This window comes from Empidonax traillii, unplaced genomic scaffold (genome assembly GCF_003031625.1).
Source record: "Empidonax traillii isolate 1590-97213 ecotype Southwest subspecies unplaced genomic scaffold, ASM303162v1 scaffold9:size3134949, whole genome shotgun sequence".
Taxonomy (NCBI): Eukaryota; Metazoa; Chordata; class Aves; order Passeriformes; family Tyrannidae; genus Empidonax; species Empidonax traillii.
The window spans coordinates 2071074-2143162 of record NW_020955202.1 but is presented as its reverse complement, the minus strand read 5'-3'; the positions used below and the strand labels follow the sequence as shown (position 1 = coordinate 2143162).

The window sequence follows — 72089 nt, the reverse complement described above, 5'->3', positions numbered from 1 at the left end:
AGCAGTGGTATACAAATTTTGAATTATACCCCCATCCCATGTATGTGCTCACCTCCTATTTATTTACCCAGCCCTTCCTAGCAGGAATTCTAGAGACCCCCAGCCAGCCCCCCGTCAGCAGATGAGGTCCCTGACCCTGCTCTGCTTTCTCTGGTTTGAGGTCTGACAGGGTAGCAAATGGGTACCTTGGTGGCCAACCCTGTAACTGTAGTTGAAGAAACTGGTCAGCAAATCCTTTTACTGCTGCACAACCTCTAGTATGAGCATGAGGGGACTAGGGGATAAATCTTTCAAGCTTTTTTTCCCAGACTGGGTTCCCATTTGGTCCCCAGACTTGGTGTTCTGGTTCTGGGAGATATGGAACTGGGCAAAAAGTGCCACATAGAGAATCTCCACAAATTTGTTCAGTGTTAGTGTGTATTCCCTGACCACTGTAACATTTCACATGCTTTCATGGCTATGCTGCATGTTTGCCAGAAGAACTCAAGAAGCTGCCTATGTTCATGCACAGGTACTTTCCTTGAGCTGATCAAATTAATTTAGACCCACTGAAGGTGTATGGACAAATTACATTTTTTTTTCTCCAGTGTTTATTAAATTGTGTTTTTCACTATTGAATTTTCATTTGCTAGAATGTTGTCCATTCAAATATTCATAGTAAATCTCTCTTAAGTACCATGACCTGTGCCTGTTTGGTTTTTTTTAATAATTAATTTACTTGTACAATCTGCAGATTTTTTATCTAATATTTCCTCTTCCAGATAGTGATATCTTAAACAACAATGAAATTAATACACAACCTTGAAGCACCTGTTCCTAATTTTTATCAGTGGCAGCATAAATCTCTTTTAGCATGTTTTTGTATTTTTAACCAGTTCTTTTTTATTATACTATTTGACTTCTCATTTCTGGGCCACTTAATTTCTTAAACAGTCTTCCGAAAGCGTAAATAAATGTAAATTACTTCTCCTTTTTTCCCATCATTTTATCACAATTTTTAAGTACAGCTGTGATATTGCTGAAACATGAATGTCTTATACAGAAAGCATGTTAGTTGAACATTAGCATAGCATGGCATGATTTTCTATGCATTTTTGCCTTCTCTCTTTCAGGATCATTTCAACAAAATTGTCAGATACACATAAAAGGTTTACTGGTCTATGATTTTCACCATAGAACTATTTTACAAAGCAAGCATAATCATGGCCAGCCCCATGGAGATGGATTCACATAATGGCTGTACTTTGAGCAGTACTTTGAGCAGATATGAAGATTTTATAAGCCAATGCACTGTCATAATGTGCTTTACCTCCTTGAGGCCATCACAGCTTTCTCTTGTCATAACTTCCCTCTCTTCTTTCCCAGTTAGCAGAATATGAAAGAAATGCATATTAAAAAGGATCTCAACAATGATTTTGTTATCAGTTGTCCATGTACCGTGTTGTCAGTGAAGTTACATTCACAATATTATTCCGATAAATTCAGATGAAGTAAGTTGTATTCATTTGCTTCTTCAGATAAAGGCTTCGGTAGTTTTATTTTGTGACAGGTCAGCCTCTAGTAATGGATTTCCCTGCAGTGACAGAGCTAGTCTCAGTATGGTTACACTGGCAGTTTCCAGCAAGAGGAACAATTCTGGCAGTCCCAACCCTACCCATCCTGACACTATCCTTCCAGCCCCCTCACTTCCTTGTGCTCCTTCACCGTGCCAGCATGACTGTCCCTGTCACCATGCACTGAAGTGGTTCAGAAAATCAGTTCAGCTAAAATTAGCAGGCACTGTTTCACTGTGTTATTTTTTGGTCTCAGTTCCCTGCTCTCAGTTTGCTGACCAGTTACACCAGCACAGCCAAAGGGGACAGAGCAGGGGCAGTGAGCAGCAGCTCATCATTAGGTGTGCAATCCTCACCTACGCAAATTCAACAGGCAACATTTGGAGCTGTTGCTTCCTCTCTGCTGCCTCCAGCACTGTTCTGGCACAAGCATTTGTGAGGGGCTGCCCACTGACCCATGCTGAGTGGCTTTCCTGACCAAAAAGAAAAAAAAAATTATCTAACATACCTCCTGGTTAGTTTTTCAGCAAGAATTTCCATTCCCCAATCTGGAAGGTCCCATGCCCCCACAAACCCCTGTCCTGGGATGAGGGTGACGTGGAGCTGCAAAGTCAGTGCAGTATGGATAGAATGAGCACCAAGCGTGTATTCAGACAGTACAGTTGCTGATTGCCACATCACAGCTTTGGTAGCCCAGCAGCCTAATTAGTAGGCCAGTCTGCCTCCCAGAGGAATACCCATTGAGGAATGAACAATAACAATCTTATAATGGAGACACAATTTGTATGTTACACATTTTAAAACCTGACAGAATCACTCTTACTTCTCAGGGCTTGAATTTGGTTTGGCTTGGGGATTTTGGGGGCATTACCTTTAGGAGTATGCTTCATTATAAATTTACTATATTTACTGAATGAAAAAATACACTTTTAAAGCCAGCTTAAATTAAAAAACAAACAAACAAACCTTAGTAAACAAACAACCAATGTAAAATTTAAATATTGAGATTAATTATCCTATACAATCAGAAATATTAGGCAAGGGTCCTGCTTTGGCAAAATGAAGGCAGGAGTCCTAATTTATAATCAGTCTGTACACATCATCTGTAAATGCTCTGACAGTTTATTTTAAAACTTTAAAAAGCAAATTGATAATTTATTGATAATTTGCCATCAGGAAAATATTCCCAATTAGGATTTTAACTTAAGAAAGCAAGATCACTTGTTGTATTACTCATCTCCATAAGCAGAAGTTTTCCCTGTGCAAATCACCTGCTTCATGTTATTCTTAGCTGTAGTATCTGCCAGCACGTTTTTCAATAGTTCTACATAATGTTTCATTTGAAAGTGAGCATCAGAGTAAACAGTCTTGCCCAAATGACTAGAACAATTGAGATAAACAGTTCTGTTAGCCTCAAAGAGAGTATTACTGATTATTTACTCAAGAGGATGGTTTTCCTCAGACTCCAATTGCTCAGTGGGTCAGAGGGATCAAGTTTTCAGGGTGTCACAGTAAAATGCAGTGGAACAAGACATTTCTAAGGCTTGGAAATGCTGATTTCTGCAGAGAAATACCAACTAAAATTGTCCTTTGCCTTGTCTTACAGAAAATGATATCACCCAAACAGGACTTTTTGTATGGACAAAGGAGGGAGAAATGCCACATGTGAAACAAGAAGGTGTTACACTGAGTTAGATTTGGTCTGTTTCTCTTGGGCATTCAAAGGACTTGCACATTGTACAAAATGCTGAATCAAGTTTCTGTTGGGATCTTGGGACAATAAGTGTGACAGGAGTCAGGTTAAGACTGTTTGCTTTGTTCTATGGCTGCTGTTTTCATTGCATTTAGAAATAACCCCTTCAGAGTAATCAAAGTAAAATGTGTATTGATGCTCATATGTTGACAAATCAGAAGAAACACAACACGACAGTCAGTAGCAGGATTCAACAGAGGAACATTTCAACAGTTCAAGCAATGCCACTAGCATCACTACTCTCTCTTTGCTGAGATCCAGCAGTGCACTGTCCTCTGTCCTGTTCCTTTGCTAACCGTAGTTATGACATCAGGATGTGTCTGAAAAAAACCAAACAAAAAAAGAAGAAATGCGAGAGCATTGTTTTTGGCTGGATGAACTCTGAAGCGGAAGGCCAAGGTGATTAAGGCAAATAAACTCTGAGACTGTGTTTATTAGCCAGGAAGTGGTTATTACCAAATTGTCAGGAAATGCACTGAGGCTGATGTACCAACTCCAACATAGCTATTTGTATCAGTCATCTTTTCTCAGTGCTGTTGAAATCATGGAATAATGATGGCAACTGCATTAACTTTTGTTTGAGAATAGGCAATTCCATTTCTTTTTAGCCACTCTTGCAACTGCATCCGGTTTTATTTAGAGGGACTGCATCTAGTTTCTCTAGTCTGAATACTTTGGTGAAGACAGTGCTCATGAAACAGTGGACTGACCCCGCTATCACAGAGGGTGTTCAGAGAGATGGCAGCTGCACCATGTGAGGGTGTAAAATGGCAAGAGCCAGCAGTGAGAAGAAGGAAGGAGCATGAGGAGCACCAGAGAGATCCTTTCAACAGCTGTCGTTGCTGGAGGCAACTTCTCATGAAACACCATGACACTGTTTGGAGACAGGTGGGATCCCAGGGGCAGGATGGGATCCCATCCTGGGATGCACCTTCTCTCTATTCATGAAGCAGCATCTTCAGCTGGAGGAATCTTATCTAGAAACCACAGCACAGTTCAGCCTCTGTGACCTGTTTAAGTCAGTCCAGACACTGCTAATAAACTTGTCCATGGACTACCTGAGGCTGCTTAAGACAACACCAGCTGCCTATATTTGAATCCCATCCTTCCTTTCCTCATGTTTTCTTTCCAACTAAGGCATTGCTGCCCCTGCTTCAGAGGTGCTATGTATTTGCAATGGTGGAGAGAGGCAGAACAGCTGGTCTAGCACAACTAAAGGCAAAAGAAAATTTGTCTCCTCTGTCTAAGCTGAGCAATGGTCCTGTACACACTCCTCATTTGATGCAGTTGACCTGCTCCCCATTATCAGTCTGTCCTATTACATGACCATGGATGGAAAGGGATTGGTGGGGGACTGTCACCCCTAAACTGGGACCCAGAGTGGGAAAAAAAACAGGGTAAGGCTGACCCATAAAGCAATAGTAGTCCCCAGAGTAACACAGTGATTCATCTATTTTCTCTGGCATGAAACCATGACCTTTCAGTGTGGTTTTTTTCCTTCTTTTTTTTTTTTTTTTTGTTTGTTTTTTTTTTCCCCTTTGTTCTGGAACTATTCTTCAAATATTCTGCTGTCACCAGTTATTTGAAGCAGAGGATTACCTTATAGTTAACTCTGTGAATAGGTGCTTTTCTGAAAACTGAGTATTAAAAATCAGATAGGTAAGTGCCACTTGTTAGACATCAATATTAATTAAGCCTACGGTGAGAACAATATGTGAGTAAGACATAATATAGTTCAAATTTAAGGCTTTGCTGGTATAAATCAAGAAAATAAAGAAAAAACTCATCTTACTGGGTTTAATATTTGGAAAATTTCAGAACAGTCAGTTTACTCCTGGTTACAACATGGTGTAATTTTGTTTTAAGCACTTTTTGATGTGACAGTTATCTTGGCTCTGCTTCAAAGGACACCAAGCTGCACATGCCCTTGCACACTGGCCAAAATATGCAGCAGTGGAGCATCTCCATCACAGCTTCCAAAGTTATTCAGGTCTGGCACCAGCGTTTTCACTTCCTTGACTGGCTGTACAACAACCTGCCATGCTCTGCACTGGTGTGAGGATGATGACCTGACTGCGGTAGCCTGTGTTTAGCACATTTGTTATAGTCTTGTTTTAGCATTTCTATGGAGTTGTCATAAATATGGGATTTATTTTAAAAAGTATTCTTGGACACCATTTTTAAAACTACCAGACAATTGAATTTAAACTGTGAGAACTTTCTGAAATCTACCTCAAAAAGGTAAACTCCATTTGTCTTTAGAGGCCAGCTCAGCCTGTAACTGAGGCCAGACTGTCACCTGGCTGTGTTGGCAAGCCAGTGGGTGCTTACTGGAAACTGTCATGTTCATTTTTGGGTTCCTAAAATATTATCAATAACACAGAAAGGTTGGGGGTGGCTCAAATTGTTCTTTTGAATCTAATGGCATCTCATGATGGACCATTTTTAAATGGCTGTATGAGAAACAAATGTTTTTCCAAAGTATTAAACCCTTGGGCTCCACAGTAACTAAACGTCCAGTCAGTCTTGCTGTCCAGTTCATGAGGTCCTGTATCAGCATGTCCCTCAAAAGTGGTGGCTGAGGGGTTCTGTGAGGAGACAGTTCAGCAGCAGGGATGAGCCCCACACAGGATACTCCTGCTGAGAGATTAAATTAAATTTCCAGAGCATTTTTCCTCTCCTTGGCTGCTGGAATGGGAACACTGAGATCAGCAGTTATTAAGGTTAGCACTTAATCTATTAAATTCATGGGGTGCCCTCAGCTCTCATTAGCATCAGCAGTTGCTGAGGACATCCAGACCTCAGCCTTAACGATCACCAAGAGTAGAACAACAAAAGGGATATCGGTGCCTGAACTTATGGTGTCACCTATTTTATATACCCTTAAATTACACAGCCAGGTCCCATAAATAATTCTTCGGGTGAGCAGGGTATCTTATTAGAATCTTGTAATAAGTACAGCTCCTTGTTAAAGGAACCACTTGAGAGAGCCAAGTCTGGTCTAGAGAAAAAACCCAACACTTCTGTCACCCAAAGCCCAGCTTTAACACCTGTGAACAAATAGGAAGCTGCTTTCACTTGAGCATAGTCAGTGGCCTCATGGCTGGAGGTGGCAGGGGGCTCATGTCGAACTTCTAATCTCCTGGAGCCAGAAGTTTTTCTTACCCCTCTTGTGACAGTCCATCTCATCAGACCACTGGCTTTCATATTGTGGAAGGTTTCTTGTTTTCACTTATTCAAGATGTTTTATTTTACATAAATAGCGATATCAAGCTAGTAAAGGATGAACTCTGTTTCCAGTTAATAAGACATTCCTTTAGAAGGTGAATACTTGCACTTACCAAAAAGAATCTCTTGCAGAAAACCCATATGAATTTATATAGGTTATAGAGTAGCATCTGCCTTCAGATATGGAACAAAGAAATTGAAAAATTTTTCTCTGAAGCAGAAACTTCCTCCTACACCCCATCCCAGTACTCCAGTGAGCAAGGTACAATTAGCCACCCTTTTCCTCAGAGATACCCAGAATGTGTCTAACAAAATGGGCTCTCCTGGTCAAGTAAGCACTCCTTTGTCTACGTTGAGAATTTTGTTTTGAGCCAATCTGGCATCAGCTTGAATAAGGACCCTCAGCTTGTAAGGAGTGGGGCAAAGTTTGGTGTTTGAGTATCTTTGTCCCATGAATTCAGGGATCCCATGGGACTTGGACTTGGGGCGGGGTGGGACAGTTTGTGGCATCTGTGCAGCAAGTGGAGAGATGCCAGAGCTGTCTAAATGAGGGAGAGGCAACTAAGAAATCAGATACATGTAAGCACCTTTTAGGAACTGTATTTCAACTTTTTTCATAGATTCAACACATTAGACACCCATCTTTTAACATGTTATTTAAGAGTCTATTAGGGAAAGCCGTGACTGGGAAGGGACAATAATCCTAGGAACAAGCCTTTGCATCTCCTCTGCTTAGTCTCAGTGCTAAAAGTGAAGCCAAAGGCAAAGGCAGGCAGCAGGATCACAGAACATCACATTTTCTGAGCCTGCACCTCCCTTGTTTCACTTTTTGTCTACTGAAAGCAAGTGGGATGAGGAAGGGAAGTGTGCCACCCATGCACAGGTGTTTTCCCTAAAAAATCTCCACTGATTCCGTACTGGTCACCTCTTTCTTCCTCTCACTGATCTGCTGTAGCTGCCTGTGCAGGGACACAAAGGGAAATGTTTCACCTTTGACTCATATCACAGGATTTAAAAATAAACTAGAAGCTGATTTGCAAAGGCACAGGTGTTCTTCCATGTCTTTTCCCTGGGCTTCAAACATCCTTTTCTGCCTCTACATTTCTACTTTTTTCTACTGCTTTTGTCTTGGGACATTTACCAGTATCTGTTCTGATAGATTCTGGTATCCCCCTTGTGACCACTTGACTGCTGTTACTCACTTTAAAAATAAATACAGACACTAGGGGAAAGAATCTTAATAGGAGCACAATATGTTCATGTTAATATAAGTACATATTAACTCTGGGCTTCCCAGTGCAAGAGAAAACCATCTGAAAATCAGGCTATAGAGACTTGGATAAACCTACCCTATTCTCCCTGGTATTCTGTGAGCAACTAAAACTCATGTCTACAATCTGAATTCGTGATCTAGGGTGTCCTGCAGCACAGAGTTGTTCAGTGCCCGCAGGAACCACAGAAGAAGAACAGGGGGGCAAAGAAACCTGACTAAATAAATCCTTCATAGGCAAGCCACTGTTAATTGTAAAGGAAAGTACAAACAGCATGTGGAATTTGGGGCATTCAAGGATATTAGGCTGTGTAAAAAACCATTCCACCACTGTGCTCCCAACGCTGAGATAATTCAGTATCTGTTGGTGGCAGAGCACCTCCACAGACATGAGCAGTAATTATCCTACCCAAAAGAGGGCAGCAGTTAAACTTCTATGGTGTATTTTGTGTTATACTCAGAAATGTTTTTTAGCAGTGACAAATGTTGTTTCAAGTAGCTCAATGACTGGGAATTGTGCCAGAGCCTGACAGTAGAAGCTGTTATTTTATTGATATTTTTCAAAAGGAAGTCAAGCTTGATTACGCATGTTGACACTCAGAAAATGCAAAGTAACATTTAAATTCATAATAAAGGGACGAGGACACTTTATGTAAGAGTGAGGATGTTAATCATGTAATTTAAGTCAGTTACTGAGCTGCAAAGTGAATTTCAATGTATTACTAAAGCACAGGCAAACACCGAGATCTGCAATCTATTTTGGAAAGTTTCCTCCCTGCCCCTTGAGCTCCAGCTGCTGTCACTGGGATTGGCCTGTCTGTGCTGCACCATGACTTGGCCTTATCAGGGAACCACAAAGTTACTCCTAAGCCCACTGATTAGCACTTTTTTCTTTTTCTTGCTGGTTACAGCCGTGCTTCGTTTTCCCTGCTGGTTCTCAGCTGTTGGAAAAGGGGATTTTGGCTTCCAGATAAACTCCTTTCCATCTTATTTACTTGTCCTTTTTTTTCTGCTGCTGAGGCTTTCACCCTCTGGCCAGTGGAGCCTGCAAGCAGCTCCTTGCCATCCTTGGCCCAGAGCCCCAGATTCACCCAGGCTGGAAGGAGCCCTGCAGGTCTCTAGTCCAACCTCCTGTGCTGAACTCAGACCAGGCAGCATAAGGTCACTTGAAGGTGTCTTACGGCTAAGGTAGAGCAGGAACAAAAGCAGGAATGTGCTGGAAGCAATTTATTCTGCTTTGGCAAAACCACTTATTAAATCAGCTGATTCCCAAAACAGCTGTTAAAAAACCCTCCAAGCTATCACCACACCAAGCAATTAGAATTTTGCAGCTTGCCACCAATTTTCTCACCCGTGCAGGAGATCTTGCAGTAGGCTCAATTTAATAGAGGCCAAACACAAGAGCAAAGCACTGCAGAGAGGCACTGCCATCACGGTCACTCAGCAGACTATCTCTGGTAGGTTGCCTCTGACCTCCAACCTGCCTGAATTTCTTCATTTCACTGTGACTTTCAGTAATAAGCTTCAAGGTCATGACTGTATTAATTACCAGGGCCAAGTGCAAGGCTGCTGGGAATATGGAGTTGGCTTTGGCTAGGGAGCTACAGAAGGAAGGGATTGGTCTCCATTGTCACACCTGTATATAACTTGATTTCAGTCACACAACGCCAGTAGATTTTAGTCAAAGAAGGCCCCTCCATCAAACAGCACCAGTTTGGGGGGATATGAAGTACGGAGGCATCCCAGAATATTTTTTCCTATGGGCATCACGTGCTGTGCTCAGCCTGACACCTGCCTGACACAGCACCTGATGTGCTGTGCTTAGCTGTGACAGTAGAGACACAGGCTTGGCTATCACCTATGGGTGGCTGCACGTCCCATAGTGTGTCCTCCTGTAGCGGTGAGATGACAAATCTCCCGGGCTGTGACAGTCCCCGCAGCTGAGCCGCTCACTGCCCTGCGTTAGGCTGTCCCAACTAGCAGGGACACAAAAACTTCCCTGGGGGATGGGACACTAGTCCCAGCCAGTGTGGGCACAAACCCGTGGGTACCACTTGCCTTCAGGAGCAGTGGTTGCTCCCTGGTCCGCTTCTGTCATAACAAGTGTGGCCCACACAGAAGTCATGCAACATGCTTGCTCCTGCTGCTCTGCTCATGGCCTCAGCTTAAATGACCCAAGACTGTCAATCATGAAATGCTCCCACATTACTATGTCTTGTCATCTACACAACCTCGCACTGGGAAAGATGCAAAGCACATCTGGGCTGTGGCTCATTTTGAGAACAACAGTAGCGAAACAATCTGCACTGCTGCAAACGTGCAGCCACTTGGGACACCAGTTCCAGTGACCGCTGCTGCCCTGACTTCATCACAGAAGAAAAGAATACTTGCAAATCAGCAAACCTCAATATTTCAGTGAAGTAAAGAAAACTGTTGTGTGCAGTGGCATCAATCCCTCAGCTACGGGGCTGGGTAAATAAGGCTTTGCTTGTCTCATGGTCTGTCTCTCAGCACGTGACACCCACCGCCCCCACCAAAGATGGTACAGGCACCAGCCCAGTGCATCACAACCTCAGTACTGCTCCTGACGTGATTCCCACCCTTAGCCCTGGCTGGCATATGGATTAAATGCAAAAAGGGGACAAGAAGATTGATGACATCAGAGTTACATGGGAGATGAGGTTGTCAATTAAGTTAATTTTAGTTTCAGATATTACTTGGATTTGTTTGACCTCTTTTGTTATTTTTAGAGCTAGTTTAAGTTGGCAGGTCCTGCTGCGTGGGAAATTGAATGTTAAAAAAAATCCTTTGGGCCTAAATTAGAACGCACAGTTGGAAATTTCCAAGAAACTTTATTTCCAAAATCTGTTCTGGAAACTTCAAAATGACATAGTAACAGCAGTTTATTTTAATGTTTATGATTTTGAATATAATGTGTTATATACAATATAAGCCCTTGGCCTTTTTATAACATTTTTTGCTTAGATTTCTTTGGAAACAAAGTATTTTTATCATTTTTTGGATACATGATTGTGAATGCACTGCTAAGTTCCCCCAAAATATTTCCATTTTGTCAATATTTTCCTATGAGAAGTGTTTTCTTTGGGGAAAAAAAACCCACTGTGGATTTGCATTTGCCTCTTTCTGCGCAGTGACTTGGTCTTCAGCAACACAAATAGAGTTCCCTGAGGGAAATGGCCTGTCCCCACCCCATCCCTGGGAATGGAAAGACAACTTTCTTCTGGGAGGTACTTCTATTTAAATAATTCCTCCAGAATTAAGCATTTGGGGGCAGACCAGTGACATGTGTCAGTGTTACGGTCCTACTGCACAGTGGGGAAAAGGCACACATTGAGAGGGTGGATATTGAAAAGGCATTATTACACTCACTGTGCTGTAGGTGTCCCACAAGGCTCGCAGCAGACCATCGTCATCCCTAACAGTGCTCTTCCACTGTTATCTGGCAATTTATCTGGCACTTCCATCTGCGACAAGGCATCTGGCCTCTGGCAGTCACCTCTTTCACCTATGGCTATGTGGGCACACATTTTCTGAAAAGGGCTCCTTTAGGTGAGACTTCTGTTCTGACTGTGCACAGCTCTGCTCAGTGGCGGGCAAAGGCTGGGGAAGAGCCAAGGTTGTTCTGTGCCCCAACATCTCAACAGCTTCAGAATCCTTCACACAGCCCTTTAGCCCCACTTTCATTCAAGATCTTTTGGCTGGGCACTGTCTCTCCATGCATTCCTGCAGCTACGGTACAATGCTCGATGGTGGTATGCGGCTTCTGATGCCAAGAACAACAGCCACGGAATCCCCACTGCCAGGCTCTGAAGGGCTTGGAGAGCAGCAGATCTGGCTGGTGACAGCCATCTCCTGTTCCGGTCTGCCTCAGGCCCCTGTGCTTGGGGAGGATGTGTCATCCCTGGAGGCTTTTCCTGGACAAAGTGCTGGCTGACCAGACCCAGCGCTGGCTGAGAGCCCACAGCGAGGGGGAGGTCGGCCTGCAGATCTCCAGAGGTCCCTGCCAACCAACGTTTCTATGGCCCTATTGTTTCTTCACCCCTGGCCCCATCCAAAGCAGATCCAGCTGTAAAGCCAGCCTTGGTACCCACTGCTGTTCCTGCCACTCCCTGCTCTGCTTGGGTATCTGCAGTCTTCCCCGTTTCCACCGAAGTGAACTCCTCCTTTTCTTGGAATTTCATCGTAACATCAAGTTAAAACATGCTCTACACAGGTGCTTTTGAAGCTGTTATCTCGTAGATCAGTTCTGAATTGTGACCTTTCTTATGTGTTGGATTTCATGCCTAGAAAACCAAACCAAAAAACCTCTTACCAGTCCTTCAATGTTGAGGTGAACCCAAACATGTAGTAGCTGGGGAACGTACCTGTAAAGCATTGGACAACTGAGCCTTTCATAATGTTCATATGCCAATGAATATTTCTGCCCCAGTGTCGAGGTCCCAGTAGCAAAGTTAGACGCACAGAATGTAATTGTGTGTTCCCTTCTTTCCTATCTGATGGCTATATTATTCAGCATGATCAGGGTTTTTTTTTAGTGAAATTAACTACTCTGAAATTGGCATCAGACCAACGAAAGCCACAGGCAGTTACTGAGCTGAGCTTACTGCTGCTATTAAGGCCAAGAATGACCAATGCTATGGAAAGCGGTTGTCAAGAAGACACAGTAACTCATCAGACCATGAGGCCACCGCAATGAGAGGCTGAAGAGAGGCCGCCCTCAGGAGGGGTGATTTCATTTTCAGACTTTGTTTTACTAAAGATAACCCATCAGGCTTGCCACGTTACTGACAAGTGACCTGCAGATCCTCCTCCTTTCGGGCTCAATTTCCCATTTGGCCATAGAAAGCTATGAGTGCCCCTTTGGGAAAGGAGCAGAGTTGTGCAGCCAACTATTGCTCTGAAGAAAGGAAGGAAAAAATCTCACCTATAGCTGCCCAACAGCATACAAGTAGGAGAAAAAAAGTGCTAGTAATTATGACAAGCATATTTATGGGACAGCTGATGTGGCCTTCAGAAGCACAGCCAGGAGTTTAGGGGAAAAGCTTTCCATCTGTGGCAAGCACTTCACGGCACATGGTGAGCTCCTTTGTGGCACTTGGCTGGCCAAACCAGCAGCATTGTGGTGAGCTATTGCTCCGTTTCCTTTAGAGCAGCCTGGAGATGGAGGCGGTGTGGGAGCCAGGTGGCAACGCAGCCTCTTTCTTCCCTGTACAGCATGACCCAAAGCTGTGGGTCTCGCTTGCTGCACAAGCTCATGTGTGGGCTCCCTGCTGAGAAGGGCGTTGTGTGCTCCCAACAAGTGCAAGACAAACAGGATGTGACCGACATGAGCGCTCTTCCCAGCACATGCACGCCCAAGGGGTAACCACTGCACGCTGCAGCAAGGCTGGACCATCTCTAAACTCTTCTTCCTGCCTGCCACTCATGATCCAACAGGATCAACTATTTCCCCTTGCCCACCTGTACCCCTTCTGCATTCAATTCCCTCTTTTCTTACAGTCAGCAGTCAAGCAGCAAGAAAGCCCCTGGGTCATGGGGATCCCAGGATCAAGAGGGAGATGAGGTGTGCCTTAACTCTATTTATTGAGCCCCACTGAAGTTTAACAAACACCTTAGATCACACAAGGCTTGCTTCATGAAGACCCATTTCCTTCACATGTCTAAAAATTTAACAGCTGCCAGCACAGGTATTTTTCATCTCACATTACTGAGGTAAAGGCACCTTCCAAACCACGAGAGCTGCAAGTCAGCCCATCCCTCAGTCTATTCAAACTTCTGTTGTCCGTGTCACCAGGCTCCAGTTTCTTCTGCAGGGCCTGGAGCTACTGTTGCATTTGCAGGTGACCCCAGTTTTACGGATCAGATCTTCCAGTTGTTTTGGTGAGATGGGGCCCAGGACTCGTTTTTTATCAAATGCTGCTCACTGCTCATTCGCTGCTCAGAACAGAAAACTGAGGAAGGCGCAACTTCCATGTTCTTGCTGCAGCAGATTTCTCTGCCAGGAAAAACATTTTTACACTTTTTTTTTCTTATTGGTGTGTGTTTTAATGGTAGCTATTTCTACATTATCTATTCCTAAGATTATTTCCTGTGGGAAAGATTTAATATTTTTAATTCCAATAATAATTTTAGCAACAGTTGCCATTTTCTGCCAATGTTTCTGCATTTTGGGATAGGACCAAATTATATGTTCTAAATTCTGCTTCTCGTTACAGTTTCTTTAGGAAAGCTTTTAAGGCAGTTATTTCATACCTCAAAAATTACAGGGAAAAAGAATTTTCTTATGCTCATGAGACCAATTTTCCATCCAGTTCCAGGCTATCGCCTGTTTCCTGCATAGTTAACCTCCTTCTTCCATTTCCATTTAAAAGTCAAATGCTTCTCTCCCTCATTTAGCTTTCATGTTGTTCTCACTAGGCACTCGGTTATAACTTCCACTGCCAGTTCTTTTGCATCCAATTAGGAATAATTTGCTTACCAAGAATTGTGGCTGCTGCTCGGCAAATCTGGCGACACTGAAGAGTACAGGTATTAAAGGCTTTCAGAGGCCCCTTTCTGTTCCTGTGCCCCCGGTACCGCTGCTTTATAAAGTTTTCATTCTGGAAGTAGCAATTTCTTATAATTTTTGAGGCAATTATTTACACTTCTGTACACACAATAAGTAGTGTTACTGTGCATATATGTCTTTGCTGAAACCCAGGATGAAACCCTGATGGAATTTCTGTCTTCCCGAGATCAGCAGCAGGTTCAGCCTTAGTAAAGTCAGGATTATGTCTCAAATGTCACCTGTGTCCTTAACCTAGAAGACTACTTCAGAATTAATAAACTCCTTGCTTGCAGTCAAGAAGAAATACATCTGGGCTTTTTTGTTTGTTTTGTTTTGTTTTGTTTAAGGAAGAGGGTTTTCTAATACAAACACTGAATTTATATAACTTCTGAAAAGAAGACACCTGATGTTTTTTCAGGAAGTTCAGCAGAACCAAGAATGCTTGGCATCAATCTCAATATATGGCATATTGTTTACTTGTCCAAATTTCCTAAAATTTACTCCCAGGTTTCTGTTTGCATCTGAAATGTCTGCAAAGGACGTGAGCCTTCTAGAGACAGTGCCTAATAAACTGCCCAAAAGATTTGTTTTTCAAATCAGTTCTTCTGTAGGTGAGATGGAAGTTGGCTTTTGTTCCCTGCGGCATAGATTCTAAACGACTGACACACGCATTGTGGAAGCACTCATTTCCATCTGAGCTAGTTTCTCTTGTTTTGCTTAATTGCAAAGATTCTGTGTTTGCAGGTGAATTATTTCCATTTTTTAAATAAATCAGAGGCAACAGACAGAGGAGGCAAGCGAGGGTTGCGGCTGCCCTGGCAGCACCACCACTACACAGAAAGTGACTGTGTTGAATTTTATGCCGCCCGTTGACCTGGTCACACCACAGCAAGCTTTTCTGGAATCCTGCTCCTTATTCTTAAGGGCCATGAGGACAGACGAAGTTGTCTGAAGGAACTCAGAGATTCCACATCAAATGCCGCACGAGAGACGAGATTCGGATCTCATGTTTGTAGCTTAAACCCATCGCTAACATTACAAAAACAAACCCATTAAAACTTCTGCCTTAGAAGAGGCAGCAGAAGTTCTCTGTTGCAAGAACACGGAACACATTTTAGATTTTGATCCAGATTTTTAATAAATTGTGCCAGTAGAAGCTTTCAAAGGCAATGATATATCAATAAATAACAGTTAAATTGAGTTCCTGAGAAAGAACCTACCACATGAAAGAAATGTCAGATAGATGTAAATAACAAAAAATGGCATTACTATATAAAAAAGCAGTAATACTGAATCTTACATGAACTGTCACAACACAAGCACTGCATACCTCAGAACATTCCTTTCATACAAATGTAAACAAATACACAATCATTTTTGTTTAGTTCAGGCTGATGAATTCATATGTTGTTGCTTAGATAGCTAAACAATGGATAGGATAGGATATGCTAAAACATTAAGGAATAATATGTGGAATAATATACGGAAAAAATAATGAAGCTCCAGATTTAAAAATAAAATAAAGCAAAAACACATTAAAGGAGTGTTTTCCTCAAATGTTATTAGGTCAATCACTTTAAATAGGACTGTTACACTAATCTGAATTAAGGATTTTTGTGTGTGTTTACTTATTTAGTTATATATAATATATATGCAAATATGTATGGCTTAATTATCTTTAGTATTCTGATATCACTTTGAATAATTCTCACTTATACATACAAGAAAAATGCATATTTTAACATAGTTAAGAACTGATATTTCAAAGTATGCCTATATAATTTGACAGAAATGAAGGCCTATTGTGCTCCATCACAGCAACATTTTAACCTCTGGACAACAGGACAGAACGACCTATCAACAATGCCAACATTTTCGGATGTCAGTGCCTAAAACACTAGGGTCCTTAACGGATACACAGCCAGTTACACGTAGGGACGGGATGCCTGGAAAAGCCACATACCTCCAGGTTCCGCAGATGTCCGTGAAGCCGCACACGCCCCGCGTGACCCTTGGGATCTGGACGCACTGTGGGAGCACAGCGTCAGACATCCTGGCGTGCATCTGCCAGCGCTGGCGCTCCGCACTGCTGCCGGAGCTGAGCCGCGACCGCCTGCCCGGACCAGCCCCATCCAGGCTGCCGCCACAAACCGGCTTCGTTGCCGCGGCCTCGCTGCTGATCCTCGGTGGGGAAACGCGCGTGCCGATGACGCGAGCTTACTAAAACGATCTATCGCATCAGACCACAAGATCACTATTCAGGTACAACCTCTGCAAATCTGTTTCACAAAATTAATATTGGATACAATCATAAGAGGAAACCATCCACACAATACATAATCAACACGCGGTTTAAAAAGGTCTAATATAAGACCCTCAGAAAAATGGATCCACAGGACCTGCCTGTGAATGGCAAGAAAAGGCCATTTCAAATAGAAAAACACTGCTCATGCAACATTCTTCACACACTAGACAATGAAATCACACCCAAATTGTCACTTGCTCACACTTTCTATTACACTCCAATAAGCAGAAGGAAATAAAGCAGCTTTAAGGTTGTGTCACAATTTTGAAACATGGAAAATACATATAATAAAATCACGGTGCGAATACAATGGCATCAGTAAATTTAGAAAATTAGAGAGCAGTTTTCTTTTTTTCATTTTTCTTCTTTTTTTTTTTTTCTTTCTTTCTTACATTATTGCACAGAGACCTTTCATCACATGTTCTTCAGCTTTATGCATCTTCCTAAATGTGAAATAAGTGCTATGGATAAAATAAAAATGTAGAAAGAAGAACAGCAGCATGATTTGTCAAAGTTAATCCCTATAATTTAGTAGGAAAAAAACCCCTGCTATAAACAAAATATAAGTGCTCTTTATTCATTTAAAAAATAACGCTGACAGTTGCAGAAGTCTGTAAATGTTAATCTGAGTAGGGGGATGCTGACCTCAAATAAAAATAGGCCTAGAAATTATAGACTGCTGGCCTTGCAGATTTCGGTGAAGACCAGGATTTCAAGTGTTATTATCAACAAAGTTATTTACAGTAGAACTGACCTGAACTTTCAAGATTGCCATTTTTAGGACCTGGCCCTGCAAGCGTCTGACTCCCCAAGATGTCTCCAGCCTCAGCTGAAGGTACACCTGAACAACTGCTGCAGGATCAGCTCCTAAAGGATCAGCTAAAGGCCCTATTGGATTTGAGATTAGTCTCATCTGCAGTAATCTATACAATAATTTACACATATACAGGCTGACAAGCTCCAGTCTGATCCACCACACCTTTGTCTTCTACATCAGATTTCTCAGACTGGCCAACTTCCATTCCAGAAGGTTTGGGATACCTGAACGGATACCCGTTGTCGTCAAAGAATCTTCGGAAAGTAAACTCGTAAAAAGCATGTTCTGTGTGTTTGCTGTTGGAAGAGGCCAGTGGATCCCATGTCCTGGTGCTGTCACCGCTAGCATCGTTCCAAGGACTTTCTTCTTCAACGGGATCAAAATTTGAAGTGTCCATTGGATGGCTGATTTTTGGAACATAGGGAGCTGGCTGCCTACGGATATCGGTAGAGAAGTCCATAGAGTGAAAGAAAGAATGGGCTTTAATATCATCTGCTCCATTTCTTCCAAGCCTGTCTTCAGCAGCACAGCAGAGCTTTGTGATGAGATCAGTTGCCTCAGGGCTTAGCTTGATCTGTGAGGGAATGTGCAGTGTGCTTTCCCAGTTTATCACCTGCAGGTAAGAAAGGTATTAAGCAACTTGTAATCCTGTAAACAGAACCCTTGCAATGGCCAACACTAACTGTGCAGAAGTACACACAAATGAGCCAACTCATGGTCTGCATGTTTCAGAGGTCCAAGAGCTCAGTTATTAGACTGCATTGCCTCTTAATAATTATTTTAATGGATCAAAAACCACTGTTGGCTAGCAGACAAAAGTAATTGCATATTTTTTTAGAAAGGCAGATTCCTTCCTGAGTGCTTCCATGGTCAGATTTGAGAACATACTCAGTTTACATGTGATTTTGTGGAATTACTTCAAGGAATTACTTCACTTTGTCTCCAAAATGTAAAATAGGAAAAGTGGTCACAAGACAGATCCTTTATAATAAAGAACTACCCACTGCTTGACTTTGAAACACGTTGCCAACTGCAATTCTCACTGGCATATCAGCTTATGTACAGGCACTCTAAGGAATTTAAATGGATGAACTTGTGCTTAAGAAATTAGAATTCTGCTGAGGAGACTCATAAAAGCAATACCTATCTATGCAGTTGGAAGAGTCAGTTCTGGTCTGATATTCAGTGTCTTTACTGATTGGGAAAAGATATGTGCTTGCACGGAAGTATTTAAAGTCAGGCTTTTTAAATTACTCCTTTCTCTAGTGAAACAAAGGGGAATAGGTCTGTGTATGGAGGAGGAGGGAAAGGAAAGGGTTTAAATTTTGCTACCAGAGATTAGGACTTTGCTTCAGCTTACCTTCAGTTGGGTTTCCGTGGGTGTAGGAGCCAGGAAAGGAGGCTGCCCCACCAACATCTCAAAGAGGATCACACCAACGCTCCACCAGTCACAGAGCTGAGTGTATCCTGAAAGGCAAGCCAAAAAGTTGACCTCCCCAAGCCAAGGAGAATGTGTATGGAGCTACTTGCAATGAAGTATTGAAACAGCACAGATTTTTGCCTTTTCTCAGACTTCAGATTTGTGACTTCTGCTTGGTGACTCAAATTTTCTGCTGCCAGTAAAGATCTAGTCCTGTTTGTGAACCTTTCTGAATAAATTTCGTTCTCAACACAAACTGAGTCGTGAAACCATATAATCAGAAAGAATGAAGGAATTTTTTTGTGTCCTGTCCCACACCTACACGGCACAAACTGGATCTCAAAAGAATAACAAAAAATGTTTAGTGCCCCCCATAGGGTTCAGTGGAGGTGATACCACAAGTCTGAAAAGCTGCTGAAAGACACAGCCTGGCTCTAGAGACAGAAGAGATCCACAGATGACTTTCTGAGCAAGTTCCAAGCAAAGGAACAACTTCAATCACTTAACTGCTGTAATAAGACAAATAAGGTTTATGTTTGAGATCTCCAAAAGGGAATGGAGAATTTAAACACTAATTTCAATGGAGGATTGTGTCATCAGATGATGGAGGGTCCAGTGTGAAATCTCTCAAGTAGAGAAAGATCAGGCTTAGGATTTAGCTAGCAGACAACTTTGAACAACTAAATTTCCTTACTACAGTGACCAATCGGTTCTGCATAGATAGTCACAAAATACTGTCTAAATTCCTTGACCCAAGCTATTAAATGCAGGATCTCCAGTGTAAATAGTGGAAAACTTTTTGTTGGGTTCCCCAGGTTCTGGCTGGGAATCTGGAGGACATGTTTCCACAAGCTTGCATCATTCATATTTAAGTGGTCCATCTAAATCAGTGATCCAGAACCATCAGCTGGCTACTCACTGGGCCATGTAAACTTGATAGCAGTCAGTTGTACTCCATGAACACAGATAACCTGCTATACACTTGAGAAATACCACTGCTAACATTCTCCAACACATTTATTAGCAGTCTCACTCAAAGGCCTCAGAGTGTGGATATACAAACACACACGAAGCATGACCACCACCACTGTCAATAAGGTGACTGATGCTAAACACTGGAGCATGGAGAGTTCTTAATCTAAGTGTTTCTGGCCTCCAGATTGACAACCTTCCAAAGCAGCAAGATTATTTAAGGGGAAAAAAAAAAAGTATGTCAAAGCATCGCATTCACTTAAACAGAAAAAAAATAAAGGTTTGTTTACCTTTACGAAGCAGGACTTCAGGAGCGATGTAATTAGGGGTTCCAACTAATGAGTGGGCTAGACATCTCTGATGCTGCTTCTTAGCTCTTTGTTCCAGTGTCTTCAGCCTATCTCCACATCTACAATTGGATACATCATCCCAAAGATCACTGGGCTCCATGCTGTCTTGTCTGATATGGCTCCCTTTCAAATGCAAGAGAGTTTACATTCACGGTCATAAAACATGCACACAAAGAGAAAAATATTTACCTACATCTAGTACCATCTTCTACTCTCGCTAAAGAACAGCACTTAAACGTTAAACCGAAGGTATTTCCTTCTGCCTTCCCCTTCACAATGGGTTTCCCATACACAATGTCCAACAAAATGTCTTTGTCTCCGCAAAAGGAAGTATGCTTCCATATGGGGGATACAGAACAATGGAGTATATTTAGGTTAGCTATATGAATTGTTTGTGACCTTTTTGCCAACAGACACCAGTACTTCTCAACAGCACATACAGGACACGTGTGGACTACTTAAAATCTGTAATTCAATCACTTCACCACCAAAAGAATAAACTAAAAAAAAATTGCTGCTGCTACAGTGAACAGCCATATTACTGACAGGGTTTTGAACGGCATTGGAAACAAAAGGACTGGAAACAAACTAATTGCATGAATCAGAGGGAGAGAGACATGTAATATTGCCACTGACTGTTTGTCCAGGTTCACACCACCTCAGTTTCCTCAGCTGGCATTTCTGCCAAGAGGTAGGTGCTTGTTTCAAAATAAATAATGTAATACCACCCCCAATAAAGTCTAAAAACATTACCTTTCTGATAATATTTTGAATTGTGAGTCCACCTGAATCCAGTGCACAGTCCAAAGTCAGTCAGTTTGATATGCCCATCAAGGTCTATCAGAATGTTGTCGGGCTTTATGTCTCGATGAATAAATCCCATTTTGTGCACACTCTCTATAGCCAAAGTGAGCTCTGCAATATAAAACCTAGCCAAACGCTCTGGGAAGACCTCCATCCGAATCAGTAGACTCATCATATCCCCACCAGGGATGTAGTCCATCACAAAGTACAAGTTGTCTTTATCTTGGAAGGAATAGTAGAGCTTAACCACCCACTCATTGTCTGCCTCAGCAAGTATGTCCCTCTCTGCTTTGACGTGAGCCACCTGATTCCGGTTTAGCACGTCTTTCTTTCGCAGAGTCTTCATGGCATACAGGGCATGGGTGTCCACTTTGCAGGCCAGGCATACTTCTCCAAACGCACCAATACCCAGAGTCTTGATTTTCACAAACATAGATTTGTCCATTTTGGCCCTTTTAAGTCTGTTGTAGTTGGACTCCTTCTGGTAGAGAATTTTCCTCATTTGCTCCTGTTCTGCTTCACAAAGGCCAGCCTTTACAAAGGAAAAGGAAACCACAAGAGCAAGCACTGTTATATCCATAGCAAGAGAACAATAAATCAGCATTCCCAAAACACATTTCTCAGAAAAATTAACCAAGAACCAGAAAAGATGCATTCATGAGAGACGTACTCTCTTGTATTTCTGAGAAACTGGCAAATTCACTGTAGTCTAACTTGTTACCTGAATTTGCCATATCTGAGATTGGTCTGCCTGTCTCATTTGGCTGAAGAAAAAGGCAAGGGGTAATGTTGTCAGAGAGGGGAATATAACACAGCAAACCTGACCATGGGATTTGGTTTACACCTTTCAAATGTGCACTTTCCCACTGCACTCCATGAAAGGTATGCACACTGCAGTACAGCTTAATTTAAACTGAAACTTAAACCTAGACACAGCAGTTCACTTTGTTCATGAATGGTTCTCCAGGGCAACTCACATTAACAGTTCCTACCTTGGGTGCCATCCGCCTGTTGGTTTTTGTGTTGAAATTAAGAACCTATTTTTGACCTACACATTCCCAAGTACCTTGGAACTTTCTTTGTAAACTGTTTTCCTCTGCCATATACAGCCTCCACTCTCAAGTCCTTAGATCTCTTGAGCATCTGTTCTCTAAACTTCTCCTCCCCTCCAGAATACGTATATATAATCCTCAGGTCTGGCCTCTGCTTAGTCACTGCAGCCCAGACCCTGGTCATATTTCCCCCCTAAATGTATTATTTTCCCTCTGTATCTAAGTTGTAAAAAACCTGACTTGTCTACCTCCTGTCCCCAGGGAGCCTTTCCCCACCCTTCAAGACAGAGCCTGTACATTGAAACTTTGGTTGTCCCACACTGTCCCTCTCCTGAGAGCCACTAGTGGCCTCTACCAGCAGAAGCTCCTGGGCTGATCCCCAGGATCCTCTGACAACTCATCCACTGCCATGTTGTGCCCCTTTCTTTCTGCATACCCCAGTTCCAAAATCCTGAAGCAACTGGCATCAATTGAATCACTTTTTGAGAGAAAGGTTCGTGCCTGGTGAGAAGGGGCACTGGGGAAGGGAGAGGAAGCTGAAGTTGACTGATAAGCAGGCTAGAAACCCAAGCATACACCCACAGGGCTGCTGCTTAGGTTGATTTAATTTCACATCTGTAGTCTAGGTATCTAAAGATAAATGTGGGCAGCCAGACTGTGCAATGAGATCCCCACAGTATAAAAATTAAATCTGTATGAATAAAGGATGGAGGAAGTCTGCAGAAACTTGCAGAACAGGTAGGATGAATTTTCAAACTGAAAGGAACAGCCAAATCAAAACCAGGAATATTTTTAAAATGAAAGGTAAAGGAAGTGTTTATTCTTTAAGGTAAAATAATTAGCGTGTTGTGTTCTTGGTTAATTCTAGAATAATGCAATATTCAGACAACCAAAATCTCCTGTGTGTATATTTTTAGTCAGTGAGGAGGTTGCTAGGGGAAGTTGTTTTGTTTATAGCTAAATTATCTCTGATTGAGCGAAAGCTGAAGAGTCATAAGAACTAACGCAATTAGCTGCTGTTTTGCTTCTCCAGAGATCATTCCCTATCTCAATTTCAGGAAAATACTCACTAAATCTGTGCAACACAACACAGTCTGTACTTGCAGGGAGGACAAACTATTAACTGTCACTAAAATGCTGACCTTTCAAGAGATTTTAGAAAAATCTTCTTTTAATTTTAACCTCAACAAACAAACCACTGAATTTTCTGGAGCCATGTGAGCATCAAATGAATTGACTCTGGAAACTGACTGTGCTACGGAAGATTGGGTAGTTAATTATTATCCACTATGTGTTAATAATAGCTTTCCTTAGAGCTTATCCTTAAATGCAAAAGTAGACTAGTCATATTCTAGTCATGCCTGAGGAAAAAAAACCCAAACTCTTCCTCTTCCACGTTTAAAAATTAAAACCAAAACTGCCAGAGCAAGCATCAAAACTTGGCAGCTTTGTTTTAAGCAGTGCTATCAGCTACTTTCCTACCATGGGGGTTTTTCTTCATTTTACTTTTCTTATATGAAGATATATCATTGCACATCTCAGGTTTTTCAAACAGCCTTCCCTATCTGTATCCACACTTCGAAATGAGTACAGTCTGCTATAGGGAGGTGTCTGATACTACTACTTCCACTGGAGACTGCCTCTTAACTTTTTGGATGGATTAAAAATAGTAATAATCAATTTGACCCACTAGTTTTTATTATAACAAAACAAGGAGAATTACTTTTGCCATTTCTTGCTCCAATTGCAATCTTCTGTTAATCTTCTGCTGGTAGGTCTTTATGACATTTTCTACATGTTGCTCCATGTAGAACTTGAAGGCAAAAGGTGAGTAGCTCTTTATTCGGGATTCTCGCTTCTCCTCATCTTTGCCATTTTTTCGCACAGGCACCGGAGACGTCTGAATCTGCTTTTTATCCTTGCTCGGCTTTTCGGCTTTAGTGCTCTTGCTGCTCTTATCGTTCCGCTCACTGTTCTCTTCAGCCTTATTGCACGTTGAATTGGGGACCACACGGAGCGTCTGCTCCACACCCATGCACAAGCAGTTGATATCAAACTGCTCAGCGTTGCCCGGAAGTAACAAATGCTTGGGATACGGTGGCGGTGGACACCGCAGTTCCTGGTTACCATAATCCACGTCTAGTTGATAGGCATTAGCTGCCCCAACAGCTGGCACATGCTGCTCAAGGATCTCCAAGCCATCCACAGCCGGCGCCTGCGCGGGTAACCAGCCGGGATGGGAAGGTCCCACTGCAGTCTGAGGCTCAGGTCTCATCACTCGCATGCTCTTCACTGGCTGGAGAATATGAGCAGATGTGACTGCTGTGATCGTATTTGGAGACGTAATTGAAGGATCAGGTTTTCCTGGGGGAACCTGTCTTATAGACACTGTCACTTGTGGCTGTTGCTGGTGGTTGTTAAAGGAGTTCGTTCTGCTCGGCACTGTGGCATCAGGTCTGAAGGACACGTGTTGCCGTGGAGATGTTTCTATTCCTGGATTTTGTAAGGAATCGCGGCGTGACGGTGTTGCTGCCTGCCACTGCTGAACTTGAGGATTATTCATGTCGTATAGGTCCATGTTTAGGCTATTTCTAGATGGAGTTAATAGATTTTGTGGTGGACTGTCTGAAAAATCGTTAGCAAAGGCTGGACCTCTGGGTATCACATGCATTTGATGAGAAGAAGGACTTGTCTGTTTGTGATGAGAATGTGATATATACAGGCTTGCCGGTGCCTGCTGAAATGCGTGACCGGTATTATTCTGAACAACTGCCCCTTTATTTGGGAGATTGGCATATCCTCCCTCCTGCTGCATCTTGTTTTGGAAGGATGGACTCCGCTGAACACCATACCCCATGGGCTCCCCCTGCACCATCATGTGCTGCCTACTGTAATGTTGGCTATTGGAGCCATGGGATGCCTGCAGCTGCAAGGCCTGACTGCTGTGATTAGCCACTGGATAGTTAATCACAGAAGACTCGATATTTGCAGGGTATGCTTTCTGCTGATGGCTGGTTGGTGTGCTGTGAGTGCCTACTCCAGAGGGTCGCTGTACGGGAGCATTCATAGCTGAAGACTGCGAAGCAGAGATTAAATAGTCCATGTATGGCCTTGGAACTTCAGTAAGCATATTTGCACCTTCTGCTCCAAAGCCTGTCCCTTCATAGGCTGCATTACTGATCTGATGGTAGGACGGAAAAGATTCGTTGGATCCTTCAAAACTTGGCCTGCGGGTTACATTATTTGGCACAATACCCTTTCCTTTATAAAAAGAACACAGAAGAATGTTAGGAAACAATTCAGGTGAAACAATTACTTTGTATTTTATTACTCATCCATCTATACATACAGACATACACACACACGCACACTGCATAGGGACTATGTGTTATAAAAACACCTTTCAAAATCTAAATTAAGTACTCTGAACATTTAAAGTTATAGGTGCAAAGTATTCCTACTGATAACGAGCTAATGGCCCACAACACTGCTCATGCCAGGAATCATCAGGGAGTCCTATCAAATCATGAAAATAGAAGCACAAATTCCCTAACTATGAAGTCATCATATTACACTACAGCCTGGGTTTTAAAGCTGGACCAGTATTATCACTTATTACCCACAGACAGAGGAAGCTACAGAGCAGGGAGTTAAGTACAGCACCAATGGGAGGACAAAAGCTCCCTGAAGGACTGCCAGTACAACTTAAAAGTCAACATTGCTACAAGCTACTAGGTCATCACACAGTCCACATCTTCTGTACGGTGAGCCCAAATGGGGCATCTGTTTACATCTCTCTGTTCCATCCTTCTCCTCAAAAATCCTTCTTTCCCTCTCCTTCGCTTAAACAAAGGCGTCGTAAAGTTTGTCCTGTATCGTTTCCAACGTGCTGGACACAGAATATCCCCTCATATTACTCATGTTCCATCTGTTTGAAAGGAAAATCTTTCAGGGTGTCAACATATTAATCTTAGCTCAAAGAATGTGCAGAGACAAGATAGCAGCATGCCTACAATGGAAGTGTTAATGGCACTTTTCATCAGTTCTTTGATCTGAGGACAAATTGCAGGTGTACAAAGCACTGGCTGTGCTAAAAAGACAAGGGGAGACACTGTGCCGTTGTTATTTTTTTTTGTTCCCCTTCTGGTACTTTAGCATTCACAAACCACAGGATTTGGCCCATTTATGCCTAAACAATTTCCTTTTAAAATCTCGACTTCACGAGGCCCATAAGAATAGTCATGCTGAACTAACAGGCTTGAACACTGGAGTGCAGGCTTTTTGCATTACAGTGTGTCCAGCTGGGCCAGATGTAGCACCCCTGAGCACAGCTGCTGACTCTTCACCTTGACGCACATGCCCTGCTGCATACAGACACACAAGAACGTGCACTTTATTAAGACAGGTTTATGCCCCCTCTCTGCACTTTGGAGAGGCTGCCCCCATACTAAATGACACCTTCATAAACAATGCAATGTTTCGAAATGGAATCAGGTTGGACAAATTACCAGCGTTCTTTAAACTGAAATCTACAATCGGCAGCTCTTTCTCCTGCGATAACACAAGGCCAAGCTTACCGAGGCTGTACTTAGAACAACAGCCTCTGACAGCTCATTTGCTGGGACACAGTGAGAGGCACTGATGAGGCCATGGCCTCCTAAGAAGTGTGTGCTCTGGCCTGGAAGTGGGAGGCAGCCCTAAGACCCATTTGTCTTCTCTGTCTGTAGGATTCATGCTGAGCCTCAGAGGCAAACCGACTTTGCTTTCCCCTGTCAGAGGCCATGAAGGAAAGTAGCAGCAATAATTGTCCTTCTTTGGGACAAATAATTGAGCTGTGCAAAGAATCTTGATGTTAAGAGAGATATGATGTCCACCTCCTAGATTTGTATACCAGTAAGTCTGTTCTGGTCTGACAGGTGAGTATTTGGATTTGTAAAGATACCAAACGTGGTAGCTGCAGATGATTTTTTATTCCCCATATATTCCTATCCAACGTGGATAGGAATGGTCTATTTCCATACACCAGTACATGGAATTCAAAACTAGAAGATATAAATTCTCAGACTGCAAATGAAAAACTGCTCAGTAGCATCACATGCTTCCTAAGAACTAGAGGAGACATATGCTATCCTGACACAAACAACACCATATCAAACACATCAGTATGATTTTGTGGCACTTTAGGTACGCAAACATCAGTTGCATGATATTTAAGTTTTGTATTCTGTGTATCCTAAAAGCAAAGGTGTATCTTCATCTGGAAAGCTTAAATATTCAAAGCAGCTGCATGCATTGGAATGTTAAGAAAGCAAAACCAGATGCAAATGAAAGACAACTGAGCAATTAAAATGTTAGCCTAGAAAGGTTTTTCAACCCCTTCATGGGAAATGTATGCTTTTTAGGACTGGGTGTGTGTTCTTTCAGTTTAAGGAATAAAGCTTTTATAATATAAAGCAAAATACAGTTTAGTAACTCCGTCAAAGTTATTTGGAATTTTGTTTAAGGCCCAGCTGAGGCCAGATTTGAGCGTGTATTAGGATAGAGCTCTCCAAATAACAAACTGGCCAGTACTACTTAGTCTGTCATGTAGGCATTCTGCAGGGTAACACTCAGAAATGTTTTCCTAGAGGTTTCCAGAATTTCCCCAAATAATTAAACAGGAAGTCTAAGACTGATAGAAGGGGCAGCTAATCTGCACCTTACACAGCCAGAACTGTCACCCTTTTCTACCACATCTGAAACTTCATTTCTGAGAGTGACCACCTGAAAAATGAGATTCTTCCCTGTATGTGGCCACCCTCTTTAATGAAGGTCCCCCCTCCCGTCCAGGGATTTCTCTTTGTAAACTGAAGGGGATTTCTCTTCCTCAGCTTTCCTCATCTATGGACATGCCTCTCAATCAGCTACACCAAACTGAACACCTTTCCCAACACAGATCTTCAATTTGACCAAGAGGCAGAGAGAGGATGGTGCCTGTCTGCTTGGCCAATTTTTGAAACTGAAAGAAGTAACAAACTCTATCCAAACCAGATCAAAGGCATTCTGCAGGGCTGTTAAGTGCTAATATCTGAATGAAAACAACTCTTGCATGGCCTTTTGTCAGCTATGGTCTGATGTTTGCTGTTGAGGAATACGCAGGGCCCAAATGCTCCAATTAGCTAATTTACACAAACCAGCATAAAACAGCAGGGATGAGTGGAAAAGTTTCTGCCATCTTGGCCCTCACTGTTTTTGCAGTGTACTTAAAAGGATGTTAACATGAACGGAATTCCTGGGAAGTGAGCTATTTCACAACCCCACAGCAATTACCTACAAGCACACGCTTTTACCTCGCAGTAAACTTGAGTCGACTGAGCTGACTTGCCCCAAAGGATAAACAGATTTCTGCTTAAGAAGGTGCTTAATATGAATATGTATGTAGACAACATTTTCAAAGCAGGTGAGCTGTATTCACGTTACTGACCAGCTCACTCTGCAGGGCCATGTCCACTTCACTGTCTCCTACAAGACTACTGTGCCACACTGTCAATCCACTACTTCTCCCCAGCGACAGCCCTACTTTAAAAACTAGCTTATAGCAAGCAAGAAGAACACAAATTTAAAAAAAAAAAAAAAGTTCACGCTTACCAGGTGAAGTTTGCTTAATTACACGTACTATCTGTTCATTTCTAGGATCCAAGTAGCTCATCTTACTGATATATTCCAGAGCTGCTTCAATACTTCTGCTGCCTGTCTGCTTCAGTGCTCGGACAGCCATCTCCTGCATAAAGCAAACAAGAACTGAATCACACTGAGACAAGACCCAAGCACTGTACTGCAGGATAGTAAGCAGTGTTTGTACATTTACAGAAACATTTTAAACATCAGATCACAGCTGCCTGAAACTAAATGGACTCGTATTTTGAAAACATCTGCATGCCTTACACAACTCAAAAATTAGAAGAAGAAAATAACAAAACACACGACCTTCCCAGAGTCTGGCGATTAAAGAAGCATCAAATTGAAATGTGTACTTTAAGATTCCTAAAATAATTTTTGAATCAGGTCTGGTAAAGGCAGCATAGTTAGACCCTGGATGAAATGAAATATTTAGCTTTTGGTATTTGAGAGCATGTCTCTTAGTCACACCTGAGCACAGTAAAAGTTTAATCCTTTCAGAGATGCCACAAGAAAATAATTAATTAGGTGGGGGCTGATTTCTGCTCACTAGAGTCAATGGGAAAGAAAAACTGCTGTTTTCAGTACAGCTGGGACATCATTCACTATTGGTTTAGAAAATGACTAGGCATACCAACCTGAACGTCCCATTGTTGGCCTTTTCAGCTGTATTTTATTGGGCACATGTCCATCACTGAGCAGTTAATGTGGGTGCCAGACACACAACCTGAAAACTGAAACTGGAGCCAATATGAATTGTGTAGCTAAACTACCCTAACACAACCATGGTTAGTAACCTCTGTGCTACACCCAGCAAGGCACAGCCTCCTGCAGTTTGTCTGTACTTTTACTTATAGCTCAGGTATATAGAACACCTTTCAACAATGACTAGCACTGCATGGTTACAAAACAAAACTCACAAGTCCTCATGAGGCTACATGGTCTTTTCTAAAATGCTGGAGAAACTGAAATCCAGAGCTTTAATGCTGAATTGAATTGAATTCAGTGAACTGAACTCACTGAACTTCAACCATCAAAAAGTGAGATACCTGGTCAAAAGCAGTTGCTGAGAACCTTTCTATAATCACCTCCAAAAGGCAATTCATAAATAGATATAACAGGAGATAAACTGACCTTTGGTGACAAGTGATTAGAGGACTAAATTGAACTGGACTTCCAGCTCTTAGACGGCTGAAGCTGTATGAAACGAATTTCCATCACCAAGGAATTGCCTGCAAACATCAGTGTCCAATTATCTTGCCACTTTACTGCTATTTTTAGGGGAATTCTGTCATTGCAACCTGCCCTCTGAGCACTGAATCAGACGGAGGTTGTGCCTCCTTGGCCTGGTTGACTGATTGCAGATGTGACGGCTGGGTTGGCACAGGCACAGGGCCCTCCCACGGGCCAGCTCTGTGCGCTGGCTGGCAGTCAGGTAGTCCCAGCTGGAGCAAAGAGCAGCTCCGCTTGACTGAACTGCAACTCCATGTAACATACTCGCTAATTGTTTACTTAGCAAGGGAGGATCATCTCAGATGACACTAATTCACACTTAGCACAGAGCCACACGCTGGCACTTGGCATTTTGCTTCACTTAGCTCGGTCACCCTCCCACTCCCCCCAAAATGGCAGCATTTTCTCCATTACTCAGAGGTTCTGCTTGGGGAACAGCTACAGCGAGCCGAATATTTTTCATACAATTTATGATTCATAATTCATAGAAAGGCAGGAGTTGGTTTCACATTTCCTATAGCTGAAATACTTCACTGGCATCAACATATTACTAAGGATAATTTTAAATCAACAGAAAACTATTATGTATAAAGGAAAGAATCTCCCACAATGTTTTTTCCTCTCTTTCTTTTTCTTCTTGAGGGTACATTTCTAAAGTATTAGCAAATTTGCATTCTTCTGCTCAGCATTCTCATCATCCAGGGACTCTGGGCTTTACAGCCCGGTTCCACAGGGCTGCTAACACACTCTGATCCTGTGATTCTGTGATTTACAGGAGTTGGATCTAGCCTTAAAGTTTCCTAAATCAAGTGTGCTCCATACACACGTTTGTGCTGGCTTGGATATTGGGTTTTTATGGTGTTGTCTGCAATGGAGTACCAGGAAAATACATGCTTGGTAAGCAATTATGTTAATGATTAATAAAACAGCCCATATAATCCATTTTTCCCTCTCTTAGCTGTGTTGCCTGTATACTATTCAAAGGAGCTAAAATAGGATAATTTTTTATTACCAGCATAGTGATATAATCTCTGAAAACAATGCTCTTCCTCCCCATACTGTGGCAGTACTTTCTCCTCTATTGCCATTGCCTAGGTCTGAAAAGCAGAGTAAAAATGACGCTGGTCTTCTTGAAGCTGCATGTCCTACCTTCAGCACATACGTTAGCGGATTCATATTTAAGCTTCATATATATATATAATAACGTGAGGGGACAAGCACAATACATTTCTCTGTGCACTACTGAATAACCTAAGAGGCCAGTGAGGGCTTGAGACCAGCAGGTGTGTCCCTTGCAATCCTGCCCTCGCAAGCTCCCAGTGCAGGCAAGCAGCCCCATGCTCCAAGATCACTGCTTCTCATCTTTCATGAGGTCAGCTCCCATCCTCCCAAGGGTTTCCTCACCACATACCCTGTTTGCTTAGAACTGCTGGAAAAATGAAGTAAGTTTTTTTTGTGTGGCTGAAAAAGAACACCTGTGATTCTCCTGTACACCATCCTGTAGCTTTGGCCCTTTCCTCTGTAGCTCTCATGAGACACAAAATAGCCCCAGTTTCTGATACTGGTTCACGAAACCTCACATCATCTCCAGGCGAATGGAGAGTGACCAACAAAAAACCCCCAGACATTCCACATACAAAAGGAAAAGGTTTTTCCTCAGATGCAGATCGCATATAACCATAATTTTCCACCCAGGGGACAAATCCTCTGGGGGCACATGATACTGCAGGAGAGTGGAGAGCAACAGTAAGCTCCAGCTGGCCTTTGTACTCCTCAGCATTGTTTTTCCCATCGGTGCCATCCATGCCCACAGCTCTCTTCTCTCTGGTAGTCACCTGAAAAGGGCTCCCTTACTTCCAGCACCTTTTCATTAGGGACAGAGGACACGCTGATGTATGGCTGGGGCTCACAGAGGGTGTGCTCTGCCCGAGGTGGCTGCTGGCTCATGGGGCATGGTGGCCGTCTCCTTCCTACATTCAATGCAGCAACAAGCTCTGCTGAGTAAGGCAGCAGGGCTGGGACGAGGCAGTGAAAGGCCGGCCTCCAGGAGCCTGCTGAAGGGAAAGCTGGCTCCCCACTGGCAGCAGAGGCCAAAGCCTGAGCTGGATTTGCCAGAAATCAATATAAGGACTGTTCTGAAGAAGGGCAGAAGATGGATTAAGCAGTGTCAGTAATTACACTCGTTTGAGAGCAGCGGCTTAAGTGAGATGGAGGGTGTTTGTGAGAAGCAGCAGAATGGTCAAGAAGGAGAGAAATCAATGCCAAAATGTTGCAGACTGATATGGTAGACAGTAAAAAGGCTGGAAATAAGAGGGCAGACACCGAGTAAGGATAAGAGTGCACAGCTACACTGACACTGATAGAGCTGTCTAGATTTTATGCCACTCTAAGGTAAGTCTATTTTAGAAAGAGAAGGGAAAAAAAAAATTCACTTGGAGCTGTAGCTAATGCCAAAATGCTCAAGTATAGGCACAGGATCAAATCCAGCTCCCACTGAGGTCAACAAAGATGTCCATTAACTGCAAGGCACACTGCATCAGGCCCTCTGCTTCAGATCGTTTCCTTTTCACCAGGCCAAATGCTGTCAGCTACAGCACGGGTTGAGAAACCTGGCTGCCCCCTGTTCTGATGCCCCACAGCCAGCTGTCAGGCTCCAAGGAGAAACACAAATCACTGGCAGTGCACACATAAACCACAAGGGAACAGAGCGGTCCCGGCCCCAACTCATTCTTTGTGTTTTGTGTATTCCCTTTGCAGGATCCAAACACCTCTCCGTGCAAGGCTTCTATGCACCTTTTGCTTCCAGACACCACTAATCATTGGTGAAAAAATAAACCAGAAAAACTAGAAGTGAAAAGCTACAAGGGGAAAATGTGAATTTACAATTAATTCTAATAACTTCGTAATTAATGTTAGAGCTGCAATATTAAAACGAGGTTTCAGTGGTCAGCTATGGTTCTGGAGAGATATAATGGAAAACCAAAGTTAGGCCACGAACCACAAAAGAGATTGAGGAAACTCTGCAGGATCCCAAATTTCTGGATTCATGGAGAAAAATGAGGAGGGTGGAGTTTCCCAGCTCATTCCTACAGCGGTCTACCTAAACCAGACAGCTGCATGGTCCACGTGCTCTCAGTTACTTCCCCAGTCTCACGATGGTAGATGGCAGCTCTCCAACAGATTTCAAGATTTTGCTAAAAGGAAGGCCACCTTTGAGCTCAGATGCTTAATAGGGAAAATCCTTGTTTGATGGTAAACAGATATGTGGATGTGTGCATATAAAGACTTCATCTCACTCTGTGCTCTGTAGGCAATGCGAAAGGCTTTCCCCATTTTTACCCTCCCGCCTGGCTGCACTCCACCAGCATTGGCAGAGGTTTGCGTTCTTGCTGTACTACAGGGTTGTCCAGCAACATTTTTCATTCAGAAAGCTCCCTGTTGCCAAGATGTATTTATCATCCAAGCGAAGATTGCACAAGAGGTTACAATAAGTAAGATTTTTTCCCAAGAACATTGTGTCTGAAGGAGACAATAGGTCCTCCAAGATTTGGCAAGGGTAATTAATTGCTAACAACAACAAAAATTAATTACTTGCTTTCCATTCACAAAGAAGGATGGGCGACAGATGCAGGAAACAGATACAGGTTCCCTACAGAAGGGAAAAAACTAAAGCTCATGCCAAAAGAAATGATCCAGCATCGATTACGAGCCTTTCTGCAATAGCCCACCATTGTAGGATTTTTCATTCATGATTTTAAACATTCAAAACCCAAGAAGTTCAGGAAACAATGTGTACAATATACTCCAACAGAGCTGCTGCAGCCCCACAGAACAGATAAACTTACTTTGTAATATACTCTATCTATAATTATTCTCTAGTTGGACGTTTCATCTGATTTTGCACTCTACTTTTGTTTTGCCTGTTTTCAGGTTACTAACACCAGGGGCTCAGTTTTGCACACACAGTCCCATGCCTGCTATAACCTTGATTACAATATTCTAGCCACATAATTAAGAAATTATCTTGAGTATCATTAGTGCTTTTCAGTTTTAATGTATCAAAAAAGGCAGGAGGAAATTAGTGCTGGCGGAAACCTACTGAGTGACCATTTGTCTGCTGCAGTATCACTTGGCCCACTCATAAACCATTCTAAGGGAGAACGGAACAGAAATCATTCAGAAACAGAGATCTACCCCATGGCTAGTTAAAGGTTTTCTGCCCCCCAGTGCTCCTGTTACAAACTCCTAAAAAGCTATACTACTTTGGCAGTGATAAACTTCCGTCTTACCTTCAGCCTAAATTATGCAGGGTCAGTTTATTCCCTCTGCCTTTAGTTTTGATTGTCTTTTAACTTCAGCAGTTCTGCTGTTACCTACAGAGAGTGAGACCCCTTCATCCTTAGTGATGATTAACAGCTTGGCCTCCCAAGCTGAACAAACCACATTCTTTCAGTTTTCGCTTGTAAAACAGGATCTTCATTCTCTTTATAGCTGTAGTGGCCCATCTCTTTATCAAGAAAGATCAGAGTGGGACATGATTTTGATAAGAGCTGCACACACCATTTTCGAAGATGTGCAAAGAGTGGTGGAAAAGTGATCCTTGTGGTAAAGTTGCTCCTTTTTGTTGGCTGAATCCAGCAGAGGAAGTTTGAGTACGGGGCTTTAATCCTGGCTTTTGGTTCCTGCTTACAGCATTTCTAACTTTTTGTGCTTCAATTCTGGTAGCACTCCTGCTCTGAAGGTCATCCACTATTTTGGTCAGGTGCTCTAGTCCCGCTTTCCACTGACTGTGTATTCCCACCTCCCACTGTCAGAGTAGTTATTTTCTTTTTTTTTTTGCCCCCTCTCCTTTCTTTTAAATACAAGACTTACTAAGGGCTAAACTATGCAAAAGAGACACACTGTAGTACATAAAATTCGAGCAGAAGAAAAAGCATATAGATATGTGACAAAACGTAAGACTCACAAGTTAAATCACATCAACACATGAAACAAAATATGTGGCTGTAAATTAGGAATGGATAATCACACATAAGGAACAACTTTAATCAGAAGGTTCTTATATAACATTTTCAAGGGATATTTAGAGAACTAACAAAAGGAGTACGACCAAAGGATGGAGGGAGGATTTGGAAATGATACAGCGCTCTGGTAAATTTCCTATCAGAAGAAGAACAAATAAAATTAACCTAATGTTACAGTCATTGCTATGCCACTGCTCATTCTGCTTGCCTTCCAACTCCTGTAGTCTTTATTTAGCTGATCAACTACAGAAGGTAGGCATATTTACTCTTTTCAGTTTGTATGGCATCCACTACAATGGGGTCCTGCTTTTGTGTTTATGGCAGCATGATAACTTATTATTAAAGTGAGGTAAGTGAGCCCAAAATATGCAACTTGGAGTAGTAGACAAAAAGATGCCGGAGGGGTGAAGTGTCAATTCTGCTGGGTCCCAGCACAGAAAACCTTGTATTGCTACCACCACAGAACAACCCTGAAATAAGATTACCTTAATCCTCTAAGCCACAGGACACAGCACATTTCACAGAGTCACAGAATCATTAAGGTTGGAAAAGACCTCCAAGACCACTGAGTCCAACTTTCAACAGAACACCACCTCGTCAACTAGACCACAGCACTAAGTGCCACATCTAGCTGTTTCTTGAAGACCTCCAGGGATGTTGACTTCCCCACCTCCCTGGGCAGTCCATTCCAATGCCTGACAACCCTTTCCGTGAATAAACTGCTCCTGATGTCCAACTATAGTCCTTCCATAGCTATATTTCCTACAGCTATGGAAGGGATAAGACAAAATAAAACAAAAGCAATAATATAGTAAGATAAAGTAATAGTAAAGTAAGATAATCTACTTGCTTTTTTTTATTTGCAGAGAGCATCCTCTGATGATCAAGACTAGAGCTGTTCAAACTGTTTCCAGTATCTTTTCAGATTTAAAACTGCTCTTGGTGATTAAAAAGCAAACAAATGAACCAGACAAGTGATGCCAATATCTGAAATTTATCACTTCAGTTTTTGTATTTCACTAGCCTTAGAGTGAATACAAAGTTCTTTCACAAGTATCACAATAAAGACTTTTTTACTTTTTTCCCCAGTTGCTTTCCCTTAAGTCGATGACTAATCAAAGCTATTTAAGTTCTTCCAAGAGAAGAAAAAAAATACTCTATAGATTTAGCAGCAGGGTACTTATAAAGAAAAACCACCATAACACTTTCACCAGCTTGGAAAGGGTAAGAGAGAAAAAAAAAGAGTTGAGAACAGTAACTCAAAATACAAAAGAGCTCCTTGTCAGGTGCCTCAAAAGGCACCGGTTACATCAAAATACTTTTTAAAACTGCGCAACTCATATTAAGTAGCAGCATAGAACGTTGTGGGAGGGTTGTGTTTATTTGTTTGTTCTTTTAACAGAACCTCTGTGGTACATGCCCCCACCACAGACACACTGTGTTTGGCCATGGGTCACGGGGGGGTGCCTGCCATTTTACACCACAGTCCTTGTGCTCCGCGAGCTGTTCAAATATGGCTCTTTGCCTGAAAAGGAGAGATACGAACTTCAGGCTATGAGCCAATCCACTGTCCCAAAGCTAAGACATTTGGAAATAAACCAAGCGTGGCTGCTCAACATATTTCCGAACAAATGCCTGTAAAATGAGGGGAGTATTTATAACAAGGCATCTCCAGACAAAGAGCGCGTATGTAAACACTTCAAGAAGCTCTGATGAACTATTCAAGAGATCAATCTGTTTAAAGGAAAAACACACATGCACTGCAATGTCAATTTTCAAATCCAATCAGAACATTTAATCAGACAGCTCCTGTTGATGTCCCAGTAAGTGTGTGTATGTTCTGACACACATACAGGTATTATATAGCATGCACACATCTGTGTATATGATTTTGTTTAATCAATCTAATTTCAAGTAAGCCTGTGAGCCCTCTGAAAGCAACATATAAAAAAGGGCAGAACACCTTCTTTCATGAAGAAATAAGTCTCTCATTTGTATCATCAATCAGTGAAGAAGAGTAATTTCATTATATATAGATATATAGACATTTATTGTAGCATTTCTGGAAGCACATCAGGCACTCTGGAAAGGATCCAGGAGAAGGCTGCTGGAAGCTGGAAGAGGTCCTGCCCCAGGCAACAAACCTGCACTCTGCAAGAAGCTCAAGAACATGCAAGGAAAGAGACACCAAAGTATTAACACACCACCACCACAGAGGGAGTAAAAATAACCGAGAGACACCATGAATACCACTTTTTTTTTTTTCCTTTTCTTCCAAATAGGCTGCGAGGGAAGAGCAGAGCTGAGCTGCTCTGTCCCAACCAGAACACAGGTATGAGAGGAAAAGGGAGCAGAGTGGGGAGAGCTTCATCATGGAGACAACTTAATAGATAGACTTGAGGAACAGTGACAAAGAGCTGTTCTCCCTGTCCACACAGGCCTTGCAAAAAGCACATCTGTGGCTGAAAAGCTGAAGGTAGAAGACTAGTTTCCCTAGATATTTGGTGGAGAGAGTGATACACCCAAGATATGCGGTGACTTGCAGCCTACCTCAGAGGCTTTCTTACCTAGCAGGCCCTTTCTGAAGGCACCCACTCTCTCCCCCAGCTCTTCAATGAGCGCACACCCCTCGTTTAGCAATCAAACTTGGCCAACAGTAACAGGTGACAGAAATAGCTCCCTGAGTAAGAAAATTGCCATACTGGGAAATACACACGTTCAGATCCCACATTAAAACTGAGGTGTAAGGAGTAAGCACACAGAATTCCATTTTGAACACACGAAGTACTCCAGGACTATCTATATTCCAAAATTCGCAGGCCAGGTTTACATTAATGGCAAAATAAAGGAGGGCGGAAAGTGTGTATTTGTACATCTGCAGTGCTTGAAGTACCTAACTCCACAAAATCCTTCCTACTGAGATGGCATCCCAAGCCTTCTGCGTGCACTGTGCTGAGCCCTACATAGACACAAGGGAAGAATTCTCCTCTGCAGAGGATTTTTAATTTAAAACAGAACAAACAACTGTATATCCAGCCATAACTGTTACTCATTACTCTTTAAGTAGGCTCATTGGAGAGCTATTTAAACTATTCAGAGTTCAAGTCTAACCAAATGACCCGTGGCGGGTGCATCAACAGACAAGAAGTTGGACAAATCTCTCCTATTCTTTCCTCGGCACTAAAGCAGGAGCAACTATTAAGTGCTAATTCAAAAATCTTACACTGAAGCAAATCATGTTATAAACAGCATTTACAAATTACTGCACTGGCAGGTTTACATTACAGAGCATCATGGAAGAGATTTGCTTACTTCATGCATGAATGAATGCACATGCACACACATGCAAGTGTGCACACAGCTCCTTCCCAAAGGTGCTATTTTACTTCCCTGAAATTCCCTTGCTTTGGTGACAGGAACAGGGAACTTCCCACTCTCTACACAAAGTCTGTAGCAGGTTTAGCCTCGGCTTCAGTTCACTCTTTCTGGCAGCCACTCTAGTGACCTGTATTCTGTCACACAGTGCCTCAGCCACATGCCTTGCATTAACCAGCACAGAGTTTCTCCTGTTCCTACAAGGCAAATCACAGCACTATTCATCAGTACTTTTAATATTACAAAGGTAAGATAAAATCCTACAATAACTTTTGAACTCTGGAGAAAATGAAACAGAGAGCAATTAGAAAACAAATTCAAGTGTAAGCAAATGAGTTGTCCCAAACCAAGAAGCACCATCATCTTCCTATAACGTTCACTGAAAACCCCTTCCAAATTCCTGTTCACAATTCTTAATAACTAGAGGTGTTACCTAACACTCCATTCCCCTTTCATACCAAGCCCAACACTGTGTGAACTCTTAAGGTTTACAACTGTTACTCAAAGAACAAGAGTCACCCATGTGGCACTCCAAAATAAAGCCTTTCTACATGGCAGAGAAGTCCAAGGTAGTGGAGAGCCTTTTACTAAGCCTCTAGATTTCGATTCAAGTAACTTGACTTGAATAGGACTAACCTGAATGTAACTTGAATGAATCTTGAATGCAACACCACCCACCTCCCTGTCTTCTATTTTCTTTATCCTAACAGCAAAGCAGTTGACTTGATGCAAAGAGCAGCGAACTCTTTCAGCAGCAGCAATGAGTAGCAGGGTTTGCCAAAAGCTATTAGCAGACAGTATCAGCTGTTACAGCCTTTATAACTCGGAGGAAGACACACATGGGGCAAGAATCTTCAAATATCCAGTCAGTATTAGGTTTGAAACTTTCCTCTGGATTGGTATGATTTACACTCAGAAAGCAATGATGAATCAAGAAACTCTATTCAAAGACAGAATTCAGCTTGAAAAGATATGAACAGGAAGCATTTTACTATCACTTCTTCATAAAGTGTGTTGAAATAATTAGGAGAGTAGGAGAGGTGCTGTGCAGGTCACCAATGCAATCAGTAAGTTTTCCCACCCAAGAGAATGGGCAGACTTCAGCCAGACTGATTCCTCCACTTCTGCCCTCATCTGACTCAGCCTAATGAAACAAATTTGCAAATTTGGCCAACAGTGCTGACATTAATATCAATGTGAGTATTAAAGGCCAATTTGAGAATATTAATAACACTGCAGCACCCATCAAATAGGCAATACAAGCTCCTGGAGAAAAAAAATCGTACCAAATTGCCTTCAGGAATTTATCAATTCCACTGAAATCTGACAAACTCTCAACACACACGGAACACAGTAAAGAACCTTGCTCAGAAGGCATCTTCAGCACTGAGGTAGAACTGAACCCAGCCTCGAGGGACAGGTGCACCACACTGTAGAACAGCACTGTTGCTTAAAGAAAGGTGCTCCAGGATAGCTTCATTGCCAGTTGTGTACCAGGATCCTCATACGTGAAACCCAGACAAAGGCCAGCTGTCATTTATAAAGCACTATACAAACTCCTTCAAGTCTACTCTTGGAATTGGGTTCTTTCATGTTCTTTCTCTCAGGTGGGATATTTTATGGTGTTAGTATTTCACATCTATTAGTAATCAGGGCGTATTTGCTGCAAGAGCAGCAGGGCATCCACGCTCTCCTCCAGACTGGCTTTTCCCATACTGAGCTGTCAGAATGATAATACAACCCCTTCCTTTTTTCTTTCTTTTTTTCTTTTTTTCCTGAAACAGCAGTTAGTTACTCTATGAGGGCATCTAAATCAAGCTAGATAGAATAGCAGTTCAGTGAAGGTTTCATGATGAGCTTATTCCTCTTCATTAGCAGCAAGTGATGTGTTTGCTAATTTTATTGCTCACGCATTAGCCAAAAATGCATTTGGCTGGCATTACGTTTACAATAACGCTATCCATGTACAGAAGCATTTCTTTTCAGTGGCCACAGATAGCAAGATGATTATTTCTCATTGCTCTTCCTTCTACTATAAAGATACATACATATTGAGTTATGTATAAAAGAGGATTTCTACAAATACAGAGCTTACAAATGATTTCTTAGCTAAACTGGATACCAGGGACCTGTAAACTGAGTATTCAGATTCAGCAAGATGAGTTATGAAGTTTGTTTTCCAGGAATAATGCCCCCCAAGCACAGAAAAGAATTGTTTCAAAGACTGGAAGAGTGTTTTTGTGCTGCCAGAACCAGCTGTTCCTCAGAAAGTCATGTGGTGCTGCAAATTTGCAATGCTTTAGACCTGTTTATTGCATTTTTCCATATCCAACTCTACAAATTGAATTTTGCATCTATTCCTGTTAATAGTGCCTCTGTCATTTTTACTGAGTGCTCTCTACTTAAGGCATTACCATTTTTCTTACATTTCATAAGATTTTATGTAACATTATATGGTGGGGTTTTTTTCAGTTTTAAATCACTAGAACTTTCAAGTGTTGCTTTAAAACCTCCAAGGCAAGAAAAATTCAAGTAAAGACAGTAAAATGAAGTTGCCCATTCATATTCAAAGGCAAGTACTAACACTATGTTTCAAACAAGATTGAAGCATATTCCTGATATGGCCTTTAGAAGTTTACAAGAGTTTTGTTCCCCTAATTTTCCTTTGGGGAGTACTTTTATAGAACTTATAAAAGCTCCAGGATGTCTGGTTGGAATGTATTACCACTGAACTGTTCTCTCCTTTGAGGATTTGTACCACAATGGGACCCCAACTGACATCAAGCAGTAATGCACAGTCTAAAAGAAAAAAAATATATCTGAGAAATACAGCTCCACTGTGAGACAAACAAAGGCTACTTCTCTCTCAGCCTCCCAGTGCAACACAGCATATCTCATGTGATTGAAGAAACATCTGGTTTTTATCTTGAGATTCCGAATATTTTTTCAGTAGAGACACATACACACACACACACAGAGAATGCAAGTGCTGCACAGGACAACTTGCCATATTTACTGTTCATAGTAGGAAGATGCAAAACTTTTACATATAATACTGTTTTTAAAAAATTTGTTGGCATTTTTAAATTTTCTGTGTCAATTGTAATGCTATCTTTTTTTCCCCCAAAATTCTCATTAAAAAATATAACAAGGCATTCAGCTTTTAGCATTTAAAAATCAATATGCTCAACATTGTAGTGCAATATACTCATACACAGTAGCACTAGGGATCTCATTAGGCATTTTCCAGAAGTCTCCAAGCAGCACTTAGTTTCACTGACTCTATAAAATACACATGTATAACTATAGGTCCAAAAGTAAGAACTGCTAAACACCACTGACTGGCATTTAATGACTTTTAAGACTACAAAAATATCTCTTTGTACTAAATGCTTTATGCAACTCCAAGTCAGTGTAGCTTTCTGCAGTTGCAAGATAAAACTCTCAAATCTACCAGTGCTAGAGGCAAAAAAAAAAAAAAAAAAAAGAGAGAAAGGAAAAAAAAAATCCCAGCTGCATAAAATATCTTAAGGTCAAGCTTTTTACATGTAAAGCAGCCGCAGCAAAATTATTCACATTCTTAGTACATAGCTGACCAGGACAAGATTCCACAGAGAGGTAAACAATTCCCCCAAGAGAGCAGCTGCATCTTCTTCAGACTGGGAGCTACTGTGGGGAGGGAGAAATGCCCACTGAGGTCCCCAAAACTGACGAGAAGTGTGAAGAAAAGGCTGCTTCTGCTCCCTGATAGTGCTTCACTTGAACTGGTCCTTTACTGTGCTCCGTGAGAAGTGTAAAAATAAGTAAATAAGTAAATAAACAAATAAATATTTAAGAATAAATTGAAGCCAGTTGGTAACATACACTTTAATTGGTGTCCTAGAAGAATGATGTAAGCAGGAACCCAAGGTCAGTTCAACATAGGTAGGGGGACAGATAATACTGAACAAAACTGAAAGGGATACAGTCATCCAGCTTTGCTTTTATTGCGTAATTATTTTCAAAATTATGCTTTGAAAGTGTAAAACTATTTCTTTCTAGGTTTCCACATTATTTCTCAAGTTGTCCTTTTTTGATGTTTTTTCTTTAGCAGTATCTTTACTCAGTTCATCTCAATGTTATTTCTGTTGGCTACTGGCCAAGTGGCACACTTTAATAGTCAAGACACACAGTACTAAAGAGGCATCTTTCTCACTCTGCTCCATTTACATGCAAAAGCTGTGAGATGTATTTTAGTTTGCTGTAAGAAAACAAATCCCCTGGGAGGATTCTCCTCAACGTCATCCCCTTAACATTAGTATCTTCTCACAAACCTGCCACTAGCCGTCAATGAAATCAGCACCGCGATATGAAAAGTGACCACATCAGCATTCATAACTTAGTATTCATATATATCTTCCAGCTGCAAGTGTGCTGGCAGAAATGTCTGTCTTGTCCCTGGCTGCCTGTCCCCGCTCCTTGTGCCGGAGGTATCCTTTGCCTCCCTCTTGCCTGACCGCCCTGTCACCTGCTTGCCACCAGAGACAGCTGGGTTAGCACAGATTTAGCAATTTGCCCCAAGTGAGTTAGAGTTAACTCCAGCAGCAGCTCCACCGGGGCAGTAAGACCTGGGTGAGAGGAGGAGTAAGATGAGACAGCAGTGAGCAGATGGCCCTCTCTGGAGCACAGCTGGAAGGAGGAGAGCACGTGAGCACAAGGCTGATCTTTCTCTCAGCATTTCCTCCGATGGTGGTTGACAGCCAAGGCAGCTGCCACCACTCTCAACTCCTCTGCTCCCTTCTGTGCCTCCCTGCCGTACCCCTCAGTTGTGCTCATGTCCCTCCCACCATCCCCCAAAAGTTATTTTTAACCTGGATCACTTCCCCGCTCAGCTCTGCAAACACTGTGCTGGCACAGCTTGTGAGAGTGAGCTGGCGACTGACAAGGGGCAAGACCGGCACCTCTGGCAGCAACAGCAAAAGCTGCTCTCCTGAAGTCCCAGCCCGGGACTTCCTTCACGCCAACCTACAAACTTCCCAGGTGACTGGAATATACCTGTGATATCTCAGTCCGTAAGGTTTTTCTGATTTTGTTTCCTCTATGCTGCCTTAAGAAAGCTTTTAATTGTTGTATTTTGTGTGTTGGTATCATATTAAGTTTAACAAGTTAATCCCTCTCTTACTTTTGCAGTTATCACCTAATATTTCAAGGCAACAACAGGACATTTTTCAGAAATACATTTGATCATTTAAAAAGATATAGCCAAGGGGAAATAGTCTTACATGACAGGCTATAAATCAACATGTTAGACAAGTAATTTTAAACCACAGGAGGAAGAAAAAAAATCTCACTGTATCAAGCCAATAAAAACTCTCTAACACTCTAGAAAATATTGGACCTCTTCCATAACAACTATATTTCTTACAAAAATACAGTATTTTGAAGTCTAAAGAAGTCTGAACTTGATTAAACTGAAACAAAGAAGATGGAGGAAAGCAGAGCAGAGGACGTGATTCCACTCATCCTTCACAGCTGAAGTCTTAGGAGCAAGTTTGAGAAGTTTCAAACAGATATACTCTCTTGAATAAGTCACTTAGTGTTGACACATTTGCTTAGTAGTTCCCAGTAATGCTAGCACTGGATCAGTACTCCTCACCTCCTTTAAGCCTTTACTCCAACTTTTAGGAGACTTGTTTTCCAATGCTCTCAACCCATATCACTTGACAGAATAATGACTGTTTTTCAGTCTTCATTATTATTATTACATTCAATACTGGGCCCAGGATCATTTGGGGTAAAAAAAGCCTCCTCAGCAAGTTCACTGATGACACAAAGCTGGGAGAAGGGGCCCATACCCCAGAGGGCTGTGCTGCCCTTCAGAAGGACCACGATAGGTTGGAGAGATGGGCAGAGACGAACTATTTGAAATTCAACAAAGGCAAATGCAGGATCCTGCACCTGGGGAGGAATATCCCCATGCACCAGTAACAGGCTGGGTGCTGACCTGCTGGAAAGCAGCTCTGTGGAGAAGGACCTGGGGGTCCTGGTGGACAACAAGCTGTCCACGAGCCAGCAATGTGCCCTCGTGGCCAAGAAGGCCAACAGAATCCTAGGGTGTATTAGAAAGAGCATTGCCAGCAGTTTGAGGGAGGTGATCCTATCCCTCTACTCAGCCCTGGTGAGGCCATATCTGGAATGCTGTGTCCAGTTCTGGACTCCTCAGTACAGGAGAAACATGGAGCTCCTGGAGCAGGTCCAGTGGAGGGTGGCAAAGGTGATTGAGGGACTGGAGCATCTCTCTTACAAAGAAAGGCTGAGGGAGTTGGGCCTGTTCAGCCTTAAGAAGAGACAGCCGAGAGGGACCTCATCAATGTGTACAAGTATCTAAAGGGTGGGTGTCCAGAGGATGGGGCCAGGCTCTCCTCCGTGTTACTGAGCAATAGGACAAGAGGCAAGGGGTAGAAATTGATACACAGGAAGTTCCAACTGAACATGAGGAAGAACTTCTTTACTGTAAGGGAGGTTGGACCAGATGACCCACTGTGGTCCCTTCCAACCTTACTCATCCTGTGATTCTTATCATCATCATCATTATTATTACAGCACATGCTCAGCTGCATGAATACTATTCAAAGACAGCAATGGTTCTTCTAAGATTTTTAAGGGCACAAAATATTAAGAAATTAGTAACAGACAAGTGATCACTTCTTCATTGAGAAAACATATTCTTAAAATTGAGGCCTAAAGCAAAATCCCACTGAGCAAAAATTTTTTTTAATATTTCAGAAGCAGAATGAAAACTGGCCAGATGTGCTTTAATGAGGTAACGTTATCAGTAACGAGCACAACACTACATGGCATGGGAGGCAGGATTCATAACACAGAGTTCCAGAAACTAAGAGACTACTGCACATTGTTCATACCATGGTCTCAATTTCTGCACAAAGTAAAAAAAAATACAGTTTCTCTGCACCTGTTCAACAAAGCTGCCAAAGGTAAGGGCATACGCCTGGTTGGACAATCAAGTTCCAACTTCCTAAATTTCCCCTAGGAGAATTGGGTGGAGACAGTACTCCTACTGGTTTCTAACCTGTGTGCACATTGCCAAGTACTGGTAAATATGACATTGCATCATACCACACTGCAGGCTCATGGGAAGATCTGTGCTTGTACACTTTAAGCATGCCAAACCCAAAACACAGCTAAGCCTCCATGGCAATGACACATGGAGATAGGTCCCCTATATTTTGATAATCACATTCACTCTACACTGAGAGATGGTCTTGGAACAGTTTCTACAGTCCAGAGAAATGATCTTTCCTCACTTCCACTGTGTGTGCATCTTACTTGGGCCTCCAGCTGTGTGCACACTGCCTTGGACAGTGCTGTGAGATGCAGAATCACAGACGCAGTGACTCCTGAACAGCAGTTTCCAAGAAGTGCTTCCAAGGTCAATATTCACTTCCGGTAACAGGCATTGTAACTGTCTACTCCTTTTCTCCAAGGCATCCATCAGCATTTAAAATTGTTGACATTATGACTAATTATTTTTGATCAAGTTTTCCAGTGTCTGCCACCACCTTCAGAGACTAATCACTGAGGCCAATGATAATGAAGCTTAGAAGTAAGTGTATTCATATACATACATATAAAATTATGTGTGAAAACCTGAATTCAAGCGCTCTTTTTTTTTCCCCACAAGAAAAGTGAAATGTGCAGGATTTACATTTCAGAACACGCAATAGCTGAGATGTTGGAACTATCCGAAGTACTGCCATGCAAAGCAAACAGTAATACAGTCATAGCAGTTCCATATGCAGCCCATTACTTGAATGACTATAAGAATTCTTTTACATCAATTTTAATAGTCAGATTTCAACTTACAGCTTTTCTTTGCAAAAGGGAAGAACTAAAAAAGAGTAGACTAGAAGTACCCTAACCTGTAATAATCTGCCAGCCTACATTTTAAATGGGATCTATACCTTAAAAGCCAAATGAGCTTTCAGCGAGTATTACAATGCTCCCATCTAAGTGATCTGTCTGGCAAGCAACTTTGCATTCTTTCTAACCTGAAGCATATGGGCTGTGACACCCCACCAGCTGACTACTCATTTACTCCTGCTCTGAAGCCATGTTTTCAGTACAACCTCAAGCTCTGCTCCTGAAGAATGACAAGCAGACAGTAAGAATGACAGAGATATTTACACAAAATATCACAAATATTTACACACAATATTTACAAAACCACTAAATATCATTTCCTTTTGTCTTCTCTGTACTGCAGCCTTCTTGCTTTCCAATGCTAGAAAAATCAGTTCAGGTTGTAATGTCTTCCGGGAAGAGACCTCATTTTTTGCAACGATGTTGCACCACACAGCTTCACTGCAATGTCAGTGCATCAGTGGCTTTGTATTTGATTATCACCGCAATGCAAGTGTGAAACCCGAAGTGAACAGTAAAACTCTTGTTAGCAAATTTACACTGGCAACACTATCCACATCACACCAAGGTTTTCCCTACTTCTAACATGCAGGTCCCAGACCAAAGATCTTGCTCTGCCAGGACAGATACCATCATGGTTTTTTATAATGTTGTTAGAAATGCCTGGAAAATTCTGGGGACACTAACATTGTAATATAAAAAATAAAGAGGGAAAATACCAGGTATGCTACAAGTTATAGGAATATCTTAACTGGTTATTAATTATCACATAAAGCTGAGTTCAACTCTCCATGTAATCTGAAATCCATGCTACAAATATTAAATAGATAGGAACATATTTCCATTTAAGGCCAAAATCTGTGCCAAACCATAAGTCTAAGTAAATGGACTTAGCATGTGTGCATACTGGTAGAACAGGAGGACTATTTTACTGCTCAAAATAAGCAGCAAAGCTCTGGCCTGCTGAAATCACTAGGAATTTTACTGCTGATTCCAGTGAGGGCAGAACTTCAGCTCAAGAATCTTCATAATCTAGCACAGTGGGGCTGGGGATATGATCCCAGCCTAGATAAATGCCCACTTGATCAGAAATCCCAAACTACTCTTCCCAACTGTCTCATCTCACTGCATTCTGCACAGCAGAGACAGGTTCCACCAGAAACTCAGACTGTGCAGGCTCTTCACCTTTTGTCTTCTGACACAAGCAACCAAGGGACCCCCTGTTGCTGCAGGTGGGGTCTGAGGAAGGACGACACTGTTACTCAGTAGCTGATGAAATGAAAGACCTCCCCACCCCCTGCAACACTTCCTGCAATGCTCCATACACTAAGTCATACACCACTACAAGCTGGATCGCAGCTCAGTGCATTCCACTGCACTTTGTCACGCTTCCCTGACCGACACTATGCCAAAAATTACTAGCTTTAACAGTTCTCTGGTGAATAAAAGAGCTTTTGCAACTCTGAAACAGAGCTGAGTTTTTAATTCATGTTAAATCTGCTTTTCTGTTTCTGAAGGAACATTTTCAATGCTGCCTGTAATTCCCTCTCTGTGCTTTTTTTCTTACTTCTGTAGTGACTTTTGTGAAGATAAAGAGAAAAGTCAAGCTGACTAGTTTTAAAAAGCTTAAAGAAACCTCTAATATATGCCTGAAGGAAGCAAAAATATGAACTTGCAAAATACAAAAATGAAAAAGATCCACATATTCATATAAACCTAGAAGAAATACATGGCAATAGGATTTACAAGAAAGTTACCACAGAGAGGAAAATCCAAAGTAAGACAGACTATCTAAATCAAGCATAGAGCAACATTATCCAGAATTTTCACCTTTACTGTTTATTTATGCAGTACCCAGCTGAGCACAAGCTTGGAATACAGACTGCTCCTGCAAACATCCCTTCTGGTCAGATACCCTAAGGACTTGCAGCTGTAGACTATGCCCTAAGAAACTTTCCTTTGTAATCTTTTATTCAAAACCCATGCCTACAATTACTGAAAGGACGTGACTATTAGAAAACTGTAAAATTAATCTAAGTATTTAACAGAGTAAAATGCTCACTATGCCAATGCTTGATTCCTCTCTCTAGCAGAAGAATACTGGCATGATGCACACGCACCCAAAAAAGGGATACCAGTTCTCTCCAAGCCAGCTAGCTTTGCTCAGCACATCAAGAACTGTTGCTGGCTCCAGCCCATTTTTGGAACAGAGTATTTCACTATCAAACCCCATCTCCAGGCTGACCTGGAAACATGCCTGCCCCGATTCCTTGCGTATGGAAATAATAAAACTATTTTTACACAAAAAGCAAATCCTTTATTTTTTCAAAGGCAACAACAGCCACCACAACAATGCATAGGAGCCAGGCATTCAGAAAAGAGGAGGGTGTTACCTGCAAGTACAGAAAGCAATTGTGAACAGAGCATGTGGGCAGGATGGCAGGGGTTAGGCCTGACTTTAGAAAGCAAGCACACAAAAAACACTGAAAAGAGAGTGGGGAGGAGGAATGCAAGGTAACCTGGAGCTTTTAAGTTCAATAGGCTGGGAAGGTGGGGAAGACGCCTCTGCAGTGACCATCAGCTACCGCAAGCAGCAGGCGCACACTGTGGGGGACACTGGTGGGAATCCTGGTGTCCAGAGAGCAGCTCGGGCTCAGGCTGCTGCTTCTTCTACACTGCATAGCTGAAGAAAATGACTTTCCCAACACCCAAGCATAATCTCTTCAAGGCAGATACTCGAGTTAAAACAACCAGTTTGCTACAACTAATGTCTGAGCTCAGCACTAGCACCTCTGTGAGCCCCACAAGTAAATTCCAAAAATCGTACTCTTCTCCTCACACGCCAAGTTACTGCTTTTTAGCAGGGGCCTCATCCTTGTTACACTTTCCATTTGCCCTCATCACTGTTAGTTCCACTGAGCCTCTTCCCACAAAACTACTATGTGAATGCGGCAAAACAAACTAGATCTGTGGTCTAGTGGCACGGTTTCCCCCAAACTCATGGCCTCAACAACTTGAGAGCAAGGAGGGTTGATGGTGCCCTGGTAGTCTGACTCAGGGTTTTGTCTAATGATGGACAATAGTCCTACTTCATGTTAATGGGAGAGAGGAAGAGATGGAAGTTTTATGCACAGCAGAAAATAGGATAACTGGCTTCCCCCAGCGAGATGTGCTAATGTTTCAGCTGCTGTTGTTTGGCCTGTATAAGGCAGGGTGATGACTGAGTTCATACTCTGCTACACAGCGATGAGCTTGGGAGCACAAACAGTTCTGCACAAGGCAAGAGAAGAAAATGTGGTTCTTTGCAAAAAAAATAAGGAATTCTGTTAAGCATGTAGCATTGCTATTTGCCCAGAATAGCGTTCCTGGAGGTGCTGAACACATAGCAGGACGTTCTGACCTTCCTAGGAATTCGGGAAAAAGCAGCTCTGCCTCCAAACCAGAGCTGTGCCTCAGACTCTCCCTCCTGAGCAGCGATGTTCCAGGCTCAGGGGGCAAGAGATTCTCCCTGGCAGCAAATCTGAGCACCCATTTCTTCCTGAGTGAGGAGCAGGGCCTGCAACAGCAAGTTCTCAACCTCCACCTTACAAATCACGGGGAAGTTCCTGGAAAAAAGTGTTGCAAAAGGTTTTACAGCACCAAAGTACTACTGAAAAATACATTTTTTTCTAGGTTACTTTGATGTGGCTAAGAGCCCTGAAGGTTCACTTCTCAGTAAACAGAGAGGTGAGGGGCGGGGGGAGGCACACCAACGCAAATGAAAATTCTTGTGGTTTGCTTTTGAATTTTCTGGCACTTCCCAGTGAGGTCCTGCTTTGGTAGTATGGGGAACTGTCTCACCATGTGCCATAGCAGAGACTGATGACTTTTGCCCACTTGTAGACTCCTAGGATCTAGGTCTTTGATTTGCTCTGTTGAACACTGCACTAACATCTTCTCTCCACTGTTTGCATGGCTGCAAATATTTCACACATTTCACAGATTATTCATAAAAAACTTTCAAGAAAGTACACAATGAACTTAGTGCTTGCACTAGAGAACATAATAAAACAATTTTCTGAAAGGGAGTGCAAAGTGCAAAGAAATGATCACAGAAAGGAAACAGAAGTGAGTTTCTAGCATAACTGCTGGAGCACCTGAAAGAAAAATCCCATCCTGCCCCAGCACACAGCCAGCTGGTTGCTACCATGTCTAGGCAGAACACACCGCACAGGCAATCAGGGGATCATCTAAAATACAATCAAGAAACTGTACTGGACAATCTGAAGAAAAGCGACTCCAGCAAGATGGAATGCACAACTCTGGAGAAAATTATTGAGACCTTTTTTGGAGCCAGGACAAAAATAGCCCAATATAGAGTGAATTTGTCTTGATTCAAAGATCTCTGTCATACGGTCACAACCTTTTACACTTTTAATTGGGAAAACCAGATAGGGGTTTTTTTTGTAAACAAGGATACCCCACAAACATTAGTATTTCCAAGGTTCCAAATACATTGATTAAATTAGATTTTATATATCTTTATCAGGCTGACATCTGGCAGGACAGTGGAATAAAATCAGTAAAAAGCATGAATGGGACAGGTGTCTAGTTTAAGCGCAGACTACAGAGTCCTGACACTGAATGGAAGAAAAGATGTAGAAATGAAAACATACGGGGTGTGCTGGCAAAGTTCCGTTACAGTTGCATCTACAATTCTTCAAGATGCCACATCAAATCTAAAAATGTAACACTGAAGTCTATAAAAGACTTCTTTCTTAATGGTTTTCAATTATTAAAAAAAAAAAAAATCAGTTCATTTAGGGTATTCAGAGGCACACAGAGAAAGGCCTGTAGCAGGTGTTGAATATTAGTCATTCAAATCTTTGGAGCAGGAAAAACAATGCCATATGATAACAGGTAAAGAAAGGAAGGTATAGACTTGAATAGCCTTGAAGATGTGTAAGAGCTGATAGAGCGGAAGAACAAAACAAACAGGGAGGGAGTAAAACCACAGATCAGCAGCAGTGATCTCTGAGTCTCTGCTGACATTTTCTTCTGTTTTGAAATAACCACCATCCAATGGATTCATAAATGGTGTATAAAATCCAAATGTAGGTAAGGAGTGAAAATGAGCACCTTTGCATGCTTTGGATTAAATGAATTATTTATGAATCTTGCAATGGAGTAATGAAGGATATAGAAAACAGTTGCAAAATGCTTGGTCACGTGAGCAATATACATTTAAATCTCAACATTTATCCATTTACGCTGCATTTATATTTCTCTAAGTGCCTAGAAGACAGTCTGTGTCACAGTAGCAGTTTCACATATGCTCCCACATACACTGATAACAATTCAAGACAAAGCAGCACAGAACACAGTTATTTTCACAGACTGTCCTTGCCAGAACCATTACCTGATTCACCAAGTTAGGGGTACACGGCGTTCTTTTGCTTCAGCCTTCTGAAAATTAACTGACCTAGAAATAATTTCTTTTAAACTATTTTCATATCCTCTCCCATTCTCTTCATCCTTCGCGTCCCTGGGGAAATATTTTTAATTACTTGGATTCACTCAAAATGAAGAGCACAAGTCTCTCATCAGGAAAAATCCATCTTTCACTCTGCAGGGAAGCAGAACACGGCCCCAAACATTAGAATCTTGTTTACTTAGACTAAAAAAGAAACCTTCGGTGCAGTACCAAATCCTGCGGATTAAGTTCTTCACAAACAGCTGGTACCATGCAGACAACTGCAGTCACCGTAACGCATTTATGCATACATGCATCTCTTGGGTGAAACCTAATTTCTATGTGCCAATTTGTGTCCGAGAAGTCTCTTCTGAAGTGCCAGTGACTGTCCAGGTGGCAGGACAAGGCCATTAGAACCAAACCAGTTCTGCTGTGCTGCAGCCATAACTGGGAGACCCCATCAAGATCACAGCTGACAGAACCACTGAAAGAGAAGCTGCCAAGTAATATAAAGTCAAAAATATTCCAGCAGCATCAGTATTCTGGGTGACCTGCAGCAGATGTGTAGAGCAGGCAAACAGCAAGAGTTTGACTGGTTGACTTTCACTAGGCTTTTATTAAAGCACCTTCTGAAGATGGGAAATTGGGATCACTCTCAAGCCTGGACAATACGAGACTGCTACTGCTAGTTCAACACCACAGACCATAATATCACAGCAACTTCAGCCTCTTATTTGGTAATCAGAGACATTGTTAAATTTAATTTTATTTTTTTCCAAAAAGCTAGGGAATGATAAAAACTTAGAATTAAGGACCAGCTTTTCCTTCTCTGAGCCTCAGACCCAAGTAACATAAAAATGTCAGATCTAATCTACACTCACAATTAGGTTATGAACATAAGCAGAAAGGGTGAAAAAAAGTTGAATGTATTTCACATGCTACACACATGACCTATATAAAGATAAGGCCCAAATTAACACAAACATCTGTAGCTTCAAGCAAACAGATTGTGTGCCTGTCCCTTCTTGATTTTACTAGTGCAAACTGCAGTTGTTCCAGTAGAACTTGATTGTCGAATACCTACTCTAGAGTAGCTGTGCTCATAGTGAGTCAGCTTGCAATCCAGCCAGAATTCTTTCCTAAGTCAAAGAAGGGAAAACCTGGGTCTACCCAGCTGTTTCTTAAGAGAGATTCAAGGCAACAGTGGGGAATTAATGGACATATGGATACATCCACTACATGAGAAAAACAGAAAATGAATAATAATAAAAATCACTCCACAGAAGTATGGCACATACCTCTATATCACATGAGAAGTAGCCATGGACTTTATTTGCATTCTACTGATATTCAGTTGGCAGTTTTAATGTAACCTTTTATTTAGTTTAGTAACTACCAGAAAAGCATTCCTAGGTTGAACAAAGTAAGTTCTAAATGAAGATCTTGGATTGTCCCTAAAGACTGTAGCATGCAAAAGTTTTGCATTCAGTCCTACTGAAATCTCTCTAAGTTTAAAAACATTGTTCAATTTTCTTGAGAAAGAAAAAAAAAAAACAAAACACAGACAACCAAAAACCTCCCAGACCCCAACAGAAGAAATGCTATTTTTAAGTCTTGTTATAAAATCCCACTGGTTCCTCTCAGATACAAGCTGAAAAGAACAGCAGAGATTTAGGCTGAGAAACACAAAAAAACTGCAAAAGTAACAGTTACACCCTACTACTATTGTGATATCAACTTCCTGTTAAAATAATAATGGCAATCTTCACTTTTGGTCACAAGGGCTTTTTTATTCACAGACTTAAGTAAATGCTTATGCAGACTTTTTAGTGACTGTGAAGAAGACATTTCCTTTTTTATTAAAAAAAAAAAAAATCACAGCTAAACATTCTCCTGGCAGTTAAATTTTAATAAATACAATTTAAGTATCCGATGCAAGTTAATCCTGTACCCTTGTTACTGCATGACATAATTTTAGACTTTTATATTAACTCCCAAGCTTCTACAATGTTTATCTGATATGAGAAATAGGGAAGCACTGATTTAACATAACTTAAAATTCACACTTATCTACAGTTGAAGGCCGGCATCTGATTCCTGTTCTGTCATTTCAAACATAACCCTACTACCAAGAGGTGATTTATTCTATAGTTAGATAAAGAAGAAAGGAGTCCAACAGGTATAATAGGCAGAGCTTAAAACATACTGTAGTCTTGTTCAGTGCCATATTACTGACCATCTGTCAAGAAGCCACATCTTGTCAAGGGAAGGAGAACATTAAATCACCTATACTGTTAAGGAATACTTCCACCACCGTGAAACTTCTGAAGGAAAATACTCTCCTTCCTTCTGAAGGACCAGCATACTCCAAGCCATGCTCATGTAGAACAATACCAAGTACCCCTTCCCAAATACATTGTGGGAATTGTGTCACGACACAGAGAATCTAAGTATATTCACTAAGTATCATCAAGAAGTGACAGCAACATAGGAAGTCTGGAGACAAGAGAAAGGACTTAGGAGAGAGAGGTGTCAGCAGGTATCAGCTCAAAAGCAATCCCTGCCTCTTGCTTTCAGCCCCTGGAAAGCTATGACTCACTTTTTTTCTAAAGCAACTAAGAACTGAAACGACTTAAGGCACTCACTTCAGGCACATTAGTGGGAAAACATATTCCGTTACAATGCTCTGATGGAAGAACATTGGATTATACTGGAAACTTCTCAGAAATGAGTAAAAAGGTTGAAACCAAACAGGGAGGTTAGAAAGAAAAAAGTATAGGAAAAGGTTATGAAACAAGCTCTCGAAACACCTAGTATAAAGAAGGCAGAGTGAACAACTTACCTTCAAATGAGGGATGCAAATGGAACACACAGGAGACTGATGTCCCGAATTACCAGATCTATTTCAGTTGCTAAAATAAAACCTCTCTCCTGCATGCCCTCATTTGAACATCCCTTTTTTCCTCCCCTTAACTCAAGAATACTTCTATCCTCCTGACCTGCAACATAGCTTGTAATGACTCTTACCATCTTTAATGTATGTCCCACAGAATAACCCAGGCAATCTTATAACAGCTCATTCTTCAGTAATTTTTCATTAACAAAACAACCTGAACAGAAAACACCCAGAGAATGACTAAGACATTCATCCTGGAGGTTTTGGTAAATAGCTGGGCAGGCAGAACTCCTAACACAGGTAAGTTTACCCATGCAGAACACAAGATGTTGTTATGTGACAGGCCAATGTTATGAAATTAATTCCCCCATTTGCTCGGGGCTGTTACAAAATTTGTTGCCCTTCACCTTGAATGCAAGCTCTCCTTTTAGACTTGTTCTCTTAACAAATACATCACAACAGATATTATACTACATCAAAACTTCAGCAAGCTTGTTACCAAAGCAAAACTCTGCGTTGTGTTTGCTTCCTCTCATCACTCCCAACGATATGATGAAAAGTCATACTGCTCAGTAACACACTGCTAGATGGCACATGGATCATAGGTGCCAGCATGACCTAAAAACACTATATAAAACAAGAAAAACAGCTTACTAGTTCTACATGCAAAATATATAAAGGATTTTTAGCCCAAGCTCTGTTTGGCAGAATAGAATTTCAACCCACCCCATCTCTACAAACTGAATACCATTAATACAGTGTAATACAGATGACAATCTGCTCAACTTGATATTCTTAAGACACACTACAATACCCACAGACACCATTCCACTTCCTTGAAAGACAATAAGATTAGTGTCTAATGGACAGGTCTTCCCCTTCAGAATGTCCTGATATCGGCACAGGTGGGATGTACATGTTTTATTATAGATATATTTTTAAAAGCTTCTGAAAAAAAAGAAGCGTAAGAACTTCCCCGCCTCACATATCCGTAGTTGTACAGCAGATAGCATGTTACTGGAGGATTACAGCCTGTAAAAAAATTTTAAAATATGATCTTTTTCTTAGAAACAGCTGCCCAAACAAACCATGTCTAGAAATCTTCACCCAGAAAAGGTACCATTGCTCAAAGGAAAGTTTGCTTGAGGGAAAGACAAAAAAAACCCCACAAAAGTGACAAGTGTATAACATTCCACAGTTTATCCAGAACTGCTGCAGCCCACTCTGAGTTACAATGTCAGTGGCTGTTTATGCTCCAAGGAAGTACAGTAAGTACAGTGCAGCCCATTCAGGTTGCTGGAATGTCACTGATCATATGCTCAATTGCATCTATTCATTAGAAAAATTCAATCCACAACAGCAGCTGCATTTACCACCACACCCCAAACGCCATCCAGTTGCCCCAGGTGATTCCAGTGGTTTACCATCCCACAGGACAGACGCTCCATGCTCTTGTCCCTCCACAGTGACTGCAAGTTACACTTCCAAAACCAAGGAGTTTTATTTACTAAAGAATGGTATATTAGGAGGGCTTTTGGCTTCAAGTTTTTGCAAGAAAAAAGGTCTGCTCTTTAGCAGTCATGTTCTACGAGTTTCAGAACTATTTATGCCGCACTAATTATTTTTGATTCAAACTCGCTAAATAATTACTGTTGAGAGGATGACTTAAGCAAACAACAGCCAAGTTACTCCATTTGTTTCAGAAAAGCGATGACTAACTGTGTGTGTAATTTTGTTCTGTATCTCTTTTAAAAAAAAGTGTGTAATCCTGGCTTCTTTCAGATCAGTTGCAAAGTCCCCGTTAAGTTTAGGTGACCAGATTTCACTATAAAATCATAAACTGCACAAAAAAAAAAAAAATGGCTGAAAAATAAATCTTTCCAAAAGAACATGGGTCATTTAAAAGGACAGTGGCAACTTTCTAACCAATTAAAAAAAAAAAACAAACTGTTTTCACATGTAACACCTATGGTGACTGTAACTGAAAGACACAAGAATTTGGTATTTACTTCATGAATTACACTGCATTTCATATACTTGTTAAGTTTACCAAAGGGTTTATAACCAATTTCCTGGCTGTGTGAGTCTTTCACAGAGCAAGAGTAAAGTAATAAAATGTTATGTTTCCTTTTTATTTAATTAAACCAATTTCAATTTCATCTTAAAACTTAGAGTCATTTAGGCAGAACAGGTTGCTAAAAACCCTACTAAGCAACATTGCTTGTAGGATGTAAAATGGTTGTTGTTAAAAACTAACTATACCAGATGAGTGGAGCTAGGAAGAGTTACAAATAGAAGTATCATTTCCCTAGCCTCTAAAATTTGTCTTCCTTCTCAACTGCTACTGCTTCCCTTCACTCTTCCAAAAATCCTTATGGTGGCCTAATAGACAGACTGAAGAAAAATCCTGATCCTTGCCTGGTGTCCACCACAACAGGTTACCCACAAGGTTTAGAATTACTTTTCAGTGTTCCACCTAGAACACCAAAAAGCACCAGCCCAAATCCAACTTGAAAATGGAGTTCCCGTAAGATCAAACTGAATGTTATTGTTATTCATGTCTATTCATTCTTCACAGCTTCCCAGAACACCCACAATTAATAGCTTCTTATGACAAATTGCCAACTTCAGGAGGCTTGCAGCTGCTGAACAGCTGATTCGTGCACCATGAAGCAGGATGGGAAGGTGTAAGTTCTTGTACTCTGCAGACTTGCAGTAGAGGAAGGCTCAAGCAGACTATTAGCTATTCATGGACCTGAAATCCTTAACCTCAAAACCTCTGCTCCTGGGGATTTGAGAGGGAAGGCGGGAGGTGGGCTTCAAGGCCCATTTACCAACCTCACACTAGCATTGGGTTCAGAGTTATGTAAAACCATTCCCAAAGAAAGTGAAGCTGCCTTCAATTCTCCATTAAATCAGAGATCTGTTAGCTACAGGGCTACAGAAGATGTCCATGTGGTAGGCATTTAAAGGCTTTGATTCACAAAGCCATTGATTTGGGATCAATGATTTACTAGACATCACGATCTGAAACAGTTTGGCATCTGATTCAAAACAGCTCAGGAAGGAAAAAAAAATAGAGAGAGCAATCAAGTCTGTCACCCTACGCCATGCCATCCCCAGGGCCAGATACCATTCACACCATCTCAAGACAATCCATTCATTCACAGCCCTTCAGGACAGCCAACCTTCATGTGGTGTGGACTCACATTAGGAAACCCAGCATTTTTAGCCACAGGATTCCAGTCTTGAAATCTCTGTCTGGGCTCTAGCTAAATGTGATCTGCTTATGCCTAGATCTGAACGCCAAACGTGCCTAAGGGAGAAGCCCAATAATGCCATCTCCAGGCAACAAGTCACACGTTGGGAGAAAGGCTACATCTGAGGATGGAAGGATCACGGCCAACGAGTAGGGGAAAAAACAAAACAACCAAAAATGTGCAGACAAGTTTAAGGAAGTATCAAAAATCTTCACAGCAGAGTCAGAATTGGGCTCAGTGCTCTATAAGAAGCAATACCATTGTATGAACATTGAAGTAAAAATAGCTAAATATGTAAAAAGCTTTATATATAGAGTCCATTACACTTCCTTAAATACCAAGATATTTAACAGGTGCTCAGGTATTTCTGTTTTATACATTGGCTTAACACTACTGTGCTGTAGTGCGCTCAAAGTACTTTCCAAGATTTCAGTCCAACGAGCCTGTTCTATGTGTGAACGATTTGTCCGTGTAACCTACTAAATGTGCACTTCCAATCCAGAATCCAGCTGTGCTCATTTAACCTTGGCTCCATATGCACAGGGAGTGTTCTCATCCTAAACAGTTAGGGAACTTTCGAGGGTAGAGTTCTAAAACACACTGTTTTCATGGCATACTTAAGATCAGAGAAAATCCTTGGTTCCTCCACTTAAATAATTCAGTACAGCATCTTGGTTCATTGGACCAGGAATTGTTTACTTGTACTGCAGCCCTTCTCATTAGATCTGCAATCTCTGATTGCCTCGCGTAGCATAAACTCCTTGGAATAGAAACAGAGCTAATTAGTCTTTATATAGCTCCAGGGAAATGCACCCTGTTTATGATAATGCTTGATGTTAGTTTTGTTATACAGGTTCAGAATATGATGTGAGACTCACACTCTGCCATGAGTGAATGGAGACTAAGTTTTGAAACCAAGGAAATGCCACTGAAAGCACTCTGGTTTTAAATCTCTCCAATTTATATGATGGAGCACAAATGGAAACGTTTCAGCTTGTCAACAACTGCCATTTAATCACATGGAAAAAAAGTTGTTCCTACAACAATCAGAATCTGAACTCAAATCAGCACTTTGTCTCTTAAAAGCAAAATTTTGAACTATTGCTGGACAGGAGTGAAAGTCGATACCAACACTGGATGCACAAGCCAGATGAAGGTAGAAGAAGAAGAACACAAGAAGAGTGTGTTCTGCACCAAGCAAAGGGTCTTTGAATTAAGAAAACATTATAGTATCAAATCTCAGAACAACAACAACAAAAAAATCACCTCTACACCCTGAGCAGGGCTACCACCTCTAAAGAGAAGGAGAGAAGTGAGGAAGAACAGGTGTGTACTGAACCACTGCTGTCTGCTGAACATCCAGCCAATTCCACCTCTTTCTGGCCAACAGAAAGGGACCTTCTTCAAATACCATATACTCTCTCTTTCTTACAGTTGCTTCTGACAGTGAGCAGGGCTTAGATCTGCTAGACAAAATTCCACCCTATTACTCACAGCTAAGGCTTGTTCCAGTGTTGCAGGGAAAAATGAAGAAACAAAAAGGAAGAAAAGAAATAAGAAAAAATAAGGCAAGTTACCCTGCCTTACATATCAACTGATATCAACGGAGGAAATCATAAAAGAATCCTAGAGGTCACCATGACTGTCTTTAATGTGAATTAATCCTAAACTAGGCACTTCTCTCAAAAGGAAGTCCACCTACTCTGCTAGTCATACAGCAGCACAACTGCCAGAGGAACTGGTGCACTTCTATGATCCTATTATTTCGACAGCCATCATCAAAATCCTTTCTTCAATCCTGAGAGCAAACTTGTGACAATCCCCCCTCCAAACTGGTACGTACCTGATCACAACCTGCATTCACCAGCTCCTGGAGCATCTGCCTGTTCACTTCAACAGCTGCTGTGGTGCTCGACTCATTAGCAAAGGGCAGCAAAGAATATCTAATTTCCCGCAGAGCTTTCTGATATGGTCCAAACTTGGGCGTTTGTCTCATCTGCTGCTGCCTTGCAGCATCCTTCCCTATTAAAATCTTAGGGTCCAGAGAAGTTTCACTGCCTGGTCCAATAGGTAGTCCCTGACCTGAAGATTTGGATGGCTGCTTTAAACCTTCTCGAATCTCTTGTAACCTTTGTCTGCTGTTTCCAGAATATGTCGTAGCAGGAAAAGTCTTTGGCCTCATTGTTAATCCAGTTTTCTCTGAGCATAAATACAGCTTTGTTCTTTGTGTTTTTTAAATTATTTCAAAAAAGTGTCACTTGATGTTATCAATTTCTTGTAAACATAATCCTTCGAAAAAAAAAAAAGGCAAAATTCTCAAGAGATTTCTGCCAGTGTTTTACTTCAGCTCAAAATCTCCACATTTCCTGCAGAAAACGAAAATCCGTGGAATCATCATTTTGCAGACGGACAGTGTCTGAAACAAAAAAAAATAAAAGTACATGCAATTAAGTTGATATTGTAAATGCCTCTGAAGGGACAGCATGACAACTAATCAAGTGAAAGTGAATCAGTTTAACCTCTTAAGCTGTCACAGCTGGATACCCTTTAATGATTTTCACTTTATCTGTTTTCAATAACAAGATTCCAAAAGGTTTTCTCAACCTAATCAATAAATAATTAATTTTTAAGTTTAATTTTCAAAATAAATTAAAATAAAACATTCAAAAACTACAACATTTAAGAATTTTACAGTACCAACTGTGGCATGTTTCCCACCCAGTTGCATAATCAAATCCTTGACAAGCCTATCCTATTTCATAATTAGGGAAGAGTATGCTCATGAAATGTTTTTTCCCCACTTAATATTTTGTTTGTTTTACACCAGCTGAGGCCAGTTTCAGAAGTTTGTGAAGAAGATTTATAATGGAAATATTGATGACTCTAACCATAGCAACTTCTAGTATTTCAATAACAAAGCAAATAGCAAAAAGACAAGATATTTTGCCTTGGCACATAAATATCTTAGCAAAGCCTGAAGGTAACAATTCTCCCCAGAACTGGAAGGACGAAGTGGGGGGACAAAAAAGGAGGGGAGGGGGTATAGGATATTTCATTAGCTATGCCTTAGAGGGAGGAAAGGGAAAAGAGGGGTAAATGGAGCTATACAGTAACAGCAGAAGATAAAGAACCAGATCAGGTAGCATCCCAAGGCAGAAAAAAAAGACTCTGAGACAGCTTTATGCACCTCTTCTGACATGCAGCAGAGAGCAACTATGCTGCTGAGCTACTGCGCAGCTTGTGATCCCCGTGCAGCACAAAGTTGTAACAAAAATTCTACCTTAACTAAGTTTTCACATGTCACCGTAACAGAAACATTAAATAATGGTGCATTTGGAACAGGATGAAAGACAGCTTAATCAGATATGTCATCTAGCTGTGGATGCTGCTAATGTAAGTTTGCCTCTGCTACCACCATCTGCACTTGTAAAGTGACTTCTGAATGGTGTTCCAGACACTGCACTGGTAAGGTAAGAATTCTGCTCAGTTGTTTTCAAATCACAAATACTGCGGATGGTAACACACTGCATGTTTCTCTCCATCACTCAGAAGCCGACTGGATATTTTTGTTTTAAAAGGCGCTTTGCTCCTGCTCATAGCACATTTATAATTGAAAAGAGTTTCTCCACAAAGTATTGTTCTTTATTTTCACGTGCTCAGATTAAAACTCGCTTCATTGTGACAGCCCTTCCTGTGACAGCTATAGCATTTCCCAACAAAATAACCATTTCCATACATTTACCATCAGTTCTCACTGCCTAATAAACAGCTTACTACTGTGAAGGCCAAGAGGAAAACACATTCACCTCTGAAGCCCATCACTACTTCCTCCGCAGTGCAGAGCCCACTTCAAGCTTTCCTCTACAACCAAGGACTGAAATGCAGCAGTGAAGTCAGACCCCAGACTCTTCTATGATGGTTCACCAGTTTGAAATGCAGGAGCACAGATTATTCACTCGAGATTAACCCGTGTCACCCTCCTTTGCTAAGATTTAAATGCTCCGGAAACTAAAACACACACATAATGTATCTGAGGTGTTGAGCTCCTCCACCGGGTAGTCTGTACAGATATCCTCCAGCACTAACTCATAGAGGAATTAGAGTGACATAAATGCACACATGCACACTGGAAAGGGTTTGCCACTTGTCTTAGGGGGAGTGCATCTAGGTTTTGCTGTTTCCACAAATCAGCTATTAGTCAATAACAAATCAAGCTTTCATTGTCCTAAATGAAAACAAAAGCAACCGCAGGATACCTAGAACAGAATTTTTTCTCTTGGGCAGAATATAGCCTTGTTAAAAAAATAAAACACAATAGTATTGCAGCCTTCTTCAGATTACATCATAACTAGCTAGTGCTTAGAAGATACAGAGCAATTAATTAGTCTATAATTGTCTCTCTTTTCCTGACAGCAGCAGGCACCATATGGCTGGGTTTAGGCATCTGGGTTGTTCTTCCTTTTTAATCCCTGTGCCAATCCTCAGGCCTCGGACACGCTGGGAGAGCTTGCAAGACCCCCACCTTTTTGCAGCAAAAGACTGCATTCCCCCTTACACACATGCTTCAACATAAAGAACTTCTGTGACCTTTAGCCTAAGGCCGAGACCAATAATGCTGGGTCAAGCCAGCTGGAAACTTCCTAGGCTTACATCTACAATACTGTTAAACCAGAAAGAAACGCTGGTCGTTTAGACAGTGTGAATGAGAGCAACAACAACAGTAAGCACCGGAGCTAACTGCAAACCTGTTTCACATTTTTGCAGGGCTTTTTTTTTTTTTTAAACGAAATACATAAGATAAGCCAAGAAACTGGAACGCTAAACATTACAGATGATTTACAAAGAAAGACAAGCTGCCTGCTTTTTAAAATCTTCCTGTGATTTGCATCTTTAGCAAAAAAGATGACTGTATGCTTTAAATGATATGTGGAATGTCTCATCCTGTCTAAGCATTTCTGACTGTACGTCTGGATTTGGATAACTCCAAATCCTTCTAATCTGCACCTTGCCTACAGCAGGAACTGTATTGATACACGGGTATCAATAGCCTTCCTACCATCAGGAGAAATTATTATTCAGAATTATTTTTGAGTTGTAAGCCATTCTGACTAAACAGTGCTCATGTCTTTTCCAAAATGTTCTATGTTCTGTACTAATTAGAAGCTTGTCCATTACCCCGAAGATACGACACTTCAAATAAGTACAGCGTTACTTTAGTTGCATCAAGTTAAACAATTTTTGAGCAACTGATTATTTTGCTTCATCTGAGAAATACCAATAGCTGCTCTGGCAGCAACCAACCAACCACACTGAAATTATATGCTGATGCCTGTTGTTCCAGCAGCACTATCTATTCACTGTCCTGTTTCTTCATTCACCAACAGGCTGCATGTGCTAATGGCTCTGTGGAGCTGGGACACAAGCAGCAAACTAAAGCTCGCCTGAGCCAGCAAGCTGTTTCCCTGTGCGGGTACCGGCGTCAGCTGAACTAGCACTCACTGCAGAAGGAAAGAGTAGAGTTTTAAGAAACTGCTACAACAGCCTTCCCTCTCTCAATTTACGGGTATTGCTTTGGGGTCTTTTTGATCAGAAATTCAAGAAAGCGGGGACCGTCCACTTTGTATTGGAGGTTTATGATGGGGTGGAAGCGTTTCAGAGATTTCATTATTATACAAATCGTGCTACTCTTCCTAAACAGGCACATGATAAAAGTGGAAACAACTGGAAAGAGGATTTTCCCCAAAACGATTCGTCCTCTCCTTCCTCCTGCTAACAAAACTGTCCAGAAGTAACCCTGTGCCAATGTCCCACCGCCAACCACAAGCACCGGCCCAACGCAGGGCTGAGGGAGACAGCTCACCTTCCCCACGCACAGCAGCCCGGCAGGGACTGATCGCAGAGCCCGGACGCTCCAAATGAGCCTCTTTTTGCGTCATCTGCGCCAATGCCTTTCCCGGGGAAAGGGGTATTTCAACACGCACACCGCTCACGAGGCAGCAGCGAGGGTGGCGAAGTGCTGGATCTTGGCAGTGACCTTCAGCTGACTGGGAACAGCGGGGCCCCCGCCGCGGCCGGACGGGACCCCGCGGGCTCTGGATGCCCCCGCCCGGCTCCCCGCCCTGCCCTCGCCCCCCGCGACACCCGCCCGGCGGGTTCTGCCCAGGCGGGGCGCCCCCCACCCCCGTGTGCCGCCGGGAGCACCAGCCCCTTCTCCCACAGCCCCAAACCCACTCCCTGCGCGGGCGGAAAGCTCCCAAAACAAACTCCGGCCATTTACGAGCAGCTCCGGCCTGCTGGGGCAGAGGCCGCGGACAGGCGGACCCTCTCCCCCCTCCGCCAGGGCCGGGCTGGGCTGTCACACGGGTGTCCGGAAAATGTCGGAGGGTGCGGGCAGGGCGCCCAGCCTGCCCCCGGGAGGGGACGCGCACACGGGACGCTCACTCTCGCTTCGGGGACCGACCCACCTCCGCTCCCTCGCCCCGCTCCTCCACAGGACTTTCCCCTCCGCGCACACAGTTTTGGGGGATGGGGGGCGCTCACGCCCGGGGCTGAGGGGGAACCCGCGTCCCCCCCCGTGCCCCTCCGCTCACCTCGCCGGGGCGCCCGGCGCCGCCGCTGCCCCTCGGCGGTGGGCACGGCGCGGCTCAGCGGCGGCGGCGGCCGCGGCGGCGCGGGCCGTTCTCCATCCTCCCCCTTGGCCGTCCCGGGCGCCGAGTGCGGGGCGCAGTCGGGACATTCGCTACATTGTTGGCATTCCATTCGCGCCACGTGACCCCGCGGCGCCGCGTCATTCCACTCCCCTCCCGGCGCATTCCAGCGGGGGGAGGGGCTTCCAGGGCGGGAAGGGCCGGGGAGGGCTGTCGCACCCCGAGGGGACCGGGCGGCGGGGGCAGGCTGCCCTCCGCCCGCAGGTCCCCTCGGGGCGCCCTTCCTGGTTTTACAAGCAGTACAAAGTGACACTTTTTTCCCCTCACAAAACCCACTCCGCTCACAGCAGCTCCCCGCTGGGTTCTGCTGTGAGCGGAGTTGAAGGAATGTCACTGCCTCCACTTGTTGAGGTGAAAAGGGCTGAGATGGAATCACAGAACCACAGAATGGTTTGGGTTCGAAGGGACTTTAAAGATCATCCAGTTCCAACCCCCGTGCCATGGGCAGGGACACCTTCCACTTGACCAGGTTCCTCCAAGCCCCATCCAACCTGGCCTTGGACATCTAAGGGATAAGGCATCCACAGCCCTCTGGGCAAGGGAGGCGGCTTAAAGATGCCTGTCCACTCACCCCACGCTCCAAACTCAGTTGACAGTTTTGTTTATTCCTACCGTTATTCCTTCCATGCTGGACTAATCATGCACACAAAGTGGCATCACTACCAATGCCTGCTTGGAGCTTCCTTTCAGCTTCTGGTCTGCTTGGGTTTTTTTTAAGGGGGGTTACTTGTTTTTCATGTTGTTTCACCATGGTAAGGACACAAGGGGGCTATGAGGTATCAGAGGAGGGCAGACAGGCACTTCACATCTGGAACACAAGCTGCAAAGGATTTTTGGATGCAAAGGTCATGTTTGACCTTGTTATGGATGTAGCTGCCTGGAACCAGAATCACAGAATAACTAAGATTCAAAAAGACCTCTAAGATCATCAAGTCCAACCATTAAGCCAGCATTACTCTGTTCACCACTAAACCATGTCCCCAGTGCCACATCCACATGCTTTTTGAACACTTCCAGGGATGATGACTCTACTGCTTTCCTAGGCAGCATGTTCCATGCCTGACCACCCTTTTAGAGAAGAAATTTTCCCTAATATCCAATCTAAACCTCCCCTGGTGCTACTAGAGGCCATTTCCTCTTGTCCTGCCGCTTGTTTACTGGGGGAGGAGACCGACACCCAGCTCACTACAACCTCCTTTCAGGTAGTTGTACAGAGCAATAAGGTTCCCCATATAAGCCTGTTTTTCATGAAAGCATAAATATTATGGGTTTTGTTATCTCTATGGTCTTTATTAAAGACAATTCTCCATGAGAAATAATCCCCACATACCAAATACAGTAATGTCTGGACGTGGGAGGCTGGCTCTAACCCCTCAGCATGACAGATACCCATGCTAACCATAAGCAAGGGGTACTGATACAGGGTGAAAACAATAAGAAAGTAAACTTTCCTCTATATATGCATATATATTTAGATCATTAACATGAAAGTAGCCTGCAGTCCTGAAATTCTTCAAAATTCTTAAAGTTCTGTTGCAAAGCTGAGCGGGTCTCATGATAGAGTCCCTCTGTTCAGCAGGGAAAATGTCAGTCTTGCAAACACTTTAGACATGTTTATCTTTAGTCATGTGACTAGTCCCAGTGTTTTCAACTGGACTGAGAGCACGTATGAAGAGAAGTCTGTGCATAACTGTCTTTCCAGGATGGTAGCTATATTTACAGCCTTTTCCAAGCCATGGACACTATTTTTGTAAGTAATATTACTCATGGGCAGTCCTATCTAAGGATGTTTCCTGAGATTGTTTGTCATAAATATTTTCCATGCCTTCCATGCAAAACTGTCAATAGTGCTTATAAATTAAAGTACTTATAAAAAAAATAGTGCTTATAAAAGTTCTGGCTTGGGAGAAGAAGTGACTGCCAATAGAGTGCTACATTTCATGAGAAAAATGCAGCCTGGTGCAGAGAAATTGTTTAGCACCTCATCTGAAGGCAGTCACTTACTGTATATAAATTACTGTCAGAATTTCAATAGTGTCATTGACTGGAATATATTGCAGGGTGGGGCAGGGGGGAAAAGAGAAACCTCAGACTCTGGAAAGCTGAAGAAATCTATCAGGTTCAGACCAGACTCCAAAGTCGGCAGTATATTGCAGGATAATGCGGTTCATTTTGCAATCTTCAAATACCTGCAAAACTGAAGTAAATTTCAGATGATATGACAGATGCAGCATGGCTTCATTTTCTGAATTACTGCTGTGCTTATCCGATGAAGCATAGCAACAAGATTGCCCAAACCAGACATTGCTCAATGGCTTGAGACCTTTTCCCAACAAAGTTCAGGCTGGTTTAAAGGAACAGCACGAAGATAAAATTTGCTTACTCTGTGCTAATATGCTCTTTTGTAAGATTTGCTTGTCAACTACATTCTTAAATCTAGGTAAAACAGATCTATTCATTTATTTTTCTCCTTTGGAAAGGTTTATTTTCCTTTTGCATTCCAATTGATTTGGGAATGAGACTCAGCTGCACTATTTCACTTCCTGGTTCCATCCAGCTGCACTTTCTGAATTTCATGTGTTTGCACAGAGTTGCTGGGATAGAATTCCCACCAGCAGAGCAGCAAGAACAGGTGAGATGGGTTGCATCAGCTCTTCAGGAAGTGCCTGAATTCAGCTGGTCCACTACAGATGAAGAGACAATTTCTGCTTTTACCCTTTAGAAACCCAAACTAAAGGAAATCGTGTTCCTCAAAAGTACTAGGGAAATTGAAATCAGCTAGGTTTTAGCATGATACAACAACTTGGTCAAAACATGAGTTGATTTTTGTAAGGTTTTTTGGAGATTACTGTGTCATCTCTTTGGAGATTACTGTCAAGTCTTTCTTCCCACCTATCTTCTCTACTGTAAGGTTTCTCCAGAAGGAAAGATGCTACATAAACAGAGCAATACCGTTTGTCTGTGCGAGCAGCAAATCTCTTCACAGACTAGGCGATGAGGTAGTAATCTACCATGAGTGAGGGTCAGTGTGTTTATTCATGGCTCCACTTCTGTGAATGACAGATGTGGATCTGTGGTGACTACAGCACTCACCTCCTGACTTGCCTGAGCAGCTGTCTGCCCTGTTTTGTGGGCACAGTGGGAGAGACTACAGCTTCACCATTTCACATGCTTTCAGCCACCTGAGACAGTGAGGGATGCAGGAGCTCTGTACAGCTCCATCCCCTCGCATATAATGCTGTGAGTTGCCTCATCCCCTCCCTGTACTCGTTTCACTGTTTGCTAGGCCACAGTGTGACTCTTTCTAAATCATTGTATTTGGAAACAATTACCAAATTGTGCTGCTAAAAATACTCCTAGCAACCAAATCATTATGATGTGGGTGGGAGGATCTTTTCCTTTACACAGCACTGGTAGCCAATAAAAACTCGAACCCATTTGGAAAATATGAAAAGGGAAGGTAAGGTAAGAATATCATCAGCAATGTCTAGTTCTCTGCCAGTCTTCTTTAAAAAGAGGAGAACACACATGTGATATGACTGTGAACATGTGAAGATAGGTGTGTATTAGCACACAGGTACAAAGACTTTGCTGACAGCAACATCCTTCACTAGGAAAACATGTTTAGAACAAACCAATGTAATACAAAATGAATTATATGAACAAAAAAAGGCTTAGCAAAATCACCAAAATGTTCTTGTTTCAACACATTGATTTTCTTTGCAGAATGATACTGGGCAATCATTCTTTCCAAATCATGAATGCAAAACCAGTTTGAAACAGGAGTTATGAGTCCTCCAGCACAGTCCAGATAACACAACCTATATATGAAAATAATGTATATGTTTTACCATGATGCAAAATTGCATTTATGTCAGTCAAAGTTATGCTCATTGCTTCAATAATTCAGTGGGTGTATGGTTTAGATATGCTTTTTCTTTTTTTTTTTTTTGTTTTCCCCTCAGGAGTATGTCTGTGGGATCTATCACAGCATTCTTTTGGGGTGGCAAAGGTGAAGTGAACGTAAGGGCTGCTACTTCAGAAATTCATTTTACTTCAGCACAAAAGATATGAAATAGAACAAATCTGATATGGAAACTGCCTCAGCTTTGCAGAGAAACACGAACCCAGACTCTGGTTAACTCGGTAGGGCATCCTGCATGCTCAGACTGCCTTTATAGCCCTCACACAGAAGGTTCAAAACTGAATTTCACAAGGGCCCATGTTCATATGTACTCTGCTTCCAGCCCCACACTTTGTATCAATCATTGACTGCAGCTGGAGCCCAGCAGCGCCCAAGAGGACTGCAGAAATGTCGGGACTTTGTGTGGAATTTCACCAGTTCAAGCCAATTGTGCTCTCCATTTGGAAATGAATAGCCAAAGTTTTCAACTCCCTGCAATCAGCATAATGGCATCACTTTGTTCAGATGTAGTGCAGATGGCTTTTGAACATCACAGCCAACCAATTCTGAAATTTTAGGAAAAGTTTTTAGGCAGTGTCCTTCTGATCCTGGAGAAAAAGGGAAGGGGGTAATGCAGGTCATGTGAAGCATCTGGTCTGGGCATCAAGCAACCATCAATCTGGCCTGTAATTATCTTTTCATCAACGGCCTGGCACAGTAGCATCTCCCAGCATAACAATACCCCCACCACAGCTTTGTCCTTCTTGCCACAGATGCTCTGAATGATTCACCCTCTGGACAGAGAGAAAAGGTGTGGGAGGAACACATGAGCTTTCAAAGCCCTTGGCTTGATGCAGAAAATGAGAGACTCAAACTTGTCTTCTGGTGAGGACAATGGTGGTTTCCCAAAATGCCTGTGTGGGGAGAGAAAAAAAATGAGGGAGTTGTGAGAAACACCTACCTTGAGGGAACAGATAAGGCACTTTTCTTCTCCGGTGCTCTGGAGAAGAAAATACAAAGGAATTCCCAGAGTGGCTGGTATGAAGGTGAGGGTTTGTGACTATGAAGCTCCAGGAGGAACACAGCATGGGAAAGCAGCACCAGAGCACATGGGGAGGAATGAGCCATGTGCGTAGCCTATGGAGACCACAAAATGTCCCCTGCCCCATGCACACACACACCGATACACACCCACCCACCCACCCACCCGCAACAGGGCAAGGGCATTTAGGGACCATCCAAGGCTTCAGAACAGTGACACTCCATGGAAATGTTTCATGTTGATTTTGGGGGAGGAGGTGGTGGCCAGGTCTATTGAGCCAAAGATAATATAGATCAGCTTTACTCCATCCCTGCCCCACTTCGGGACTGACAGCAAACCATTTCACTTCTCCATCTGAGCTTCCCTGTCTGCAAGGAAAGAGGAGTAATTCCCATGTCTTGGAAAGACTAGGAAATCTCTGGATGAATAGCTCCTTCTGTGACCTATCGTCATGTTGAATTGACATCTCAAAGTCCAGCATCTTAATTTAACATCAATTTAAACGAAACCTGTATTAATTTCTCCAATAATGCACTGTACCTATTTAGAAGGCCTGGTATTAAAGCCCCATGTAGCTCTACCCATGAGAAAATTATGTATACCTCTAAAGTAGCTATCAAATTTGCATTTTGCATTAGACTGATCTATCAGTTTTAAAACTGTTGGCAGATAAGGAATTTATATTTTTACCTTTACAATAAAGGACATATTTTGAAGTGAGTTTATCAAGGAAAGGATGTCTTTAATATGTTTCAACTGTTATCCTGAATCCACTGCTTTGTTTTCTGTTATCAGCTTTGAGAGCAAGAGAAGAAAATCTTTTATTTCCTGTGATAGAGCTGGTTAATAAAACTCCTGAAGTCTGGAAAGCAGAAAAATAGTGTTCAATTTCACAGAAAATATAGAATTAAGTTATTATATCAGCATAAGATGACACATGCTTTGTCCACTGAGTAGCTCATACGTAGGGGGAAACCTGAGATTTTTTTTTTTAGATAAGACCCTGGAACAAGAGATAAAAATGACTTATGAGACAGAGACCACAATTTACACAATTTACTCATATGAATCCCAAAATAGCGGTGAGCAAAACTTTCCTGAAAATGGGTACTTCCAGTTAGTTACCAGCTTGCAATTAAGCCTGGTCACTAAAGCTAAATGTCACATTCCCCAAAAGCACCACTGGAAAAGCACCTACTAGACACCTTACCAGAGAAACCTGGTGGATAATTGCCAACAGGAAGATAAAATGTTATAGAGATGCAGCAGTCACAGCAGGGGATGCACCAGCTCACATCCACAGGGTTAGTTAAGAACCCACATCCATTTGGTTGCAAACCAGCCTGAGTCACGGACATTTTACCATTTACCATTACTCCTAACCGTTCCCAGAGCAAAAAAAGAGACTATTTCAGAAAGCCTCAACATGTCAACATCTTAAACATTTATCAAGATCCTTCTTGTCTTAAGCAGGGACAATAAGGCATGGCTAGAGAGAATAAATAGGGTAATAAAGGAGTTCAACGGTGAGGGCCAGTAGTAGTCCAGTATCCTTGGAAAATAAGACTAGACAGACTACAACCATCTCAGCTTACAAACATACAAATGGTTCTCTCCCAGCTAAAGGGTAGAATTGAGTCACAAGTTAGCAGTTTTAATGGGCTGCCCTATCAAAAACCATACAAGGAAAAGCGATACTTCAAGATCTGACAAGAAAGTGTCAGATTAGATATCAGTTGAACACATTTTGGGTTCCCAGCTTAATGTGTGGTTTGGACTACATGTGGGTCTCAGAGGAAACCATTCCTCTTCTGAGATTTTGCTGGATCTGCCAGAGTCTGTAAAAGGAGGGAAGTATAGTTGGAAGATTATCAAAAAAATAGTGACCATGGTAATGAGCTTTGGATAAGATCTTTGAACAAGACTTGGATCTGTCCCTGTAAGCTTTGTTATTATGACTAAGTCAGCTCTAAAGGAAAAGAAATAACAGTAATGATTTTCAGCTGATTAAATTCCGAGAGAAAATGGACATGAAGCAGAGTAAAGGAAGGAATGGGACAGAAAAAGGGGCACTGGCATCTGTTCAGAAGCACTATTAATGTGCATTCAAAGACAATTAAAATAATAGTACAGATGGGCAAGGAAGTACATGGATGAGAAATAGATACATAGTGCAAAGGAAGAGAACTAGACAGATTGCAGACTGACATCACTAATGCACAAGGAAAAACGGATGAGCTGATATAAAACATGGAAACCAAACTGTTGGAGATTGAACTATGTGCATTCATATACTCTAGATACACTGAATAAGACTTCACTGGAAACAGGGAAACAGAGATAAATGTCAGCTGTAGACAGAAGCGCTGAGCTCTTAAAAAAACCCCTATTTATGCCTCTGGTTTTAAAAAATCTGCTTTTGTATCAAAGGGTGAGGGAAGTAGGTGACAGAAGTAGCCATATATTAAAAAAGAAACAGAAGTAAGACCACGCTGAAGCAAGGCAATCATCCATGTCAAACAGCTAC

General features: G+C 42.1%; 1 protein-coding gene across 2 annotated transcripts; it reads right to left on the bottom strand.

The window, feature by feature from the left end:
* Positions 1-15491: 15491 nt before the first annotated feature.
* On the bottom strand, positions 15492-64642 carry LATS2 (large tumor suppressor kinase 2). 2 transcript variants are annotated; one of them, XM_027884420.1, is made up of 8 exons: positions 64500-64631; positions 59753-60325; positions 28720-28852; positions 23816-25353; positions 20990-21572; positions 20177-20359; positions 18855-18961; positions 15492-18107 (listed from the first exon to the last, which is right to left on the bottom strand). In XM_027884420.1, exons 2-8 carry the CDS (start codon positions 60089-60091, stop codon positions 17613-17615), a joined length of 3378 nt encoding a protein of 1125 aa, XP_027740221.1. In that variant the 5' UTR covers positions 60092-60325; positions 64500-64631; the 3' UTR covers positions 15492-17612. The 2 variants fall into 2 exon arrangements, with proteins under 2 accessions (XP_027740221.1, XP_027740231.1); XM_027884430.1 differs by having other exon boundaries at positions 17749-17928; positions 64500-64642.
* Between the last annotated feature and the right edge of the window lie 7447 nt (positions 64643-72089).

Bases quoted from the DNA above. Each gene is read 5' to 3' on its own strand.
- LATS2 (XM_027884420.1), bottom strand. From the start codon at position 60,091: ATGAGGCCAAAGACTTTTCCTGCTACGACATATTCTGGAAACAGCAGA. The intron at 28,853-59,752 runs GTACGTACCAGT...TGCTTTATGCAG, and splicing joins TGAATGCAGGTTGTGATCAG to GAGATGGCTGTCCGAGCACT. The intron at 18,108-18,854 runs GTAAGCTGAAGC...TCTTACCTGCAG, and splicing joins CCACGGAAACCCAACTGAAG to GTGATAAACTGGGAAAGCAC.